The following is a 60,637-nucleotide window of genomic DNA, read 5'->3' on the forward strand; positions in this document are numbered from 1 at the left end:
GTACGTTGCTTGCACTCACTTTACTAAATTGTGAAAGTAATTTAATCGGGTTTATTTTTAATAACTTTATGTTGGATGTAGGAGCTATTTTTCTTGCATCAAAATCGGGCAGATGGCCTAAGTATTCTAACCAAAGGTGCATATCTTCAGCATACTGGTTGTAAGTTTGCTTTAGCCATTGCATTAATATATGGCAATGATGCTGATAAAGTAAATGGTATTCAACAACTTTCGAACATGAACACAGACATAACAAATAAACTGATCATAAAACATCGGAGGGAACAAATGATTTCAATAGTGAAAAGAGGGTGGTCAAATGGGTTATTTCATAACATTCCTGCTTGTTGTGAGGAAGATTATGGACCACCGAACTATGAAGGTGACATGGTTCACGTCAAATGGTGGATGGTCGAGCAAATAAATGAGGAGAAAATAAAATGTAATCTTTGCCATTGCAATCTCCACATATTGATGGTGTCTGACATCATTGGAGAAAAAGTCATAGTCAACTGATGATAACCGTTGATGTTGTTTTCTGTATGTAATGTGATAAATGTGTATGTATGTAATGTGATGTATGTAGTGTGATGTTGTATTTAACTTTTGAAGTAACAAAATGGAACTTTTGGGATGGATAATCTAATTAACACTGTCTAATATAAAATCGCCATATGCAAGAGGCAATTAAGTATCGCCATCATTGGAGAAAATAGCCAAATGCCATTCACGAAACCATGTCACCTTGAAATTAATGGTTTCAACCTGTCCCAAATCACAAACAAAATGGACTAAACAATATATGTACACATACATATTTCAATTAACATAAATAGGCCTGAATAAAAATCCATTTCATTTTCCATATATACAAAACCCAAAAAACAAAAGTGAACAAGTTATCCATACATTTACAAATCTTTACTCAAAAATGGATATATTTTTTATGCCACCATATTCTGTTATCATCCATCAACCATAGTATACCTATACACCATCAATTTGTCATGAATTTCTTAACTCAAAACAAATTTTGCCGAGCTGGAGGATTGATCTCGGATGTTGTCTCCTCCGACATTGGCATCAAATTACGGTCACCACTGGTGTGATCAACATCCTTAAAATGGATCATACAAAAATAATGTTTGTACATACGTTAATTAATGCAAAGTTAAAACATACATGTTTAGAATATATTGCAGAAGCATAAATTTTATAAGAAATAAACTTACAAGATAATCTGAGAATCGGCATTCATGATACGAAACAAATGGAGTCCCCTGCTAATATATTCTCAATGTTCATTAACTAATGGATTTCAAAAGTATGAAATAATGTTCATTAATTTTTATATACCTAGTTCAGGAAAAAAGTTTGTTTAAACTTGTTCAGTTGGTGGAGTCCTGGGATGACTGAAGTTAGTGGTAGGGCAATATGTCATTTAGTCGATATTTGTTTCCGAATGTAAACGTGCACATGGGTGATGATCTTCATAAATCCAAGTGGCGTCGCTAGGAATGTCACAACCCTTATTTCAATATAAACATTCTTAATTAAGAGATTATCATACTGAAAATTATAATAATATATAAAAAATAAAAAATCAATGTTTTCATTTAAGAAAAGGAGAAAACTCACATTCAGACGTACATATGTAATAGGTGGCACGGTACTACTGCCACCTACACCTGCACTAACACTGTTGTTGCCATTTGATTTCTACAAAATAATAGATTTATTCATTGTAAAAACAAAATTATGACATTGCTAATATCAAAATGTTAATGACATATACTGAAAAATTAAATTATCAAATAATAGAAAAATAAATTAAATTAACCTTTCGTTTCGCATAGTTTTTTTTTCTCTGCATGTATTGTTCAAACTTATTCTTCTTCCTGCGCCTTGGTCCCTTACCACCTGTTTCTTTATTCTTTATACCCTTGGCATTACTTCCGGTCACGGCTTCCCCAATGATAGTTTCATTATGTTCATGATTATTACTTCTTTCAGTTGAAAAAGCTGAATTGGTTGCCTCTTGTCCAACATCGAAACATTGCCTTTCAACATTAATGTGTTTCCTTTTCCATTTCATCCCCTTTAGCATCAAATTATTGAATACATCTTCTTTCTCGGATGCAAATGAGCTGATTTCTGTAAAAAAACGACATAACATCCTATACCTTCTGCGTACTTCAAGTTTAGGATCAGCAATAACTTCACATCCACGGATGTCTTGTACGCTGTTATCCCTAGCTTTTCTCGTCCACCTTTTTAGTATATACATAGAAGGTAATTCTTTGAAATACTGAGCGTCGTCTTTCAGTACTTTAAGTACATGGCTGCACAAAATACCTTCCATTGCATATTTCCCGCACGAACAAGTTAGAAAGCCATCATCCCACCTTGTCACAGTCCGATCCATACTGCCATCATGAACAGATACTCTAGAAACACGTAATCCATTTTCATCAAAACTTGTTCCTTCCACGGTACCAACCACACAAGCTTCTATGAATTGGTCCTCGAAAAGTTCAAAAATCTTCAATGTGTACATATTGCCCACTTGTTTTAGAATGGGACAATTTTGTTTAAGTCTAAGTAGTTTACTGAGTAAACCATACTCAGCTTGATATTCCTTGTACCGTTTGTCTGACAATAGCCTGTCAAGGTGCATGAAGAAATCTGGAATACTCATTTTCCTGGTTAAGTACTCTTTCAAGCAGCTATTTAAACTTTCACTCAGCTGCGTTGTCCGCATTCCAGCGGTAAACCAATGTTTAACAAATGGATAACCCCATTTTTCTCTTAAACCAAATAAATTGTTCAACCATGTGTTACCAACAACATTGTAGTCCCTTAACATTACATCCCATTGTATACAAAAATCATCCTCATCATCATAACAGTACATGAATTGACTCAGCACACTTTTAATCCCTTCATCATTCCTAAAAATGGTGCCTACATGCTTCTGTGCATTTGCCATGATGTGCCACGTGCAAAGTAAATGTCTTGTCCTCGGCATAACTTGTGCCAACGCCTTTGCCATTGCACCATCTTGGTCAGTAAGAATCGTTTGTGGTGCTTTACCTAACATCACATTCAAGAATATAAAAAAAAAAAAAAAAAAAAAAAAAAGGCATGTAAATGAATAGGCAATCTTATCATACATCATCACTAAAATTTTTAACCGGATTGAAAATTTGAAGGCAAGAACATTATGGCCCAATAAAATATCTTCATTTGAAAAAGTAAGTCACATAAAAAAGGTAAAAAAGAATGGTCATGTTCAATTATTAAAGGCTGAAGTTGATCATGCCCTTTTTTAACCCTTCCTTTTTTTTTCTTTTTTTCTTTTATATATATATATATACTTTTTCAGTATGATTCTGATTTTTATTAAAAGGGCATGATCAACTTCAGCCTTTAATAATTGCAAAAAAAAAAAAAAAAAAAAATTTACATTTAGACTACTTACCTGACATTACATTCAAGAATGAATCAAACAGGCACGCAAAGGAATTGGCAGTCTCGTCATACATCAATGCTAGTCCAAAGACAGCAGTCTCCCGATGATGATTCAAACCAAGAAAAGCCGCAAAAGGACGATTGCTTTGGACGAGCTTGTATGTCGTGTCGAATGTGACGACGTCTCCAAAATGCCCATAGTCAATTATCATTCTCGAATCTGCCCAGAAGATATTAGTTATCATTTCATCGCTATCCAACTGCACGGTGTGAAAAAATGAAGGATTCTCACAAGATTGAATTTTGAAATAATTCATCAGCCATGTCTTCTCTCCGTATTCTAACTCACTCTGTCTTCTTGTCCTTAGAAAATTTTGTTGATCAACTTTGGTGTAGCCAATTGATTGCCTCCCACCAGCCTGCCTGCTCATTAACTCAAATGCATTACCGAGTGGAACTCCAGATTGGCAGGCCAATTCCACATCAATTGCTTGGGCAACACTTATTCTTCGTTGTGATGGCATCATATGTGTGCATTCTTCAATTATCATAGGATGATTGTGAGATTCGACAAAATTATATACAACATACTTTCCCTTCTTGCGGTCATATCTAATTTGCATCAGTGCACCACAACCGGTTCGAGTTTCCGCCCTGGGCTTTCTTGTATGGATATCCCTCTTCTCCTTCACCCTAAAACCTTGTTTGGAACACACAAACTTGCTTGTTGTAATATTTCCTGTCTTACGGCTTTTATTTGCATAATCCTTACGAATACTGAATCCAACTTTACCCCCATAAGCATTATAAAAGTCGTATGCTTCATCCTCAGTGTCAAACTGCATGTTCAATTTTGGTGTGAATTCTATGTCAATGGGATTGACAACTTCTGCTACTAAGTTTTCAGAAATATTGATTTCGGCAACGATTGGCACGCTTGTTCTCACATTATTAATACTTAAGTCATTATCCATTGGGATAACTTCAGTATGAATGCTACAACAAGCAAAAGGTCCATCAAAACGTTAAAGTCAGTTTCTATAACTTGTGACAAAATATATATATATATATTAAATATTTACCGAACTAATGAAAATGGCTAAAAAATCGTACAATTATCCAAGATTTCAGATACACTAGAATGCTTAACCAAAGTCAATTTCAAGTAAAAAAAAATACCATAATTTAAACGAACTGATGACAAATGAAAGAATTAAAAAAATTTAACTTTAGGTGTGAAATTAGTTTTGCAGAGGTGTGAAATTAATTTGCAGAACTGTGTTAATTGCTTATTTTGATGGTGAAGGTGATCAGTGTCCCTATTTATTAAACTTCACAATGTATTTTTTCTCATAAATGTGATATAATAACCTGTGAAATGTGTAATTGCCGCATACATGAGAAGACAAAATATTTGGATAACACATTGGTATCTAATGAAGCCAACTCAGTTAAAAAAAAAACAATTAGGGAAGATTTTACATTCACTAGAATGGTTATTGAAGATTATAGAAGAAAATCCTACAATTAACCAAGATTTCAAATACTCTAGAATGCTTAACTGATGTCAATTTGAAGTAAAAAAAAATCATAATTTACACTAACGGATGACAAATGAAAGAATTAAAAAATGTTAAATTAGGCGTGAAATTAGTTTGGCAAAGGTGTGAAATTAGTTTTGCAGAACTGTGTGAATAGCTTATTTTGATGGTGAAGGTGATCAGAGTCCCTACTTATTAAACTTCACAATTCATTTTTTCTCATAAATGTGACATAATAACCTGTGAAATGTGTAATTGCCGCATACATGAGAAGACAAAATATTTGGATAACGCATTGGTATCTAATGAAACCAACTCAGTTAAAAAAAAAAAACAATTATGGAAAATTTTACATTCACTAGAATGGTTATTGAAGATTATAGAAGAAAATCCTAGAATTATCCAAGATTTCAAATACGCTAGAATGTTTAACCAATGCCAATTTCAAGTAAAAAGAATCATAATTTACACTAACGGATGACAAATGAAAGAATTAAAAAATGTTAAATTTAGGTGTGAAATTAGTTTTACAGAGGTGTGAAATTAGTTTTACAGAACTGTGTGAATAGCTTATTTTGATGGTGAAGGTGATCAGTGTCCCTACTTATTAAACTTCACAATGTATTTTTTCTCATAAATGTGACATAATAACCTGTGAAATGTGTAATTGCCGCATACATGAGAAGACAAAATATTTGGATAACGCATTGGTATCTAATGAAGCCAACTCAGTTAAAAAAAAAAAACAATTATGGAAGATTTTACATTCACTAGAATGGTTATTGAAGATTATAGAAGAAAATCCTAGAATTATCCAAGATTTCAAATACGCTAGAATGCTTAACCAATGCCAATTTCAAGTAAAAAGAATCATAATTTACACTAACGGATGACAAATGAAAGAATTAAAAAATGTTAAATTTATATGTAAAATTAGTTTTGCAGAGGTGTGAAATTAGTTTTGTAGAACTGTGTGAATAGCTTATTTTGATGGTGAAGATGATCAGTGTCCCTACTTATTAAACTTCACAATGTATTTTTTCTCAGAAATGTGACATAATAACCTGTGAAATGTGTAATTGCCGCATACATGAGAAGACAAAATATTTGGATAACATATTGGTACGTAATGAAGCCAACTCAGTTAAAAAAAAAAAAACAATTACGGAAGATTTTACATTCACTAGAATGGTTAGTGAAGAAAATCTTACAATTATCCAAGATTTCAAATACGCTATAATGCTTAACCAATGTCAATTTCAAGTAAAAAAAAAAAAAAATCATAATTTACACTAACGGATGACAAATGAAAGAATTAAAAAATGTTAAATTTAGGTGTGATATTAGTTTTGCAGAGGTGTGAAATTAGTTTAGTAGAACTGTGTAAATAGCTTATTTTGATGGTGAAGGTAATCAATGTCCCTACTTATTAAATTTCACAATGTATTTTTTCTCATAAATGTCACATAATAACCTATGTGTAATTGCCGCATACATGAGAAGAAAAAATATTTGGATAACAAATTGGTACCTAATGAAGCCAACTCAGTTAAAAAAAACAATTATGTAAGATTTTACATTCACTAGAGAATATTATAGAAAAAAATCCTACAATTATCCAACATTTCAAATATGCTAGAATGCTTAACCAATGTCAATTTCAAGTAGAAAAATATCATAATTTACACTAACAGATGACAAATGAAAGAATTAAAAAATGTTAAATTTAGGTGTCAAATTAGTTTTACAGAAGTATGAAATTAGTTTTACAGAACTGTGTCAATAGCTTATTTTGATGGTGAAGGTGATCAGAGTTCCTATTTGTTAAACTTCACAATTTTTTTTTTCTCATAAATATCAAATATTAACCTCTAAAATGTCTAATAAATCACCTAGAGCAGGCTCCAATATTTATTGGAGCCTGCTTTAGGTGATTTAGAGCCTTCTCTAAATAGAGCAGGCTCAATTACAAAGTGGAGCAGGCTCTACTTTGTAGTAGAGCCGGCTCTACTTGGTAGTGGAGGCGGCTCCACTTTGGGTGGAGCCGGCTCCTTTATGCATTTTTTCATTTTTTCGTTTCCAGCCCGATTTGGCTGCCGCATGCATTTAATACCAATTTTTTTGATAACACATTCATACCTACTGAAGCCAATTCAGTTCTAAAAATCAATTATGGAAGATTTTACATTCATTACAATGATAGATCGATGACAAATGAAAGAATCATAAATTTTCTAAATCGACTGTAAATGAACAATATATTAAATGCACAATATTAATAACACTTACCAACAATCAAGCATTAATTAGGTCAATTGTAAATACCACATCAGCTCCATTGTAGATTTCTTTCCTGTAGATGAATAGTTGACATTGCATTGAGAAATCAGCACACTGCAATCTGGGTTTTGATTCAAAAAAGATTATAAAAAAGTAAGAATAGAGGAAAGAGGAATTAGGGTTTCCAATAAAAAAGAAATTCAAAAGTAATATGTTTTTTTCATGGAACAAAGAGAGAGGAATAAGAGTTTGGATTAAAATGAAAAAGGAAGGAGGGAAATAACAAAAGCAAAAGGGAAGAAAGGGAAAGTGAAACTGCAGAAGGGCGGGGGCGGCAGCTTATTTCAACTTTCCCTCTTATTTATTTATTTATTTTTTTTTTTTTTTTTTTTTTTGACTTTACAGTTGGCACGTTAAGTTACTGTGCCGTTTGTGTACTTCTTTTTCTTGTGCCAAGTCAAATACGGCATTAAGCAACTCACAGCAGGGGACTGTATGGTAACTCACAGCAGAGGATTTGAGCCGTAGATATTTGTATTAACTTTACTCTTATCATTGCAAAATAATTCACAAAAAATGAATACTATATTAGGACATAGTGATCCTGGTGGGTCGGAGACATGATGCTAATGATGTGTGGGGTACGAAGTGGTGGACCTTAGCCTTTGGTACATGTCATTATCATTAGTGACTCCACATGGACCACATGGTGCACGGCACTTAGGTTGAAAACTGGTCCACTAGGGTTTTTTCAATTCTATATTAGATTGACCATCTTTTTGTTGAACTGTATATTCCAATAAATTGATAGGATTTTATTTATTTTATTTTTGTAAGATCATGTGGAGATTTTTTTTTTTTTTTTTGGATAATTGTCTAAATGAACGAATCTTCCTCCATTTTATTTTTATCTGTTTCTCCTCTGTGATGAGATGGAGATTTGTAAGGATTCTTTATTATTATAAAGATTGTTAGGATATTAAATGAAGATACCAAACACATATGTGATGGACTCAGAGAGAAGATTCTGGGGAAAAAATAATAGAATAGCTAACCAAAAGGATTTTAGTGTCTGCTATATCGTGAGATGATCGGACTCAGCAATATTGAGTTTTACAATCCACTTCTTCAAAGGTCTAATATTCTACTAAGATTTTATGCTTGAGGTTTAATGAGACGGTGCTTTGTCAGAATTTTGATTAAGTTTGAGAATTAGACTTTTAAAATTTAGTGACATGGTATGATATCAGGGTATTGTTGAGACTATATACCTTCAAGGTTAAATGATCTAGGGTGATGCCAAAGTTTTAATTAAGCTCAAGGGTTGTGGCTTCGAGACTCCGTGACATGGTGCGAAGCTTGGATTTTGACTAAACTCGAGAATTATGTCTTCAAAACTTGGTGACTGTTGTGATGTCAGATTTTGACGAAGCTTGAGGACTATGCCTTCGAGACTTAATGAGCTGGTGTGATGCCAGTGTTTTGATTAAGCTCGAGATCCGTGCTTACGAGGCTTGTTTTCATGATGCGATGCCAGGATTTTCACTAAGCTTGAGAATTGTATTTTCGAGACTTGGTCGCCTGACGCGATGCCAATATTTTGATTAAGCTTGAGATTTGTACCTTTGAAATTTGGTGACTCGGCGCGATGCCATGTTACTTTTTTTTAGCACCGTCATATCTTTTCTAGATTTAATGACCTAATATGATACTCTTTAGAGTTTCATTTTATGATTTTTCAATGAACCATGTCTTGACATGTCAGACAATTCTGACTTTTCAAAGTGGCACAGTGACAGCACCAATTGACACCTTACAATATTTATGTAGAGAACACCAGTGCATGTAATGGAAGATTGTAGTGATAGCTATACACAACAAAGTTGTTTTTGTGTATGTGTGTGAGAGAGAAAAACAAGATTAATGTTTCCTCCGTCCATGTCCATTTTAAAAATAACACAAATATAGTGATCTCAAATTTCAAAAGTATTCTTACAAGTCACATTTGGGAAGTAATTTTGCCGTAATATTTGTTAAAAGCAAATCAAGCCCAGAAAATAGTATTATATATATATATGTGTGTGTGTGTGTGTATATATATGAATTCGTATCCCATTATAATATTTGCAGCATCAACTGCACTTTCTTTTTTCTTTTAATTGTATATTGTAGTTGAAGTTACTTTGTTCAGGCACAATTTTTAGGATCTATGAATAAGTTTACAGTTAGATTTGGGAATCGGAAATAAAATGTATTGACAAATGAAGTAATTTTACAGTTACATTTGGGAATTGGAAATAAAATGTAACAAATGAAGTAATTTTAAGGGAATATGTAAACTGTCATAATATAAGAGTTTATTTTTTATGTTGCATTTGTAAGTTCATCGAATAGGTGCTTTAAACTTAAAATTAGAAAAGAAAAAACTAATAATTCAAATTTTATTTTCAAAATTTAATTCAGTACTTCAAAACATAACATTATTTTTAAAAACAAAATTAAATTGCCGAAATAAAAAAGGGAAAGAAAAAGGTGTTTGACAAACAAGCTTATTTTCAAATGGATATTTTATAAAAGATAATATGTTCTACCATAATGTATTCATGATTTTAATTTGGAAAGAAAAAGGATACCTAAAAAAAAAAAAAAATTTGCATTTAACAAATAAATTTAAAATTTAGGACATTACCAAACGTGGTTTTATTTATTTGCACACGTGCTGTTAACAGTGTTTGGTGTAGAACTAAGAGCAGTCATAATTATACTTGCTACAGTTGTGCATTTATTGAGTAGTGATTGCAACTTAGGTTGTTGGTGTTACATCTCTCTTTGCCAATTAAGGTGATGTTTAATACTCTTTTTTAGATGCCATTTTTTAAACCTAACATTTATTATGAAAAAAAAAAAGAACAAAAAAGAATAAATTTATTTGAACCGACTGGGTCCAAATCGAACACTTACATATTAAGTGAGTCGTTGTCACTAGAGATTAAATATGTAACCCGAAGAAATATTTAAATTTTGTATTAAGCATTAGGTTGGTAATAATTTGTCAATGATAAATGTGTATTTATGGACTTGTCGTTATCAAATACACTCCATATAACATAAAAAAATACCTACATCCATTTAACTAAAAATGTCTAATGGTAAGTAGGGTCGAACCATGCATTCAAGTGAGTTTTTATTTTCGGACAATAGATTTTTAAAATATTGATTTTGGAGTTTGTCACTAACTAGAAATAAATATTAGACAACAAATATGTAAAGCAATATTAGAATGAGAAACTTCAAGTATATAAATTGAGAGCAAGAAACTGGTAAGTAATAAAATAACAATGTATTGAGAAGAAAATTACAACTAGAAACAATAAGAAAAACTCAATCTATTATATCATTCTATCTATCTCTATCTCTATCTCTAACTAGTTCTCCCTCTAACTCCACCTCCGAAGTGTGTAATTTATAACTAAACGAAGCAACCCTATTGTAGGATGTGATGATGGCTTTTCCCAAATTGTTTCTTCATTTCTTCACGCCACCTTTCTACTATTTTCTAAACTGACCATTTCATTTTCTTCTTACTTACCATTGCTGACTTCTTCCTTCTTCTCTCTTTTCTTTTTTTTTCTTCTTTTCTTCTTTCTCTCTCCTCCTTTCTCTTCTTCACGTGCACACACTTTTTTCATTTTGTTTTCTTTTGTTTTCTTTTCTTCTTTTCTTCTTTCTCTTTTCAAAATATAATATATATATATATATATTTTGCAAATGATGATGTGGCATGTTGACTTTTATTTTTACTTTCTTTTCTTTTTTTTTTTTTCACACATTAACCCCTATAAAACACAAAATGAGTATATAAAAATATTTAAATAATATAAAAATCTAATTAAAATCTTATTTTGGTACATAAAATAATAAATTTTGTATATTTATCAGTCAACTTCTCGAAACTTTGGTCTTATTTTGATCGTGAGTTATGTTCTCCATGCCCGCATGTAATTCTGTTTCAAATTTGCTGCATCAATGTAATATATTATTTATATGTATATAATTAATTGTGTGATTGGCGTGTGAATGCATCGTACAACCAAACCCCATCTGATTTATTTAATCTCTGTTTATATTGTTTTTATTTGTATGTCATTACTCAATAAATTATAACACAATTGCACCTCAAATTATAAAATTATTAAACATAAATTGTTGCTCCCTCCAACTTAGAAGCTCTAGTTATAAAAATAATTCTTGTCCATTAAAAAATAATTTGGGTTTACTTGTGATATTATTCGATCATTAGGCCAAAATTCATTATTAATTTCCTCGCATATAACCTTTTAACATTATTCTGCATAAACGAATATGGTTAAGCTTGATCTTCATAATTATCCACTTATATTTGAAGGGTTTCACCTTAAAATTCACTAATTTATCTTGACTTTTACTTAATTTTAATAATTATATGAAAAATGATTTAGAATTCGATGTTCAATGAGTTTTGTGTCCCACGTTGATCCTTTTTAGACTTGTCCTTCCTATCATATTAATCTCTAATTATATTTTTGAAGTTATGAAATTAAGTTACATCAACTTCTTTTTAAGTTTGGACATTTATTACTTGATTGGTAGTTGAGACAGAGAGAGAGAGAGAGAGAGAGAGAGAGAGAGAGAGAGAAGAAAAAAAAAAAGAAAGAGAGAAGTGAAGAATGAATTATGACAGCAAAGGGGCCTTAGACTAATGAAATAACTTCTTTTTTTTTTTCCTTTCAAAGTTCTCATTCTTCTTCCTTTTTTTTTTTCCCTACTTCTTAAGATTTTTGTTTTTGCACTTAAGAATGATGTATTTTTGTTTTTCTTATTTAAATTATGATGTTTTTTTTTTTTACACTACCCGAATTAAAATCCTAGTGGGCTACTAAATCTGTCAAAAAAGGTTCATCATCCAAAGCTAGATTAATCAGACAATTATTTTTTGTTTTGGTTGAAATACCCTTAAATTTGGAGCCTTAGGCCATGTTCGGCCGTATGAAATTGGATACTAAAATTAAAATTTGTGAAATTTAAAAAAAAAAAAAAAATTGGCTCAGTTTTCTTAATAATTTATACCAATTTCACCAATTCTAACTTCAAGGCTCCAATTTAATGCAACCGAATTCAACCTTTGTATTTTCTTTTCGACAAATCTGTTGATGAAATATTATAAAATGGAAATTTTGTCTTACCCATATATATGAAAAAATAATAACGGCCTTATATATTGCAATATAATATATTATTACAATATTGATATTATTGATTTTTTACACTTAAATTTTTTTTAATTATTTTTTGTTAATTTACAGATAAATTTAGAAAAGATATAAAAATAATAAATACTAAACGATTGTAATTTATCGTAATTACGCGCTTATTTAACCTATACAATTTTCAGTTCTTAACCAAAAACTATTTACTACTATTATCTAATATCTTCTTAGATGACTTTGACATCAAAATTAAAACCATTAACTTCATAGTCACATAAATTATGACTAAAATAATTGAGTTGGGTAGACTTACTTGACTGGTACATATATAGTTATATATATATGTGTGTGTGTCCATATATATGTATGTGAGATTTATAGACATATGTGAATTGATTATACATTACACTTCAACAGCCGTTCAGCACTCTGAGCCAGTGTCTAGTTTCCAAAGATGCTTACAGCTCAACCAAGAACCAGTCCGAGGGCAGACATCTCCGCCACCGCCGTACGGCAGTTGACTGACTTCTCCGGCGCCGGAAATAATGGCAGACTCAGCAGAAGGGGTACTCAGATTCCCGGATTCCGGTCACGGGTCATCCGGAATCGTGGGTCGGTTCGAGCTGTGATCAGTAGTGGGGACAACAAGACTGTGGAGTCTGCAAATGTGGTGGAGACCTCAAAGGACAATAAGGGGTCGTTGGTGTCTTCATCAACAACAAGAGGGATAGATGTGAGGGCTGTGATCACAATCAGGAAGAAGATGAAAGAGAAACTCACAGACAAAATTGAAGATCAGTGGGAGTCTTTCATCAATGGGATTGGTCAGGGCATCTTGCTCCAGCTCATCAGTGAAGAGATTGATCCTGGTTAGCTTCCTTTTGACACACACACACACACACAAAAATTTTGGGTGTGTGTATTTCTATTTGTTGTATTTGTTATATATGTTAAAGGGTATTCATAGAATTTACCTTTTCATTTGAAAACAAATTTGGGTTCTGATTGTTTTTTTTAACTTTCACAAATTGGTCAATCGTTGTGTTCCCTCTCTTGTATTACTGCAAAGTGGCTCAAAATGGATGACATACTGTAAAAGGGGTTGATTTGATTTTTATTAAAAGAATTAATATTTGTTTATTTTTTTGTGTCTAGAAAAGTTGATAACTCATAATCTTTAGTTGATCCAAAGATTTGACCAAGGCACCAACTGAAAAAACTCGCACAGATCTTTAGGTGATTGCAGTAGGTTGTTTATGTCTAGAAAAGTTGATAATTAATATTTTTTTAATTATTTTATCAAAGTACTTTAACATATCCATAGACAAACATGTCTGGTGTTCCTTTACGCGCACACACATATTCTCTAAACTGGTATTTTTTTGTTGCCTGGAAAGCCTTCCATTGCTGTATTTCTTTGAACATTGTGTTTTCAGATTTTCAAGTTACAACAAGTACACAACTTTACATCTAAATAAAGGGTTCCAACATAAATAAGTTTTCCTTATTTTTATTAAAATTGTTCAACATATGCTTACACAAACATGTCCATGCCAAATTTAAGATTGTCTTCTATATATCTTCTACAAATTAGTCTTTTTTGTGTGAGTTTCTTTGTGCGTTTTGGGGGTGGGGTTGGGGAGGGAGTGCTTAAGAAATACATTCTTGCATCAATGCTGTAACACCCCATGGTCTCGACCTAGTCCCCTTTTCCTCTCCTTTTATGCAATTTGAAATGTTGAGTGGAACTGTTTTGTTCTCGCAGTGACAAAGTCGGGAAAGAGTGTGGAATCTTATGTGAGGGGCTGGTTGCCAAAGCCATCAAATAGTTCTTACATTGTTGAATATTCTGCTAATTTCACGGTTCCATATGACTTTGGTTGTCCTGGAGCTATTATCATTACCAATTTTCATGGCAAGGAGTTCTACTTGCTGGAGATTGTCATTCATGGTTTTGATGAAAGTCCCTTTTTTTTCCTTGCTAATACATGGATTCATTCACGGAATGACAATCCTGAAAGCAGAATTATCTTCAAAAATCAGGTAAAGAACCATATATGGTAAATGCTTTTCATACTAGTTTTGCCAAATTCAGTACGAGTGGTTGATCCAACAGAATTACATCATTGTTGTGGGCAGGCATACTTACCATCACAAACACCACCTGGTCTTAAAGATCTTCGACGTGAAGATTTACTGAGTATTCGTGGTAATGGTAAAGGCGAGAGGAAGCTACATGATAGAATCTATGATTATGCTCCTTATAATGACTTAGGTAGGCCTGATAAAAGTGAGGATCTTGTTAGACCAGTCCTGGCTGGTGAGGAGTGGCCTTATCCTAGGCGCTGTCGAACTGGTAGACCTCCAACAAAGTCAGGTATTTCCAATATTACGATGCATTTTGTTCCTTCTGTTTTTCTCTTTAATTCTGCTGTGTATTTACCTGATCATGGCATGGATTGAAATTTAAACAGATCCGTTCTCCGAGAGTAGAATAGAGAAACCCCATCCAGTTTATGTTCCTCGGGATGAAACTTTTGAGGAGATTAAGCAAAACACTTTCTCTGCTGGACGGTTGAAAGCTCTGTTACACAACCTTATTCCATCTATTGCTGCTACTTTGTCAAGTTCAGACATCTCCTTCACTTGCTTTTCTGATATAGATAAGATGTACAATGATGGTGTTGTCTTGAAAAATGATGAGCAAGAAGTAGTTGAGAATCAGCTTCTGCCCAGTATGGTGAAACAAATATTAACTGTTGGTGAAAGGTTGTTGAAGTATGAAGTTCCAGCCATTATTAAAAGTATGTGCTCTTTTTTTCCCATTCTTCATTTCTTTCAGTTAATAAGCTTGAAATGAGGCTTTTGTCACTTGGTTGTGATACAAATTCACTGTCAAATTTCAAATGGCATCTAGATATTGAGAACCCTGAGTTTTGACTTCTGAAACACTGATTTTTTTTGCACGTTCTGAATTTCTCCTACTGTCCTATAGAGGATAGATTTGCATGGATTCGGGACAATGAATTTGGACGCCAGACTTTGGCTGGTGTCAACCCAGTAAATATCGAACTTTTGAAGGTAATATCTTACATTAGTTTTCAATCAGTTACTTCGCAATTTTTTTTTGTTGATTGTCCAATGAGAGTCATCAAGTTGGGCTTTAATTACAGGAATTCCCAATTCGGAGCAAATTAGATCCTACAATTTATGGCCCACCAGAGTCGGCAATAACAAAAGAGATGATAGAGGAGGAACTGAGTGGAATGAGTGTCGAAGAGGTACAGGATATCTACATGCATTATGTTGATGAATTCATTTTATAACCCTGCTTCACTGTCGGAGGTAATATGTTCCCTAAAACAATGTTCCAGTTTTTATATGGGCAGCTAAATATCATCTCTATTCCTACTACTTTACTTGGGAAGTTGCTGTGGCAAGATTTTGTGAACAGTGTTGCAACAAACATATTCTATTCTGAAGTTTTATCCCCCTGATGTAGCTTCTTTCTTCCTCCATATAATTAAATGTAAATAACGACAACTATCGCATAAATTAAGAATATGCCATCAACACGCAGTCCAATGATTTTTTTTATACAGCTTTGGGCCAAGCATCTTTCTTTGATTCTTGTTGTTTTGTCTCCAAGTTTTTCTTGATGAAAATGGACGAATCACGGTGCAGAGATTCAATATAGTTAAAATTTGGCTAAAAAAAAAAAAAAATGAAGATAACCATGTATTCCTTTTTTTTCCTTTCTTCAGGAAAAAGAAAGAATTTATTATTGAAATTTCCCGAAAAAAAAAAGAAAATTTATTGATCAATATTTCTGACCCGGCCATCTTTGTATTGATGATACAGGCAATTAAGAACAAGAGACTATTTATACTTGACTACCATGACATGCTTTTGCCATTTATCAAGAAGATGAACTCCTTGCCAGGGAGAAAAGCTTATGCCTCTAGGACAATTTTCTTCTACAGCCGTGCCGGCAATCTGAGGCCCATTGCAATTGAGCTTTCCCTTCCTCCCACATCTTCTTCACCACGAAACAAACGTGTTTTCACTCTTGGACATGATGCTACAACTCATTGGATTTGGAAGCAAGCTAAAGCTCATGTTTGCTCTAATGACGCTGGCATCCATCAATTAGTGAATCATTGGTAAGACTGAAGATCTATTACTAAATATTATGATTTTCTTATTCCCTTTCTTTTTTTTTTTTTCATTTCATGTCACTATCATACAAGCATGTTAATTCATACAACTTTTGGTATATTGTGATTTTTGGATTTATGTTGTCCCCTTCTCTAATTGGTTCTTAAAACAGAAATTTAAAAGATTGGTGAGACTTAAGGAACATGGTGCATTGAAAAACTAACCATATGCTTGTTTAAGTATTAAGATGTGAATTCTTCCAAATGTGATTGTAATTTGAGTTTTTCAGGTTGAGGACTCATGCTTGTATGGAGCCTTATATTATTGCCACCCATAGGCAGCTTAGCTCAATGCACCCTATTTACAAATTGCTCCACCCTCATATGCGCTACACACTGGAAATCAATGCACTTGCACGACAAAGTTTAATAAATGGAGGGGGAATTATCGAGGCTTGTTTTAGCCCAGGAAAATATGCAATGGAATTAAGCTCTGCAGCCTACAAGAGCATGTGGCGATTTGATATGGAGGCATTGCCAGCAGATTTAATTCGGAGGTAAGGGGTTTCTCATGCATACAAATCCCTTAAAAACTCAATTCTTCAATCAGTTGACCTTTTCATCCCCTTGCATATTTAGCCTGATTCTATTTTTTCCATTTTCGAGCATCCTCTGCCTTTAAGATCGCTCTTAGCAAAACGTTGAAGTTTGTACAATCTTGATAACATTTTCAGGGGCATGGCTGTCGAGGATCCTTCAATGCCCTGTGGTGTTAAACTTGTGATTGAAGACTACCCTTATGCAGCAGATGGACTCCTCATATGGTCTGCCATAAAAGAATGGGTTGAATCCTATGTAGAACACTACTATGCTTACGATTCAAATTCTATCAGATCTGATGTTGAGCTTCAAGCCTGGTGGAGTGAGATCAAGAACAAAGGTCACTTCGATAAGAGGAACGAGCACTGGTGGCCTGAACTGAACACTAAAGAGGACTTATCCGGCATACTTACCATAATGATTTGGATTGCTTCTGGTCAACATGCAGCTATAAACTTTGGGCAGTACCCGTTTGGTGGATATGTGCCTAACCGTCCCACCCTTATGAGAAAACTTATTCCTCGTGAAGACGGTCCTGAGTACGAGAAATTTCTTCTAAACCCTCAGCATACTTTTCTGTCATCTTTGCCGACTCAACTTCAAGCAACCAAAGTCATGGCTGTCCAAGATACCTTGTCAACTCACTCCGCAGATGAAGAGTACTTGGGCCAGGTTCACCATCTTCATAGACACTGGATCCATGACCACGAAATACTTAAATTGTTTGAGAAATTCTCTAGTAAATTGGAGGAGATAGAAGAGACAATCAACGGAAGGAACAAGGATATCCGTCTTAAAAACCGAAGTGGTGCTGGAGTTCCTCCATATGAACTGCTGGTTCGCTCATCAGGTCCAGGAGTAACCGGTCGCGGTATTCCCAACAGCATCTCTATCTGATGTGTTCTGATCGGCTCAAAGCCTCGGTAAATTCTGCTACATGTATTTCACTTAGCTGGTGTTTTAGTGCACACCATTTGCTTCATCAAACAAAACCTCTAATTTGTAATCAAATTTCTTTTGTAACAGTCCCGAAATTTGTCAATAGGTGTTCATGAGAATGTTGTAATGACCTCTGTAAGTTCTGTAGTCATGGTGAATAAGAATGTAGGACAAGTTAAGAAATGTAAGAATAACTATGATTCGATCATGTTTACCTTGTTTCAAAAAAATGGATTATAAGGTAAGAATTGTCATATTGTTAAACCTCTCTAGTTATATGTAGGTGATCAATGACATTGGTAATTGGCATTGAAGAAAATGATAATTGTAAAACAACTTTCTTTTACTTGGTTGGTTACTGAGAAACCTTTTTCTTGAACTTCATTCACTGTAATTTTCCCTTATAATGGTGATGCCGTTGTTAAACAATTTGCTAGTGATATATAGGAACAAAAAGGTAGGTTAGACTAGAGGCCCTGTTCGAAAAGAAAAATGCTTTTGACGAAGGACTTTTAACATGGATGTTAAGTAGGAAGGGGGACACCTAAAAAAAGTTTGAAAATTAAGACAAAATACCAAACGTGGCTTTGTCTATTTGCGAACATGGATGTTATTGTTAACCACGTTTGAGGTAAAATTAAAAGCAGCAACAATTATTGTAAGAAATGATATTATTGCGCATTTTATTTTTTTATTTTTTTGTATCAACCCAGTAAAATTTTGTATCAACATTTGTGTGAACAAAAAAATAATAATAAAAAAAATTGCGCATTTTATTCATTGTCCTAGATACATACAGATGGAGAGTAGTCATTAATACTTAGCTTCGGCTCCCTTTAGATAGAAATTAATAGAAAAAGTGAAATTAAAATACAGTGGAGTGAATAAAATTAAAATAATTTTCTAATAGTGTATTTGATTAATATAAAATAAAATTCAAAAAATTTATAAAAAATTATTATTTTATAGTTTAAATAGAATTAAATTTACCATAAAAAAGTGCATTATTATACGTTTATAAAAAAATTTCAAGAAACCAAAAATTTCAGCGTTTTTTATTGGAGAATTTTATGCAAAGTTTAGGTGGCTAACAACTTTATATGGGAAACGCAACAATTTTAAATCGATAATACGATAATTATATAATTGTGTTTAAATAGATTTTTTTTTAATAGAATTGTGTTAAATTCTCAATTTAATAGTATTATATAACTTTACAATATGATACCATATGTTTTGAAAATTTAATAGTATTATATAACCTCACAATATGATACAATATTTTGCATGAGTGTTGTGTTCCACAAAAATATGTAACATTACATTATTTTTGCAGGAGTGTTGTATTTTGTAATGTGTCTTTTGTGTTCGTTTTGTTTTAAACTTTTTTTTTTTTCTTTAACATGTAATTGTGTTGCACTAGTGCATAAATAAATAAATAAATAAAACCCATTTTAAACGGGTTATAACCCATCTGAACTAACATCTTTTTCTCTCGCTACACTCTTCTCTAGCAAAGCCTCAATCACGAAGACAAAAAGCAAACAATTAGTCCATTTCCAAGCTTGATCTTTCAATTTTGGATCCAACGGACGTGATTTGAATTTTTAAATTAAATACTATCTTAAATTATATTAATTTTAAATTAAAGTACTATTGTCTATAAATTATAATCTTATATATATTATAGAATATAATAATAAAAATAATTAAAACTTCATTTTTCCTTCTCTCTTAACTAATATAATAAATTATAGGCCTTATTCACTTCTCTTCTGTCCAACCCAAAAAAAAAAAAAAAGAGAAATACACAATCTCCTAAGAATGTCTTATACATCCCTTTTTCTCTTTCTTTCATTCAATTTTTTTCTTTCCTACCAAATATAGCATTATGGTCTATTTGATTTGTAAATTTGAAAATTAAAAATTAAAAAGATTAATTACAACGACATCTCCTAAGGTTTGCCGTATTGTAAGGCATATATAAGTTAACCTTTTTTTGAACAAAGAACCCTTCAAATTTGATAAAATTATCAAAACACCCCCTAACACCGATTGTACCCTGACACATAAGAAAATGACTAATTTACCCTTTGACTTGTTAATTAAATTGTTAAGATTTTGAAATTACAAAGTTAACCTTCTAACTAATTTTAATTAACAAACTTGCCACATCACTATAACCGTATACATATACCGAATACATATATGTGTATATATATCATCTCCTCTTATATATATAGAGAGTGAGAGAAGAAGCGGGTAGTTGGCTGGTTGCCCCTCCACTGGCGGCACACACACCACCATAGCTACCATCACCATACCACCACCTCAACCAATTCCTCTCTTTACCCTCTCATCTTCACAGCACCGCCACACCGACACCGACACCCACCACCACCACATCACAACCCCACCACCACCACCTGACAGCCCCGCCACCACCATTTCACAGCCCCGCCACCACTCCACAGCCCTGCCACACCCGTCGCCACCACCACATCACAGCCCCGCCACACCCGCCACCACCACATCACAGCCCCGCCACCACTCCACAACCTTGCCACACCCGCCACCACCACTTTACAATCCCGCCACCACCACATCATAGCCCCGCCACCACCAAATCACAGGCCCGCCACCACTTTACAACCCCGCCGCCACCACTTTACAACCTCACCGCCACCACATCACAGCCCTGCCGCACCCACCACCATCCCCACTCCACAACCCCACCACACCTAACCCCACCACCACTTCGAAGACTCAAACTTGACCTTCACAGTACCACCACACCCACCACCATCATCGATTACGAATTTGCAGAAGCCCTAGCCGAATTAGGGTTTTAGTTCCCCAAATGCAACACCAACGAGTCTGATAAATTCGTCGGGATTCAATTGTGTACCAATTCGGGAGGATTGGTGAAGAGCTTGATGAAGATGGAATGGTGTGTGTGTATAGACAAGATTGGTTGGACTACGCAGAGGAGGATTGGTGAAGAACAAAAAATTTTGGATTTTTTTTGGGAGCAGAGGGTAGAGAGAGAAACCTATTACTCCGTATTTTAAAAGGGTAATTATGTTATATAATTTTTTAATATTTTAGATTAACAATTGATATTTGATTAAGGGCAATTTTGTCTTTTCACAGATTTTAAGGGCTTGTTTGGCTTAAATTTTTGACAGTGTTCAAAAAATGGCCAACTTATATATGTTTGTCAATACGGCAAACTTTAGGGAATATCGTTGTAATTAACCCAAATTAAAAAGTGTGCAAAAACACTGTGGTTCAGTTATCAGAATTGCCTATTTTCAAATAACTGTGTCTTTTATAGTTGTTGAAAACTTATTCTGCCCTTTTTGAATGTCGCCAAATTAATGGTCCCCTTAAAAAAATTAAAAGCAAATAATTGTTATCTTTTCAAAACATTTCATTATTATTATTTTTTTATTTTCATTGGGAGAATTAACTGTAGCTATTTGCCAATTCTGCTAACGACACTTGTGCCAAATTAGTTGTCCCATTCCACGTTTTTTTGTTTTTTTTTTTCTCCTTTATTCTTGCACCAACTTTATTTGTACTTTTTAGTATTTGGTAAAGATCCAGTCGAGATTAAAATCGAGTCCTTTGGACAAGACGTAAAAAATAACTTACAAAAATTGATGAATAAATTATTTTTGAAAAATTTTAAAATTTTTTCCTTCGTAAATATTTTATGACAACCAAACACTAAAAAATAAATATATATATATTTTCTGAAAAATATTTTACATCCACGCAAACGGAGCACATCTCAAAAAGCAAGAAGATCCAATGGTTCTTAAATAAGCATAATTAATTTTTATTTTATAATTAATTTTTATTTTAATATTAATATATTACAAATTAAAAAGACTATTTTTATTTTTTCAGACCTCCCGCCCCATATTACACATGTAAAACCACTAACATGAACAATGAGTAATGCCAAATTATACCCTAAAGTCCACAAATTTGAGATCGAAATGTTGCATGTATAGAGAGAGAGAGAGAGAGAGAGAAAGAGAGTGACAGTAGAGAGAGAGCGCTTTTTGGCCGGCTGAGAAACACACGGGAAATTGATGTTTGAAAAATGAAAAAATCTGATTTTTGTTCCCACCACTCATGTTTTTGTCAAAGTGGCCCCACCTCTTTAGCTAAAATTTCAAAATGCCCCTCCTATGTAATCACAACTATTAATGTGCCACAAAAATATCCGACACACACACATATATATATATATATATATATATATATATAATTAACATGCCATTAAGAATTAATGAAAGAAAATGAAAATGGGGAAAAACTCCCAAGCACAAAAATGCAGTCCTGGTTCGACACGGGACTTCTCGGACCAAAAAATTAAAAAATGACAAAATTGATTATAATGCATTTTTAAAAATTTTAAACTCATAAAAATACCCTAAATAATCTCCGGTACCCACATGACATCTAAAACTAGGTACGAAAAATAATAATGCAAAAATAAATAAAAATACTAAAAAATTCAAAAAAAATCTAAGACATTACATCATCATAATTATATTTGAAGAGTATATCACCTTAAATCCCACTTGTGATATTATTTAACCAATACAAATTTTCTCCCTTAACCCAAAAAGTATTACTATTATCAAATATCTTCTTAGAAGACACTAACATTACCCCAAATATTTCTTTATATATTTTTACTTCCCTAAAATATTTATTTGCTTATATCATTAGACTCCAATCAAAAGTAGAAGCCCCAAAATTTTATTTTTCTTATATTATTACATTTATAAAATTTTATTTCCTTTATTAGCAAATTTTGAATCCAACAATCTAATTAGTAGCTTTACATAAGATTGAATGGTTCTTAAATAAACATAATTAAATTTTATTTTGTAATTAATTTTTATTTTAATATTAATATATTACATATTAAAAAAGCTATTTTTATATTTTTCAGTCCCGCCCTGGACATTACACATGTAAAACACTAACATGAACAATGACTAATGGGAAGACTAATAACTTGACTTATACATGTGTGTGTGTTAGAGAGATTATATGTAAGTACGATTCACTCTGCGCCAGTATCTTCTACAGTAGGTTCCAAAGATGCTTATAGGTCAACCAAGAACCAGTCTGAGGTCAGACATCTCTGCCACCGACGTCCGGCGTTTGGCTGCATTCTCCGGTGCCGGAATCAATGGCAGATTCAACAGGAGGTGTCAGGTTCACGGTTTCTGGTCACGGGTCACCCGGGATCGTGGGTCAGTGCAAGCTGTGATTAGTAGTGGGGACAAGAAGACTGTGGAGTCTGCAAAGGGGTCGTTGGTGTCTTCATCAACAACAAGAGGGATAGATGTGAGGGCTGTGATCACAATAAGGAAGAAGATGAGAGAGAAGCTCATAGACAAAATTGAAGATCAGTGGGAGTCTTTCATCAATGGGATTGGTCAGGGCATCTTGATCCAGCTCATCAGTGAAGATATTGATCCCGGTTAGCTTCTTTTCTTTTCTGTTTTTTTTTTTTAAAAATCTATATATATATATATATATGTATATATATACTGTGTATATGTATATATCTGTTTATTGTAGTTGTTATATATGTTAAGGTCATTGGTAGATTTTGCTTTTTATTTTGAAAACAATTTTTGGGTTCTGATTATTTCTCTAACTTTCCTTTGACTCGTACTCCATGTTTTCGTTGTCTCCTCCCAATTGAAAGGAATTGGCGACGTATTTCCATAAATAGATCGAATGAGAATTCCACAACTTGGTTAATTGTTGTGTCCCTCTTGTATTACTACAAAGTGGCTTACAATGGATGTCTTAATGAAGTGAAGTTAAGGGTTTTTGTTTTGTTTTTAATACGGTATTTGGACAAATAAATAATTTTTTTTTAATGTTCACATCAGATTTTTGGTCAAAATTTATTTTTTTTATAATTTTTCCTAATATTTTTGCTTAGTTTTATCAAAGTCCTTTATTATATCCATAGATATTATGGAGAGCCAAATTTAAGGCGTTCCTTTACACACACATGTTCTCCAAACTGGTCCTTCTCTGCTGCCTGGAAAACCTTCCATTGCTGTATTTCTTTGAACATTATGTTTTCAGATTGTTAAATTACAAGTGCACAACTTTGAATCTAAATAGAGGTCACAACTTTGAATCTAAATAAAGGTCTCCAACATAAATAAGAGAGTTCCTTACTTTTATCAAAATGGTTCAACATTTGCATACACAAACATGTCGAGTAAAACTGTTTTGTTCTTGCAGTGACAAACTCAGGAAAGAGTGCGGAGTCTAATCTGAGGGGATGGTTGCCAAAGCCATCAAATAATCCATGCATTGTTGATTATACTGCTAATTTTACGGTTTCACACGACTTTGGTTCTCCTGGGGCTATTCTCATCACCAATTTTAACGCCAAGGAGTTCTACTTGCTGGAGATTGTCATTCATGGTTTTGATGAAGGTCCCATATTTTTCTTTGCGAGTACATGGATTCATTCGCGGAATGACAATCCTGAAAGCAGAATTATCTTCAAAAATCAGGTAAACAACCATATATGGTTAAGTGCTTTTCATACTAAATATGCCAAATTCAGGTGGTTGATCGAAAGGAATGACATCATTGTTGTGAGCAGGCATACTTACCATCACAAACACCACCCGGCCTTGAAGATCTTCGACGTGAAGACCTACTGAGTGTTCGTGGTAATGGTAAAGGCGAGAGGAAGGCACATGATAGAATCTACGATTATGCTCCTTATAATGACTTAGGTAAGCCTGATAAAAGTGAGGATCTTGTTAGACCAGTCCTGGCTGGTGAGGAGTGGCCTTATCCTAGGCGTTGTCGAACTGGTAGACCTCCAACTAAGTCAGGTATTTCCGATATTATGGTGCAATTTCATTCCTTCTGTTTTTGTATTCAATTCCGCGGTATATTCACCTGATCATGGTAGCATGGACTTAAATTTAAACAGATCCATTCTCTGAGAGTAGAATAGAGAAACCCCATCCGGTTTACGTTCCTCGGGATGAAACTTTTGAGGAGGTTAAGCAAAACACTTTCTCTGCTGGAAAGCTGAAAGCTCTGTTACACAACCTTATTCCATCGATTGCTGCTACTTTGTCAAGTTCGGACATCTCCTTCACTTGCTTTTCTGATATAGATAAGATGTACAATGATGGTGTTCTCTTGAAAAATGATGAGCCAAAAAAAGTAGTTGAGAATCAGCTTCTGCCCAATTTGGTGAAACGAATATTAACTGTTGGTGAATTGTTGTTGAAGTACGAAGTTCCAGCCATTATTAGAAGTATGTGCCCTTGTTTTCTCCTCCTTCGTGTCGAGTTTCAAATTTGATATCTGAAACTCATGGTTTTTCTGCACCTTCTCTGTTTCTCCTACAGGGGATAAATTTGCATGGCTTCGGGACAACGAATTTGGACGCCAGATTTTAGCTGGTGTCAACCCAGTCAATATTGAACTTTTGAAGGTAACATTTTAGATTTGTTTGCGATCTGTTGGTTCACAATTTTTTTTTGTTGATATCCAGTGAGAGTCATCAAGTTGGGGCTTTTTAATTTACAGGAATTCCCAATTCTGAGCAAATTAGATCCTACAATCTATGGCCCACCAGAGTCAGCAATAACAAAAGAGTTGATAGAAGAGGAACTGAATGGAATGAGTGTCGAAGAGGTAATGATATGAACATTCACTGGGTTGATGAATGCATTTTATAATTCCACAGACAAATGATTTCATCGTTGTAGTGTTGATACAGGCAATTGAGAACAAGAGACTATTTATACTTGATTACCATGATATGCTTTTGCCATTTATCAACAAGATGAACTCCTTGCCAGGGAGAAAAGCTTATGCCTCTAGGACAATCTTGTTCTACGGCAGTGCCGGTATTCTGAAGCCCATTGCTATTGAGCTCTCACTTCCTCCGACATTTTCTTCACCGCGAAACAAGCGTGTTTTCACTTATGGACATGATGCTACAACTCATTGGATTTGGAAGCAAGCTAAAGCTCATGTTTGCTCTAATGATGCTGGCATCCATCAATTAGTGAATCATTGGTAAGACTGATGAGCTGTTACTAAATATAATGATTTTCTTTTTCTTTTTCTTTTCTAAATAAAATGTGAATTCTTCTAAATCAAATGGTGATTTGAGATTTTCAGGTTGAGGACTCATGCTTGCATGGAGCCATACATAATTGCCACCCATAGGCAGCTTAGCTCAATGCACCCCATTTACAAGCTGCTCCGCCCTCATATGCGCTACACAATGGAACTCAACGCGCTTTCGAGGCAAAGTTTAATAAATGGAGGGGGAATCATTGAGGCTTGTTTTAGCCCAGGAAAGTATGCAATGGAAATAAGCTCTGCAGCCTACAAGAGCATGTGGCGATTCGATATGGAGGCGTTGCCAGCAGATTTAATTCGGAGGTAAGGGGTTTCTAACATCCTCTGCCTTTACAAATCTCTCTCTTTAGCAAAATGTGGAGTTTGTACCAAGCCTCGAAGGCACAGACCTCGAGCTTAATCAAAACATTGACATCACACCAGGTCACCAAGCCTCGAAGGCACAGACCTCGAGCTTAGTCAAAACCCTGGCATCACAACAGTCACCGAGCTTTGAAGGCGCAACCCTCAAGCTTAGTCAAAACCCTAGCTTCGCAACATGTTACCAAGCCTCGAAAACACAACCCTTGGGCTTAATATCAAAACTTTGGCATCACTGAGCCTTGAAAGCACATAGCCTAATCAATACCTTGGTATCACACCATGTCACTGAATCTAAAAAGTCTAATTCTCGAACCTAATCAGATTTTTTTTTCTCATTTACTAACATCCTCTGCCTTTAAGATCACTCTTAGCAAAACGTTGAGTATTTACAATCTTGATAAATTTTTCAGGGGCATGGCTGTCGAGGATCCTTCAATGCCCTGTGGTGTTAAACTTGTGATTGAAGACTACCCTTACGCGGCAGATGGACTACTCATATGGTCTGCCATAAAAGAATGGGTAGAATCCTATGTAGAACACTTCTATGCTTATGATTCGAACTCGATCACATCTGATGTCGAGCTTCAAGCCTGGTGGAGTGAGATCAAGAACGAAGGTCACTTGGATAAGAGGAACGAGGACTGGTGGCCTGAACTGAACACGAAAGAGGACTTGTCCGGCATACTCACCATCATGATTTGGATTGCTTCAGGTCAGCATGCTGCTATAAACTTTGGGCAGTACCCGTTTGGTGGATATGTGCCTAACCGTCCCACCCTTATGAGAAAACTTATTCCCCAGGAAGACGATCCTGAGTATGAGAAGTTTCTTCTAAACCCTCAGCATACTTTTCTGTCATCTTTGCCGACTCAACTTCAAGCAACCAAAGTCATGGCTGTCCAACATACCTTGTCAACTCACTCCGCAGATGAAGAGTACTTGGGTCAGGTTCACCATCTTAATAGACACTGGATCCATGACCCCGAAATTCTTAAACTACTAGAGAAATTCTCTGATAAAATGGTGGAGATAGAAGAGACAATTAATGAAAGGAACAAGGATATCCGTCTTAAGAACCGAAATGGTGCTGGAGTTCCTCCATATGAACTGCTTCTTCCCTCATCAGGTCCGGGAGTGACCGGTCGTGGTATTCCCAACAGCATCTCTATCTGATCTGTTCTGATTGGCTTGAAACCTTGGTGAATTCACTACTGTTGCGTTTGGGCTGAATTGGTGTCTTGAATTTGGAATCGGAGGAAATTGACGTGTTTAGTGCACACATTTGCTTCTAAAACCCAGTAATTTGTAATCAAATTGCTTTTGCAACAGTTATGAATAGGCTATGTTCTTGAGAATAAGGTATACAATATTGACCCTTTAGATATTGAGCAATGCTACTATTGTCGACTTTGTTATAACGAATGAGAGAGAGTGTGTGGGGTCTACCACTTCACACCTCTATCTCTTATAATTGGTGTTATAGAATTTTCCTTACTTATTTAGTTCTACTTGTTTGTTGGTTATCAATGACATTTCAACTTGAAAGCACCATTTTAAATTATGAGTTCCTCCAAAAAAAAAAAATAATAATAATAATAATTAATAAAAAAAATAGTAATAATGAGTGGCAAAATGGATGCATAAGGCTAGAATGGGAGCATTTTCAAGGCTCCCAAGATACAAACACAAACAAAAAAAGCACACCATGAGTTTGAAAGCAATCACAATGTATAAAATTATGTCAAAGATTAAATCTGGGCCCAGTTTTTGCCCAACATTGCGACATATACTGAGTAATGTATTTAACTTAATTTGAATGCAGAATCTGCTTTTTAAGGACCGAAATTGACTACAAAATTGAAGAAATGATGATTGTAAAAACTTTCTTTTACTTTAAAAACATTTTTCTTTAACTTCATTCACTGTAATTTTACATTATACTCCCAGTTTAAATGTCGCTTTTGGAGAGTATGAATTTTTAAAAGGACAAGTGGGACATGCATTATCTGCTTAAAAAGATACTAATTTGTCCTTCGAAATTTTAAACTCCAATCTCATATATGAAAAGATATAAAATAAATTGTTTTAAAAAAAAAAGTAACAAGTATTTTGAGATAAACTAAAAAAAGGTATGATTTTTTTTCTTTTTTTTTTTTTTTTTTTTTTGGATAGAGGGAGTAATTTATTTGCTTCTTCCTGAGTGAGGAAGTTATTGAAATATCAAAAAAGGGATAGTGGTGGTCCCCTATGTCTACTAATGCGTTAATGATGTTAAAGAGGGCTACCAAAGCACTTGGCTTATGACACAACCTTTCTTGTTTGGGAAAGTATATCTATTGATATAAGTAGATTCTTGTCTCACCTGTATGTTGTTTAAATTATTATGTTTCTGGTGGGCTGGTCTTTGAAAATTGTGTATAGTTTTCTTTTAAAGAAGGAAGAATAAAAAAATAAAAAATAAAAAAACCTATCTAATCCAAGTACCATAGTACCCTTTTATGCTCAACCCCACTCAATTCCTATCATTTGATAACAACCTCCATTTTTGCAACCTTTTAAAAAGCCCTAGCTCCCACCAAACTTGATTCTCTTACTTCATATCAGATTCTCTAAAGTAGCACTTCTTCAAATAGTCTTTAATTACATCCAACCAAGAAATTTATCTTCAACTTTCTTCATAGGACTTTTTTTTTTTTTTTTTTTTGGGAAGGTAAACCAAATAGGACTACATTGTGAAGTCACAAGATTAGGCCTTAACCTATCTTTCTAGCCGGGAAAAAAAAGTTAATTGTATAATTGTCCTTCTATAAAAGAGATGGAACAAATTTGATGAAGCGGCCCTCACCACTGCAATATCTTGACCTTTTGAACTTGTGGCTGCTAAATAAATTCCGAATATACGCAATGCTACCCTTATCGATTAGGTTCAAATTTGCTACCTCGGAGAGAGTGGAACACAAAACCTCCTATGCATGGAGTTGCTGAATCCAGCTGCTAAACCATTGGAGTTAGCTGGTACCGGCATTATCTCACAATTGTTTTCTTATTTGAAAATTGGTATATGAATTCACCCTCCTCTATATAAGCATTGTACTACTCACTACTCACGAAACCAGAATTTATATGGTCAAAGTCCATTGTCGTCATTATATTTTATCGGATAATATAGACATGCAGTTGAATAAATATACTTTGGGCCAGACTTTGTATGCAAATGGCACAAACAAAAGTGAATTACATTTTCCCTACCTCTGTGACAGCAAATTATTATTGTGTCACAATATTAATACAACAAACTGCAATAGAAACTATAACTTAGAAGAAGCACTGGACAATGCAAGCTTGATTAACTCCTTTCTCAGCACCTTACCAGTAGCATTTTTAGGCAATGAATTAACAAATGATACTCGTCTTATTTTCTTGAATGGAGCAACCTAAAACCAGTTTTTGCCAAAGGATCAAAAACAGAGAGAATGATATATATATACATATATAAAATTACACCACCATTTGTATATGAGGAAAGAAAATTACCTGTTTAGCAACAAAATCCGTAATTTGTGATTCGTTAATGGTGCTCCCGGATCGTCTCACCACAAAGGCCATGGGTACTTGACCTGCTTCCTCATCAGGATACCTGCACATTTATTACTGAATAAATTTACATATAATCGATTAAATGAAAAAATATAGAAGTAATCACCTATGTTTTAAGTAAAGCAGACATAGTTGAATTAACAATGGTAAGGAGTTAAGGCTGTGCATACGTAATCCTTCTCACATCCCGCAATGACGTGGACTAGACTAGCCCTTTTAGACAAAATTGAATTAACAATCCTAAAAATCAGAAATTAGATTAATGCGAGTGGATAACACTTACGGTATCACAGCTGCGTCAACAACATCTGAATGGGAATGAAGTACATGCTCCAGCTCTGCTGGGGCAACCTAATATAACAAAAAACATGGCATACACAAGATGATTACAACGTACTTGAATCATGTTTCAACATATTTGTTTTAGATCTCAACAGATTTTTTATGTATGTTGAAACACGTTTTAACTGTGTTGAATCTTTTTTTTAACATTATTATTTATACATTCAAAGTACTTAAATAGTGTTTCAATACATCAGTTCTATGTGTTGAAACATGATTTAAGCGTGTTGAAAATTCCTACATGCAAAGGATCTAGACTCGTAAGGAAAATGTCGAACATAAAAATTTCTTGAAACGTTTTAGTTAAACTTGCAAAAGTAATCAAAACATGTGAGACTTTACCTGGTACCCTTTGTATTTAATTAGTTCCTTTATCCTGTCCACATAGAATAGGTAGCCTTCATGGTCGAAATAACAAAGGTCTCCGGTTCTTAACCATCCCTCCGAATCCAAAGCTGCAGCTGTTGCTGCTTCATCTTCAAGATAGCCTGCCCAGTTGTAGCATCATAACTTTAATCATACTTTACATATAAACAAAGCTCGTTCAAGCTCGAGTTTTACAAACAGTTTCTGAGCTGAGCTTAAACATTCAAATTGTCTCGACTCTATAATGATTTACAAACTCTGAATGCATGAAATCGCCCACAATTCATAAACATTTTTGCAACCCAAACAAGCTGAGTCATATGTTGTGCTGGCTTAACTCATTTACTAAACAAGCTTAAAAAAAAAACCAAAAACATATGAAATTACCCTTCATTATACATGGTCCTCTAACCCAAAGCTCCCCTGTCTTGAGAGGATGCAAAGCAATGCGAGTGGTGGGGTCAACAATCTTCGCTTGGAAGTTCGACATAAGCCGTCCAGTTGCACCTAAAACTTGGCTTTCTTTCGGTCCTACTGTTCGGGCGACTCCACCAGTTGATTCAGTAAGTCCATATGCCTTTTATAACAAATTTATGGAAATCAATTTAATTAGCATCTACACTCCACAATATTGATAGTAACTTAAATAGGTTATATTAGGGGTGGCTACCAATTCTAATCTGATCCGCTTTCAACGGATTAGTCAAATCTTAATCCGCCATCAATCCATTATCCCACAAATCGGATCGGATTGGATTGAATCCACGGATTGGATTTTATCTAAATTATTCATTATTCATTATTATTTTTTTATTTTTATAATTAATATTATTTATTATTTATTTATCTTTTAACAAAATATATATATAAATTTCACGAACCGGATCGAATTGGATTCGCGGATTCATAGATTATTTGTCCACCCCTAGATTATATACAAGTATATATGAACAATACAATATTTAACATTTTAAAAAAAAAATGAGATGCAAAATTAGCAAGGAATAAAGATATTCATGAAAGCTATTTACTTACTAAAATCAAATGGATTAAGAGTTACTGGGACTAAAATTGAATAAATGAAATGCAAATTTAGCAAGGAATAAAGATATTAATGAAGTAATGGTTTTAGTCCAAAATTTTGGTTCATTAATACAAAAAGATGTGGAAATAAATGGCAATATAATTATTAGAATTGGCGCAAGTTAGACAAAATGGAGACAAGTGAGTGGTGTTTTATGTGATGAACACCAAATACAAAAAATTTGTAAAGCAAATTATTAGGCCAACTATTTTATACGGCAGATCGTGTTCGGCTTTAAAAAAGAAACACAAAAAAAAAAAAAAAAAGAATTCATGTAGCAAAAATGAGGATGTTAAGATATATGACATAAATGACTAAAAATGATAGAGTAACCGGGGGCGGAGGGAGGGGTGGGCCAACAGGGCCAGGCCCCCTCAAGATTTTTTTTTTTTTACTACATATAAAAATTATATAATTAATTTAGACTCTATAGTTGGCCCCCGCAAAAAAATTAGGGCAGCCGCAAAGAGCCTCACTTTCCTCATTCAGACTCGAAGAGCGAAAGGGTCTCAAGCCTTCAACTTCAAGGTTAGAGACTCTCAGACTCAGAACCATTGAATCATTGATCGTGATAGGCTAATAGCCTTGGCCCTTGAGTGATGAATGATGATTGCGAACCTCCGGCGCACCTCAGGTTCTTCTTTTCTTTCCCTTCATCTACATGATTACATCTCTCTATTTTTTACCCTTTTCTCGTTTTTTTTTTTTTTTTTGGTGTCAATGTTTGCATTTAAGTTATAAACTGAATGCTAGCTTTAGAATTTCAAGTCAGTGGTGGACCAGTGGTAAAAGATTGAAGGGAAAAGTGGAAAACTAGCAAATTAGGTGGTTTTGGATTCAAAACCATGATGAAGCTATGAACTTGTAAAGTGAATTACACAACATTTAATGGGTGCTATACATGTTCTGTTGTTAATTCTTAGTACATAGTAAGTCAGAGCTGGAGCAAATTCAGTTTATAAATTAATGACATATTGTGGAGGGAAAAAAAACTCCCTCCAATAAAAAACGCACACGTCACCACTGCACATATCTACATTCCAAGGACATATGAGGCCCATCAGGCTCAAGCCCAAATTGAGGGTATTTACAGCCCAAGACCATTGTTATTTGTCCTCCAACCTCCATCAAGGCCGAATTGAGAGGTCATCAGCCCAACTTGTTAATATTTAACATCCGGTCCGTTACTCAAGCCCAGCCGGATCAAAATATGTTCAGCCCAGTTATTCAAGAATGCACAAGTCCTACCAGTTCAAGGATTTACTGTAGAAGGAAAATTCTGAGATAGGAAGTTCTGTACAAGGCAAGTTCTATGTATAGAAAATTAGACAATGGAAAGAACTCTATTAGTAAAGAATGTTTATATAGAAAGAATTGGAGGGCAAGCAACGCGGGTCCTACCATAATTTTACAATCTTTTGTATATAAATAGAGGCTAAGACCTCCAATAAAGGGATCAAGCAATTCTACGCTTCTCTATACACTGTTCTTATTTATTCTTATTATTTTTTGAGTTTTGCACCTACACTTTGGCGCCGTCTGTGGGAATCGTATAAAAATATACTCCCACTTGTTCTTCAAATCAAATCTTTAGTCGTATCTGGAATGTCAAACGGAGAGTCAGCAATGAATCAACAGATAGAATTGATGCAAAAGATGCGAGAGGAGTTCTTGCACCAATTTGAGACACTCCGGCAAGCAAACGATAAAAGTGTCGCCCAGATAGCTGCGCTTCAGCAGCAGACTCATATGCTGCACACGGCAATGGCCAGGCTAACGCCACAACCACCACCAGGCGATGCTGCAGCACCACCCCCCACCCAGAATTTACCTCCAGTTCACGAGCCTCCGGCCAACGGGACACCACCCAACGGGGCTCAATCTAATGAGGTTCAGCAAAAGCAAGGGACGAGGTCCGAGGCGGTTGCTTCGGATAATCTCCCGTGCCGCACACAGGACGAACAGGCAGAGTCCAGCCATAGGCTTACGGTATGGTCCAATGGCGTTCCAGATGGCGCACGCGTACAAGATGCCTTTGACGAAAAGAAGCAATTAAGAGTTCAGACACCAGTCGAGATGGCTAGAGAGCACAAGAACTCCTTGGTCAAGACCCCCTTTACTGACGATGTGTACCTTGTGGAGAGACCAAAGAAGTTCACTATGTCATCCTTCACCCAGTTCGATGGGGCAGGAGACCCCTCTCGGCATCTCGATCATTATGCGCAAAAGATGGCACTGGACGATCATAACGATCCGTGGATGTGTAAGGTTTTTCCTACCAGTTTAACCGGAGCAGCGTTAGAATGGTTCAGGAATAGGCCACACAAGTCTATCCCTGATTATGAGACCTTGTGCACTATGTTCTTAGCCCAATATTGCGGAAATAAGAAGCAGAAGAAAAGTATCGCCAGCCTTTTCACCATAAGGCAAAGGAAGGGAGAAACTCTGCAAGATTTCTTATCCAGGTTTAACATGGAGGCCTCGGAGATAGCAGATTGCCACCCTGCCACGGCAATCGAGACATTTAAGTTGGCAATGATCCAGGGAACCAAGTTTCACACATCCTTGGTCAAATATTCCCCCCCGGATATGCAGACTTTGAACGCTAGGGCACAAATCTACATTCGGTTGGAGGAAAACGTAGCCCACCGTGCACAGCACGCTACCCTCGTCACAGTGAAAAACAAGTCTCGAGAGAAAGCTGCGAGCACAAGGATGCAGAAGGTTCCTCATACCGCCACATAAGTCACCCAAGCGCCTGAGAAGAGGCGAAGGACAGAGGGCAGGCTTACCCCTCTCCGTACTACCTTAGCGCGCCTATTCCAAGAGAATAAGACGAGGTTCGCAACTCCTCAGCCCATGAAACAACCCTTGGAGCAGAGGGACAAAAGCAAACATTGTGCCTACCATAGAGACTATGGTCATACCACCAATGACTGCAGGTCCCTTCAGCGACAGGTAGAAAGCATGATAGCGAGAGGAGAGTTAATGGAGTATCTCGCCACGAAGAAGTACGTAAAACCTGGGGAGGTTAACCCTCGACGGGTAGAGGGCGGTCAGGTAAAGGTTATCCATGCTATACACGGAAGGTCAGAGGATGATGAAGAGTCTGAAGAATTGTACAGATCCAGGCTGAGAGAGGCTCATAAGTTACGAAGATTGTCTTCGGTAAACACGGTTGCACCAGGCAGCATCAACATTGGATTCGATAACAATGATCTGTCTAAAGTCCAGCGCCCGCATGAGGACCCCTTGGTCATTAGCCTCCTGGTAGTGAATTATATGATCAGGAAGGTGCTGATAGATCCGGGAAGTAGCGCCAACATCATTACAAAAACAGTTTTTGATCAGTTGGGGGTTTCACCATCGTTCATCAGGCCAACTTCCAGCCCCCTAATGGGATTTGATGGTACTAAGGTGAATCCGCTTGGGGTGATCAATCTATCCGTTACTGCAGTAAAGAGGACTCTGAAGGAGAACTTTGTCGTGACGGAGATTCATCCATCTTATAACCTCATTATGGGGAGAGGTTGGATCCATCGTATGAACGGAGTCCCCTCTACCCTTCATCAAGTAATGAGGTGTTTATCCCCAGATGGCAGGGAAGTCATCGACCTCTGGGGAGACCAGGTGGCTGCAAAAGAATATTACATGCTAACGCTACATGAAGCAAAGAAGGCGTCGAAATCACCTCAATTAGAGGCGAATCCCAAAGGCGCAATCAAATAGCAGTTACAGTATCCTCTGCCCAAGTATCTCAAGGCAGAGGAAGAAGCCGAGGCTGAAGCACCTACCGAGGAGTCCCTCGAAGCTATAGAGGTAGTCCTCGGAGACCCTCAGAAGGTCACCTACATTGGCTCATCTTGCACAGCCGAAGAGAAGGAAGCATTGATCAGGGTCATTCGGTGCAATTCGGATGTCTTTGCCTGGGATCACTCGAATATGGTGGGGATCGATCCTATGGTCTTATGCCATAGTTTGAGGGTTAACGCAGAATTCAGGCCAATCAAGCAGAGGCATCGACGGTTCGAACCTGAACGGAATCGCATAATAGCCGAGGAAGTAAATAAACTATTACAAGCAGGATTCATTCAAGAGGTGCAATACCCACAATGGCTCTCAAATGTAGTAGTCGTTCAAAAGAAGAATGGGAAATGGAGGGTATGCGTAGATTATACCAACCTTAACAAAGCTTGCCCAAAAGATAGCTTCCCTCTGCCCAAGATTGATCAAATGGTGGATGCTACGACAGGTTATGAGAGGCTCACATTCCTCGATGCATACTCCGGCTATAATCAGATTCCCATGAATCCTGAAGATGAGGAGAAAACCGCTTTCATCACAGAGACGGGCACTTACTGCTACAGGGTGATGCCCTTCGATCTAAAGAATGCCGGAGCCACCTACCAGCGACTTGTCAATAAAATTTTCAATAATCTACTGGGGAATACAGTTGAAGCTTATATCGACGATATGGTGGTCAAAAGTATACGGAAAGAGGACCACCCGAAGCACCTCCAGGAGGTCTTTGACACTCTCAAGAGGTACAATATGAAGCTGAACCCCACCAAGTGCTCCTTCGCCGTCTCGTCAGGACAGTTCCTCGGGCACATTGTAAATAAAAGAGGAATAGAAGTAAGCCCAGCTCAGGCAAAGGCACTCATACAGAACCAAGAGCCAAAAACCCGCAGGGAAGTGCAAGTTCTAACCGGCCGAATTGCGGCTCTCAGCCGATTCATATCCCGATCCCGATTATCTGATAAGTATAAACCTTTCTTTGATGCTATTCGATCCAAAAACAAAGATATGTGGGGACCTCAGCAGCAGGAAACTCTCAATCAATTGAAAAGCTACATGACAAAACCCCCAATCCTTTCTGCTCCAGCGCCCGGAGACACTCTCATCCTGCACTTGGCAGTATCAGTTGTAGCAACAAGCGCAGTGTTGATCAAAGAAGGAGGCAAGGTTCAGCACCCAATCTTTTACACAAGCAAAATGATGACGGATGCCGAGACACGGTATAGCAAGACAGAAAAGGTAATCCTGGCGTTAATTTATGCCAAGAGGAAACTTCGACATTACTTCGAATCTCACAGCATAGTGGTACTTACAAATCACCCTATACGGGCTATCCTAGCTAAACCAGACTTGTCTGGTCGAATTACAAAATGGGCTATTGAACTTAGCTCTTTTGACATCACCTATGCACCGAAGGTATCTCACAAGGGGCAGTCAGTAGCGGATTTCCTACTAGAGTATGAAGATCAACCTGAGGAACCGACACTTCAAGAGCCGTACTGGGAGTTACGGGTTGATGGCTCTTCCAACCAGAAAAGGGCAGGGGCCGGGATTGACATCACAACACCCGAGGGTACCAAGCTGCAGCAGTCAATTTTGCTAGATTTCCCAGCTACTAATAACGAGGCCGAATATGAGGCGTTGCTTGCCAGACTTCGGCTAGCTAAACAGCTACAGGTACGGTGTTTAAAAGTTTTTAGTGACTCACAGCTTGTGATCAATCAAGTGACAGGGCACTATTCTCCCAAGGAGGAACGTATGAAGTCATACAAAGATGCTGTAGAGAGTGTTATCCGGGAGTTCGATCAAATCGAATTCCATCAGGTACCACGAGATGAAAATGCCGAAGCAAATCGATTGGCCACAGCCGCATCATCTTCAGACGAAGAGTTGATTCAGCTTGTTCCAATCGACGTTCTCGAAGAACCCAGCATTAATCCCCGGCAAGAGGTGATGGTAATCCCGGAAGTTCCACGCGAGCCATGCTGGATTGATCCAATCGAGGCCTACCTCAAGGAGGGAGTTCTCCCAAATCAAAAAGCTGAGGCAAGGAAGCTTAGGCTTACCGCGGCCAAGTACTCAATCATCAATAACCAGTTGTACCGAAGGTCATTCTCCGGTCCTTATCTCAAGTGTTTAACCCCCACTGAGGCTCTCACAATTCTAAAACAAATTCATGAAGGAGATTGTGGAAATCACTCGGGAGGAAGATCCCTTGCACACAAGATTCTAATCCAAGGTTATTTTTGGCCATACTTGGCTCGGAATGCCGAAGAATACTCAAGAAGATGTGACAAGTGTCAGCGCCATGGTCCAATAAAGCATCAACCTGCCGAAGGTTTGCACGCCATGGCTAATCCATGGCCGTTCGCCCAATGGGGGATTGATGTAGTAGGACCGTTACCCAAAACCATGGAAAAAAAGGAGCATGTGCTTCTGGCTACGGATTACTTCACCAAGTGGGTGGAAGCTGAAGCCTTCTCTAGCGTCACCCACGAAGAAGTAAAGCATTTCATTTGGAGCAACATTATTTGCCGATTTGGGGTACCAAAGGTCATCGTAATGGACAATGGTAAGAACCTCGATAACAGAAGTACAAGAAAGTTCTTTAACGAACATGGAATCCTGCAAAAATTGGCTGCAGTTAGTCATCCACAAGGCAATGGGCAAGCTGAAATAACTAATCGCACGATATTCGGGTGCTTAAAGAAAAAATTGGAGAAATGGAAGACAAAGTGGTACGAGAATCTCCCTCAAGTGCTCTGAGCCTATCGAACCACTCCAAGACGACCCACGGGAGAAAGCCCATTTGCTATGACATATGGATCCGAAGCTGTCATTCCTACCGAGTCCATAATCCCAACCCTTCGAACATCCTTGGTACTGGAAGGGAACAATAAGCAACAACTCGAACATAGCCTTGATCTTGTGGACGAAAGGAGAGATGCAGCAGCAATTCGGCTCGCGGCATACCAACAGCAGGTGTGTAACAGTTATACCAAACGCGTCAGATTCAGGAGCTTTGTGGTAGGCGATTGGGTTTTGAAGCAGGAGACAGCTCATGTAAAGAAACTGGAACCTAATTGGACCGGACCCTACAGGGTTACCGAAGTAGTGGGGAAAGGAGCATATCGTTTGGCCGAAGCTGGCGGACGTCCCATTGCGCGTCCTTGGAATGCAATACACCTTAAAAGGTATTTCCATTAGTTAAGTTTGTCAATTTTACTGCAAATTCTTCACAAATAAGGCTGAGTATGTCCACAGTCAGCCAAACTTCTCTTTATTTTGCTTCTATATTCAGTACAACTCTACTCTGTTTATTTTTTTCTATAAAAATGGGGGCCATACTACTCTATGATTATTCAACTTTTATGCATGCGTCGCATTAGGCAATTTTTAGGCATGCCAAGTCGCACTATGCAATTTTTATGTAATTAGAAGCAAGCTGCTAAACAGCATTCGTCACAATGATTTTTAAGAAAAAAAAACAAACATGAGTTATGGCTTATGCTTAAAACTTTCTATCCCACATCGACAAAAAAGTATGTGCTACATTCTGTTATATGTGGGAATATTCAAATAGTTAATTACGGTGTAAGGAGGGCCCACTGGTATTTAAGGCTGTCAAGCTCGATACCAGAGGCATTCCTTACACCGACCTTTTTGACAAAATTTAATCTATATCCCACATCGGATAGAAATAGAAAAGAAATGCGGTTCATATATGCGTGGTCCACAACATTTGGTTGCCAAGAAGGGAGTATCAGTAGAGGAGGAAGGTCTCCAAAGTCAACAAATGGGAAACTTCACAGCCACTGTTACTTGCTTTCTTAGCCTCTTATCATTTTTGAATCCTCGGCCTCATGATAAGTTGTTTGAGGAAAAATATAAACAAACTTCCCCTCAGGCTCAGCGCCGGGGAGTAGGTCATTCGCCTCGGACCCTAGGTGTCTGGCTCCGCAAAAATCTTGGCTCGGACCCTAAGTGTTCGGCTCGGCAAAAATCTCGCCTCGGACCCTTAGTGTCCGGCTCGGCAAAACCTCCCCTCTGGCTCCGCGCCGGGGAGTAATTCATTTAAACCTCCCCTCAGGCTCAGCGTCGGGGAGTAGGTCATTCGCCTCGGACCCTAGGTGTCTGGCTCCGCAAAAATCTTGCCTCGGACCCTAAGTGTTCGGCTCGGCAAAAATCTCGCCTCGGACCCTAAGTGTCCAGCTCGGCAAAACCTCCCCTCCGGCTCCGCGCCAGGGAGTGTTTAATTGGCCTCGGACCCTAAGTGTCCTATTCAGCACTATTCCTCCACGACTCAGTGCCGAGGGACAATTCGCCTCGAATCCTAAGTGTCCGAGACAGCTTCGGACCCTAAGTGTCCTATTCAGCACTATTCCTCCACGACTCAGTGCCGAGGGACAATTCGCCTCAAATCCTAAGTGTCCGAGACAGCTTCGGACCCTAAGTGTCCTATTCAACAATATTCCTCCACACTCAGTGCCGAGGAATAATTCGCTTCAGACCTCTGGTGCCCGGATCAGAACTCTTGCCTCCGGAATCCAAGTGTTTAACACCCTGTGGATGTGGATATATCATAAGTTCATCATGATCCACCCCACATCAGGAACACACGAGAGGGAAAGAGTATGTATACGTCTACTGCAAGCAAGTAAAAGGCAAGGAGAGTTCATTTAACAGTTAAATCATTGTCCATATGAATCATCCTGAGATATCAACTAAAAGGATCTCCTTCTTCCCACCATCCTTGCTTTTTCTCGGATAGCATAAATCCGAAGCATAAAGATAATGTGTTTTGTTTAAACACATTACCAGTCAGAAAAATATGAACAGTATCAAAAGCATACAGCAAAAACAAGTCAGGTATTGAAAGCCTAAAACAAAAAATTATATTCATTATCCCAAACATGCTGTCCATAAAAACAAAATACATGGTTCTACTTCCTCTTCGGATCGAAGGGAGTAGATTCAAAAGCATCCACTACAGTAGGACTTGGGGTAGGAGGAATTGGAGCCGCAGGGCAGAAGAGCTAGGAGTACCCTTCAGGTGCGCCTTCACCATCTCGGCAAAGCGGATTTCAGCTTCCAAAGTCTCTGGACCTTCATCATATGGGAAGTGCACCCCCACCTGCTTGTCAAAAGCGTCCGGATCCATCGTCCTAGGGCCTGAGCCCTGATTATAGCCAGACCGAAACGCTTTAGCACTAGCCAGGTGTGCCAGACAGGAGTAGCGCCCCTGCATTTGCTTCCCCGCCTTGAAGCAAGTAGTAAGAGCCTCGGTCAGGCGTTGAACTTCGGCCTGAAGAGAATCCACCTTAGCCTCAGAGGCTGACAACTGCCTCTTATACGCATCCTTGGCTTCAGAAGCTATCTTCAGATTGGTAGAGGCAGTGGTGGCTCTCTTCTCTGCATTGTCAAGATCCTTTTCCAACTTCTTGATGGAGAGGGATTTGGCTTCAGCAGTGGCGCAGAGGGCCATGGTGTGGTATAGACTCTGTATAACAGAGGAACAAATATGAGCATAAATGGAAACATAAGCAAGCAAGAGTAACATAATTCTGAAGAAGCAATGCGAACCTCTATGGCCCGGACCGGGGCAGAGGGGAGTAATTGCTCCAACCCCATTTGGCTGATGGCTTCCTCGTCCTTTGGGAGCCACATCCCTCGAGCCACCGCCAGTGCAGCTGAAGGGTCTGTAATCACAGAATCCCCTGAGTGCAGGACTGACATGTCAGCCCTGGTAAAGGAATGAGTCCAAGGAGCCCCAGTCTCAGCCAGAACAAAGGCCCTGACTTCATCTTCAGGTTCGGCCTCTCCAGCCTTTTTCCCTCTGCTTTTAGAAGGGACCTTGCCCTTGCCAGAGGATGGGGGGTTGAGGCGAGATTTCTTCATTGGTGGTTCCTCAGCCTCCACCTCATCCTCAGTTGATCTAATAACGACCAAAGGTTGGGCATCTTCGGCTTTCTTTTTTAAAGCCTCGGCCCTCCGTATCTCCTCCTCAGTCATGGGGAAACTGTCAAAGGATGGTAGAGACAGATCCATGAGGTCTGCAGCAACAGCATTGGAGGCAATATCCTTGAGGTTTGAAGAAGTTAACAGGTCCTCGATAGGCGAGGGGTCACTCCAGACTCGTTCCTCAAGAAAAGAAAGTCAGTTCCTTGCTGCGGAGGATGGGAATGTAGCTGAAAAAACACCAAGAAACTCATAAGTACGGCGAAACATTAAGACTTGGCAAGGAAAACAGCCAGAACACTTGGTATGAAGGGAGGTTAAGTATTCTATACCTAATCTCCCGAACTTGCGCGAGATGGGAAGCGTAATTGATTGGGACACGAACCATTTTCCTTTAACTATAACCATCCTTTCTTTCCATTTCTTTTCGGATGAAGGAAGGTTCGTGCCTATCCTCTGATGAAGGGGAGAGGTAAAAAAGAAGCGACCAGGCTCGGTCCCATGCTTAGATATATTGTAAGTAAGCAGAAGGTCGGCAAGGGTCAAATCCAGAGCCTCTAATTTCCGGCGCACCAACAGTGCCGAAAGGATGCGAAAGAAATTAGGATTTACCTGAAGGGGGGCAAGACCTAGCTTGTTGAAAACTAAATGATAGAAGGGATGAAGAGGGAATCGGAGGGCGTTAAGATGCCCTACCGAAAGAAGCAATTCATTCTCCTCAATTCCCTCGCCGGAGGTAAAATCTGCACCCTCGGGATATTCTGCAATTTCTACTCCCTCAGGAATATCAAATTCTTCCATTACCGAAGCAATAGAGAACTTGATGCGGCGAATAGAGATGATTGCTTTCCTCTCTTCATGAGTAAGAACATAATCAGAGCCTGAGGTGGATGTCTCGGCTGGAAGGGGGGAAGTACCTAATGGATTCAACGAAAGACGATCTGTAGAAACCCTACGAAGGGGAGCCCTAATGCGAACGGGGGAAGATGAAGGTGTGGATTCAGAATCCCCAATGTCTATACGTTCGGGAGTAGATGAAGTACTCATAATGAAAGATTGAAGAGAAAGATGCGAAACTAACCTGACAAAGCGATGGAATGAAGAACGTAGAAGTGCAGCAAGGGCGAATGTAACTCTTGCAAAATCTTGTATGACGGAGTAATAATGAAAAACCTCGAACCGTTTCTGAAGCAAAGTAAAAAACCGGTTTCAATTCCCTCTTTAATAGGAGCCGTCACTCAATTAAAAATGAAATTTGGGACAAAGTGTGGAGGGAAAAAAAACTCCCTCTAATAAAAAGCGCACACGTCACCACTACACATATCTACATTCCAAGGACATATGAGGTCCATCAGGCTCAAGCCCAAATTGAGGGTATTTACAGCCCAAGACCATTGTTATTTGTCCTCCAACCTCCATCAAGGCCGAATTGAGAGGTCATCAGCCCAACTTGTTAATATTTAACATCCGGTCCGTTACTCAAGCCCAGCCGGATCAAAATATATTCAGCCCAGTTATTCAAGAATGCACAAGTCCTACCAGTTCAAGGATTTACTGTAGAAGGAAAATTCTGAGATAGGAAGTTCTGTACAAGGCAAGTTCTATGTATGGAAAATTAGACAATGGAAAGAACTCTATTAGTAAAGAATGTTTATATAGAAAGAATTGGAGGGCAAGCAACGCGGGTCCTACCATAATTTTACAATCTTTTGTATATAAATAGAGGCTAAGACCTCCAATAAAGGGATCAAGCAATTCTACGCTTCTTTATACACTGTTCTTATTTATTCTTATTGTTTTTTGAGTGTGTTGTTCTATTTTTCTCAATCATTATTGGTTGAGGGAAATTTTGCACCTACACATATATTACTAATTTACTAACAAATAGAAATGGTTTGACTCATGAAATAATGAAATAAAAAATAAAATCTAATATGATAAACAAGCACAAACTCCATCTAATTATTTGTTCACTCTCTTTTAATTCAGGTGATCATTTTGAATGTGTCAAAGCAAGGCTCACGGAACTAAGAAAAACTTGGAAAACAAATTCTAAGCTCACAGAGTTCACCGTTACAGTACACTAACTCCATCTAATTATTTAGTTGTCTTATGCACACTACTACACCGGCACACAATTTTTTGTTGGTGGTAATAATTTATAATTATTAGTTACTTGTCATATGCACACTGCACATTGCACAGGCGCACATTGTCAAGATATGAAGAGTTTAAACACAGCACAGGCGCACAATTTATTTTTAGACATTGCATAGGCGCACAATTTTTGTGGGTGATAATTGTTTTATTTTTAAAATTAGTTGTTTTATGCGCAATGAAGGCGCACTGTTATTTACTACTCAATTATGCTTATTAGGAATTTAGGATGGTTTAAATTACAATGCAAAACCCTAGATATTAAAAGTTTATATTTGAATTACCCTATTTAGGTACAATGTTATACGAGGTCAAGCCAAAAAGAACTATTGACTCATTTTTTTAAAAAAAAATGATGTTCCTTATGCTGCTTTTGCCTCTAATATTAACCAAAGTTTGGTTAGATATATTTTTATATGCATCTAATCGATAATGAAATATTTTTGGCTTAAAATATTATTATATTATATTGGTAAAACTGATAATACTTCGCCCCCATACTTTGAATCCTGGCTCCATCCCTGAGAGTAACATATCAAAATGGCGAGGGAGATATTAGGTGTGGCACCTATTAGTGATAGGTTGGAAAATGTAACCTACGGTATGGACACACACACACACATATATATAGAAGAACCTTAGACACACTGGAGAAAAGTTAATTTGAATAGAGAATAAGAGGTAATGAGAGTGCCCAAAATAAACATGCAATGAATTCTTAAAAATAAGGGCAAATTTCTCAAAACCCCCAAAACTATCAATAAGTGATCATAAAACCCTAACCTGTATCTAAAAACCCCAACACTATTATAAAGTTATCACATTGCCTCAATATCCGAGTCCGACCCGTTAACCGGGCTGTGAAATGACAAATTTAACCTTATTATTTAATGTTAAATTAAAATAGAAAATTATTATTTTTTAAATTATAAAAATACCCTCTCCTTTTTTCTTTTTCTTTTTCTTTTTTGTTTCTTCTCATCATCATCTCCGGCAGCAAGAATATTGCAGGCGATGAAGCTAATCGCCGTCGGCAGCGACCAATCCAGGTCGCTACCGGCTTCCTCTTATTCCAGCAAGGTCGCTGGACTAGTCACTGCTTACCATTGCTTATTCCTCATCGGCGGCCCAAGGTTGTGTCCTTCTTCTACCGATCAACTAGGTTGCCAGAGCGCGACCTGGTGAGCACCATGGATGACGACCAGAAGCTTTTCAAAATTGAGAGAAGAATGATTCACCAATGAAAAGTGTATGCATCAACGTCATGAAGATTTGACGATGGCGCCATTGAAGCGCCGAATCTCGAAGTCACAGATATTAAGGAACCATCGAGAGATATGGAGAAGAGCGAGTAAAAATGCTACACGGCGACTCACCCACCTTTCTCTTCTTCCACTACCTCATCGTCTTTATCTTTTTTCTCAGGAAACCTAATTTAAATGAGAGAGAAACTTTATGCTCTTCGTAAAAAATAAAAAATAAAAAAATAAAAAAAAAAAAAAAAAAGCCCATTAGATTTGAATTTCAGAACATTCAATCACACGCAAGATTTGACCATTCCTCCATCTCAAGCCCAATCTTCCTCCTCTATTTCTCACTCCAACGTACCCATTCTCTCTCTAGAATATCAGGGAACCCAATTCTTCCAATTAAAGGCTCAGAAGTTACAACCGCAACATAGGTAGAAGAAACAGAGTGTTGAGACCAGAACAATGGCTTCAAACACAGACACGATTATGAAGAGAGAGTCGTTGATGAACCCAATCTGAAAAGTCAGCCTCTTCCATCGAAGCCCAAAACTCCTAAACCTCCATGTCCACGAACTCTTCTTCCCCAGTCTCTTGAAGCTGAACCACGGCTTCTTCTCCATCTCTCTCTCTCTTTACTTTTTCTTTCTCTATATTTTGTGTTGGTGCAAATGTATGACACACAGTTTGGTTTATTATACACAATACTGGAGCTATCTTTGTTTTGATTTCTTCATTGATACCTGGTTTGGTCGCTGCCGGCAGCGATTTGCTTCATCGCCGGCAGTATTCTTGCTGCCGAAGATGATGATGAGAAGAAACAAAAAAGAAAAAAGAAAAAAGAAAAAAGAAAAAAGAAAAAGAAAAAGAATAGGAGAGGGTATTTTTGAAATTTAAAAAATAATAATTTTTTATTTTTAATTTAAAAAATGATAAGGTTAAATTTGTCATGCCCGGTTAACGGGTCGGACTCGGATATTGAGGCAATGTGATAACTTTATAATAGTGTTAGGGTTTTTAGAAACAGGTTGGGGTTTTATGATCACTTATTGATAGTTTTGGGGGTTTTGAAAAATTTACCCTAAAAATAATTTTAAAATGTTAAATATTAGATTGGATACGACAATAGACAAGACTAGAAAACAAGAACGGTGATAATGACATTTTCTCATCATTACTCCTTAATTTTATGATTTTCTCATCATTACTCCTTAATTTTATGATTTTGTTAGAAGGTTAGGGTTTTTTTTTTTTTTTTGGGTCAAAGACTTGTTTTATTCAAAAAGTATTATCAACATGCTAGGTATCTAGAGGCGGGGTTTTAAGTCTCCATAGAGGTGTGTCTGTAAATATAATTAGGGAAAATATATATATATATTGGATGTTTGCTTCAGTTTTTTTTTATTATTATTATTTTTTTTTATCAATTATCAAGATTTCACAAAATAGAATACTGTTTTTCCGAAAATTATAATATATATATTTAAAATTAAAAAAAATAAACCAAACCTTTTATAAAAATAATTTTCAGAAAATTGAAATTAATCGATTTTTTTGGGGTAAAATTTTAAAATTTTTAATTTTCTAAAACAGGAAAACTATTTTTACTAGAGTGAGTACTAGAGTGAGTATATCAGTATAAATGTGTGGGACCAACCTGCGCCACTTGTACATTGGGAGACCATTTCCTGAACTTCTCTATCACCGCTTTGGGCAGCGGAGCTCCACCACAGCCCACCACTTCAAGGGAGCTCAGATCGTAGCCCTTCGTCACATTCGCATCCTTCACCATCGCCACCGCCACCGGCGGAGCCAACGCCACGTGCGTCACTCTGAACTCCTGAATCGTCCTCATCATCAACCGCAGATCAAACCTCTCCATCCACACCAAACTCTCCCCCATCGCCACCGCCCTCACACAGTAAAAAAAACCGTACACGTGGAAATACGGCACCGTACACAGCGTCACCGGCGGCGATCGCCTCACCGGACGAACAGCATTAGCCGCCGCCACAATTGCCACAGTGTTCCGGTGAGTCAACACCACGCCTTTCACTCTCCCCGTCGTCCCGGACGAGTAGAGAATCGCCGCGGGATCGGATTGCAAAACCTCGACTCGGTCACGAAACTCACCTGATTGACTCGTGAGTAGAGAGTCGAACTCGGCCGAGTCGAGGAGAATTGTCCCGTGCCGGAGTTGGGGAAGCTTGCGAGCGGCGGCTGAGGTGGCGAAGGCGATGACCGGTTTGCTGAGCTTGATTTGGTAAGAGACCTCCGATTCCGAACTGGTTGGATTAGAAGGAGAGACAATGACACCGATCGAGAAGAGAGATAGGTAAAGAATCGGAATGTGGACTGAGTTTGGAGACAGAATGAAGGCCGAGTCGCCTTTGGAGAGTCCGATACGGGTTCGGAGCGAGTCCGCTAGGGTTTTGACACGGAGTTCGATTTCGGAAAAGGTAATGCGACTGCGAGTAACGGCGTCAATGAGTCCGACGGTGGTTTCCGGCGACCGACAGGTTTGGTGGAGGAGAGAGAGAACGTAGTCGGTGGCGGAGAGGGAAGCGGATTGTGGAGGGAGTAGAACATTGGGCCTGAGGCTGTGGTAGATTTGGGTTGTGGAGCAGAAACCACTCCTGGGATCCATCAAAAAACGTGTGATTAGGGTTTGTTTCTGTCATTTCTCGAAGTTTGATTCTCTTTGAGTTATGAACTAGTCGGAGTGTCGTGTGGGAGACAAATACCAGAAATACAATGAACCTGGTACACTTGTCAACAATTCACATTATTTTTGCAATAATTCATCTCAGTAATTTTTTTAAGGGAAAATTACATATAAATGGAGTTAAACTTTCATATTTATTTAGACACTGAGTCAAAGTTTCATATTTTTCTAAAATGGATTGCTGAGGTGGCACATAGTTTTTTACTATTTAGAAAATTATAGTGCCTAAAATGTCCTTCCCTAACAAAAAAGTAGTACCTTGAGTTTAAAAAAATAGTACCTTCAGTTTAAAAAAGTAGTACCTTCGGAGAAAAAGTAGTACCTTCGCGGGTGTTTAAAAAACATGGTACCTGAATACCAAAAAGTAATACCTTCAGTTCAAAAAAGTAATACCTTCGAAAAAAAAGTAGTACCTTCGCGGAAGGGTATTTTAGGCACCACAATTTCTAAACAGTAAAAAATCACGTGCCACTTCAGCAATCCATTTTAGAGAAATATGAAACTTTAACTCAGCCGCTAAGTAAATATGGAACTTTGACTCCATTTATATGTAATTTTTTTTTTTTAATATATTTATTACATCAGCAATCTAAATTGATAGGATCAATGCCCTGAAATTAGACAATAATTGCTCCAAAATCAAAGCACGTGATTCTACCATTTATATAATTACCCCCTCGGGAGAAATATTAGTCACAGTTTTTGAATGGGGGACATTTTTTTAAGACATGTAGTATAATTAAAAATAAAAATTAATATATATAGAATCACATAACATTAAACACTTATTAACTTTTGGTCATATAAATTAATCGGACTAATGGGTATGGAGAGATTGTTTAATAATTTTGGAAAGTATTTTTTTATTTTTTTTTGGAAAGTATCTTACAACATTATGATATTAGATTCTATCAGTCGTCCATTTCCATCAATAAATAAAAAAAATTAGATTTTTCTTGGTTGGGTATTGATAATAGTGTTACGATCTTATGATATGGTGATCGGATAAATTTTGTGTGGAGCCCACCTCATTGATTTGCCGGCCTAAACATTTTCTATGTTGGTGGGACGTTTGTTCTTTATCTCTTTTGTATTGTCAGTTAAATATAGCTATGACAGCGTGGAGGATGGAAAATGGAGATTGATCCTTACTGGTCAATTCCTTCAAGCAGAAAAATTTTAGGAGCTGTGACTCTGTGGATGCGCCTAATAAATCTAACGCTTTGTGGGCGTGTAAAACTATTCTTTCAGTTAAGACTATTTTCAATGTAAAATATTATTTTTGTATATTAAAATTATATTTTGAGAAAAATTACAATATTAAAATGTCATATTTTATCAATTCTACTCTAATAATATATTTCATTCAAAATACTATTTTTTGACATAATTATTATTATTTTTCAACTACCATTTCTAACGACTAATTTTCAACAACCATATTTTGTGTGTGTGTGTGTGTGAGTGTTTGTATTTTATTTAACTTATTTGATTTATTAAAAATAGATAAAAAATAATAATCATCAAATCCAACATAGTCTTCAAATTTAGACCATTTTTGGATTAATAGACATATATATACAGACATATATACCAACACTGACATATACAAGCATAACACCAACCTACAAAATTTACAAGAATCAGAAGTTCAAAACCCATATATTTCAGTTTGGCAAAAGCAATAGCAATAGCTATAGTTTGTGCTATATTTGGTACAAGATTAGGCAAAGCTATATTTTGGCAGCCTATTTAACAGTAAACCCACCTGCTATATTTTGAGATTGACAACCCATTTGGCAGGCCATTAAAGTTGCTCTAAGAAGGTCATCAAAAAAGGTATGAAGTGGCGTATTGGCGACGGCTCTTTGATTAACTACTGGACCGATAATTGGATTCCGAATTCTCCTAATTTCACTTCAAAACCAACCTATGCTCATTTTTCCTCAATATCGGCTCTTATTATTCCTTCGTCTCACTATTGAAATGCTCCTTTGGTTCGTCAACATTTTAATGAGAGGGATTACAAGTCTGTCCTTTAGATTCGTTTGAGCGTTAGGGGTGGAGCTGATAGTAAAATATAGGGCGGCACTTTCTGATGGCGGTTTCTCTGTCAAATGCGCTTATGGAGTGGCTCTTTCAATTCTCATTCCTTCTACTCCATCTATTCTTGGTTTTGAGACATCTCGTGGAGATATGTGGAAGGGGGTGTGGCACCTTCATGCTCATAAGAAAATTCAGATCATTATTTGGCAGAGCCTTCATGAATGGATTCCGATGAATAATCAGCTTTTTAAGTGTGGGGCGTCTCAATTCTCTGGCTGTGCTTATTGAGGGAAATATGATGAAAGCGTAAATCATCTTCTTTGCACTTGCCCGTTTGCTTGTAAGGTCTGGAAATTGAGTCCTTTTCGTATTGACTTTAGTGGCGCGTTTCCTACCACTTGGCAAAAGCGTTGGGTTGAGCTGTGCGACAGATGGAGTCCGACAGTGGTTTCCGGGGACCGACAGGTTTGGTGGAGGAGAAAAAGAACGTAGTCGGTGGCGAAGAGAGAAGCGGATTATGGAGGGAGTGGAGCAATGGCCTGAGGCTGTGGTAGATTTGGGTTGTGGAGCAGAAACCACTATTAGGATCCATCAAAAAAGTGTGCTTAGGGTTTGTTTCTGCCATTTCTCCAAGTTTCATTCTGTTTTGAGTTATGAACTAATTGAGTATCGGGTGGAGACAAATACTAAAAATACGATGAACTTGGTACACATATATTGTCTGTGAACTCCTATCCTCTATATTTCAACAACTCACATTATTTTTGCAATAACTACATCTCGGTAATTTAGTAAATATATTTATTACATTAGCAATCTAAATTGATACAGTATCAATGGGCCTGAAATTAGACAACAATTACTCCAAAATCAAAGCACATCATTCCACCATTTATATGATTTAGTTGGTTGTTTTCGATAGATTTGAAATATCAGACTTTAACTCTCTACATCTACTAATCTAAGTTTTAACACTTTTTGCTTTGAAAAAAATGAAAAATTTATGTAAATTTTTTTTTAATACAGAAGTAGTATATTTTTTAAAAAAATTGAAACTAACGTGATTATGATATTGAATCATGATAACATTTAACTCCCATTATAAATTAGTAGAAATTTTTTCAAACCGTAGAAATTTTTGGCTTCCTTGAAAACGTAGCCGACAATCTCTGTTTTATTTGGAAAGTATCTTACGATATTATATTCTAAGGTTAAGTGCAAAAAACCCCCTCTACTATCGAAATAGTGCAAAACAGTCCATGTGTGGTATAAAACCCCCCTATATTATCAATTTGGTGCAAATAGGTCCATGTGTGGTACAAAATGACGATAATAGTATAATACCATCACTTCAGTTGAATAAATTAATAACTATAAATACAGGTCATGTAAAATGACCCTTTTGTCCAATTTGTGTAAAATTGTGTTTGTTTGAGACAAAAATAAAATAAACCTCAATTTGTATCGAATTTGGATAAGCTAAACCTAAAATTGGATATAATAAAAACTGAAATCCAAACACACACACTGTAGCACTATTCCTCCCCACGCCGCCGCCTCCTCCCACTTCCTCCCCACAATGGCCACCGCCTCCTCCCCACTATGGCCGCCGACTACCCACAACCATCTCTCTCCTCATTGTCTAACAAAACCATCTGGTCTTTGAAGAACCCGGATGCTGACACGTGTACGATCTTGGCAACGTTCAATTCCTCCCATCTGTCATCTCTGAGAACTAACCCGATCTATCGCATGTATTCTTCAACCCAATTCAGCATTTTCGGACCTGGGTATGTCGAAGAACCGTTCCGGTAACGAACACGAAGAAGACGAGGAGTTTGAGTTTCTCCGCCTGGAACGGCGACGTCGCTCCAGAACTCAACCCATCTCGGCTTTCATCCTACGGGTGCAATTTCCAGGCTTCTTCTAGACAAATTCGACGAAGACCCGGCTGAATTTCCACTGACAGTTCGTTGTAGAGAGAGAATATGAGAGTCTGTACCTTGAAACAATGAAGATTCACGATCGAAGAAGTCGGAGAGATAGAATGCACAGTAAAATATTCAGTTCTCGTCGACGAAGAAGATATGGTTTCCGGCCAAGCATGGATTGCAGGGAACGGGTATAGGGGCACATATATGGGTGAGGGGCAAAATGGGAATCAAAAGGTAAAATAGAATTTTCATATTTAGTTTTTGTCAAAAAGTGTTCAGAGGGTCTTATTTGTACTTTTTTTTTTTTAATTTTATATATTAACAAGCATATTTTCAAAAAATAAAAATTAATTCAGCATAAACTTTATACATCAGGGGTTTTTTTTTACACTTAACCCTAGATTCTATCAGTTGTCCATTTCCATCAGTAATTAAAATATTCTAGATTTTTGGTGGTTGGGTATTGATAATTATGTTACGAGTCTCTTATCTTCGATATATGGGATTACATATACAGCGGGAGGAACTGCTAAATTCCGTAGAATATTATGGAACTTAAATTTTGTGTGGAGCCCCCACCTCAATGATTTGCCGGCCCAAGCATTTTCTACGTTGGTGTGACCGAATGATAATTTTTTTTTTTGTTTTTTTGACATGGGAACCCTCACAACTACTCGATTCCACAGTGTAAGCAGCAGGATAAGTCGAGGGTAATAATGGAGGTGGCAAGGTTTGAACCTTGAATATATGGGTGTTCAGATTAAGACCTTACCAACTCAACCAAGTCTACGGCGGCGGAATGATGACTCTTTGTTCTTTACTTCTTTTTGTATTGTCAGATAGATAGATCGACATATATATAATCGAAACTGACATCAAGTCTAAATTATTTTTAAGCAGATTAAAATTTTCTGAAGCAAGATGAAAACATTGGAGTAAGACCCATTGCATTGCTGATAAACACGGTCGAGAATTAAGCTGTTGGTTTAGGCTTGTTTGGCAATTGCTTCTGTTTCGTGTTTTTTTAATTATCAGTGTGTATTGTAGCAAATTTAAAGCACGAAGAATATTGGTAACATTTGTTGCCATTTAAATAGTTACAAAACGCTTCTAAAACAAACAGGTGTACCAAACCCCGAGGCACAGTCCAAGATGCACACCACGCAGCCCAGCGTGCACGCCAGCATAGCGCAATCCAGCATGCATGTCAAACTTGCAACATTTTTTATGTAATATGTTTTCATGTTTTTACTTTCAAAAAAATCATTCAACAAATAGATGTTACCAAACAGACTTTCAAATAATAATATTGATCACACTTCAAAGTCAAAACATTACTTCGGATTAAAGCAAAAACACAAAACAACTGTGGTTGGCAAACGAGACCTAACCAAATCAGCTAAGCTTGAGCTTGATTTTTAGAGCCAATCCTTAATAATATTAGACTCGATTTGTTTAGATTCGTAAACATAAACGGTGTATACTCGTATATGTTCATGAATATAACCTCAAGAACGCATTAGTAAATATAAATTTGTGTAAGTTCATGAATATATGAATATATGTTCATAAAAATAAACTTGTGTAAGCTTATACTGATTTATGAACAAGTTAAAATGATCTTGAACATGAATTCAAAATTTTAAAATAATAGTAGGTTTAAGTCCGAACTCGTCACGATTGCAAGCTAAGCCCACAAAAGTATGTCTCAGATAATATTCAACCTAAGGGAATATGAAACTGAAATAATTATCAATATGTTTTTCCTAATTAATTAGTATCTATTATCATTTTCTTTCCTTTTTTTTCCTAACTGTTCAAACCTGATGAGGTTTAACACTGCCGTTTCTTTTCCATTTTGTTCTTTTCTAGCAAATGTAAAATCTTTGTTAGAAAATGCTGGTCATTTAATTTTCGAAAAAAAAAAAAAAATGCTGGTCATTTTAAGGGATTTTTATGGCCAATGAATAGAAAAGCTATTTTAACGTGTCATCTCATTTAATTCTCACCAAGTCGCACAACTATTACAAATCCCCTATATTATATAGGAATAGGGGTGCAATTTGCGCATTCATTCATGGGTTATATATATATATATAAATATATATATATATAGAGAGAGAGAGAGAGAGAGAGAGAGAGTGACTTAGATTTGGGCAATTCTAACCCAAATTAATTTAATTTGGGCTCGAATTTAGGTGTCCCAACTCCCAACCAATGCCAATTTGTCTAAGTTATATTTTAAGGGCGTGCCTTGGGACCATGCTTTGTTATGAAGATTGTACGGGAGGAGTTGTTTGCTTAGAAGGAAAATGACAAAAAGATTAACCAAAACTTATGTGAGATGAAGTAATCAAAAACGATTTTAAAATTTCAAACTTAAGAAAATACATGGTGTACAATAAATAATAATGCATGTGATCGATCCGACTCTTGTCCTTACGGAATAAAGAAAATGATAATGATGAGGGGTTATCAAGCATAAAGTTTTTACAAAAACCTTAGCTTCGGTTGCGTGTCCTCTGCCTCTATTTTCAACTCTTTCCGGACTACCACCAAATCATTCCAAAAGTCTCATTTTCTTTTCTGGACACTCAAACCATCTCAGTTGAATTCGTGGAAGCGGAAGATGATTCTCAATCTCCGAAGCCTTGCCAGACCATTTATCAAAAATGTGATGGGCAACGGCAGGGACACATCCTAATGGCACGATCATTAGCTTCCTTTAGGTCCACTTGACCAGAGGATTGATAGGAGGTTATTCTGAGTTCACAGTGGAATGATATATGGCTACAGTGGACTGCCTCATCAGGCGAAACCAGTGGAGATTACCTCAATCCTTCAGAGATATTGTCAATGGTGTGGGGACTAGGGAGCAAATTCCTATCACCAGAGATTGTATTGATTCTACGACCTCCCTTTAGAAAGTAAGAGTTTGGTATCGCTAAGCCACTGGCGTGTTGGTTGCTTGGATTGCTTTCAGTTACATTGCTCTATAGCAGAGCCTGTAAGTATATCGTCAAGCAACACACTCCCAACTATTGTTCTTTGTGCTTCGCCGATGTAGATAGCAGTAGTCACCTCTTCTGTTTTGTACAGTTAAATAAAATAGGGTTGGATTCACCCTCTGTAAGATTGCACAATTCACTAAACCAGAATTTATTTTCATGGTCAAGGTCCATTGCATCATTATATTTGATTGTTCTTCGGATAAGCACAACTTCTTTATTCTGAGAGTTATATATATACAACAAACTGCAATAAAAACTATAACTTAGAAGAAGCACTGGACAATGCAAGCTTGATCAACTCCTTTCTCAACAACTTACCAGTAGCATTCTTAGGCAATGAATTAACAAATGATACTCTTCTTATTTTCTTGAATGGAGCAACCTATAATCAGTTTTTACCAAAATATCAAATACACAGAATTAAATAAATAAATAATTTTAAAACTGTTTGATTATAGCCATTACACTATCATTAGTGTCCGGAGAGAGAAAATTACCTGTTTAGCAACAAAATCCATAATTTGTGACTCGCCAATGGTGCTCCCGGATCGTCTCACCACAAAGGCCATGGGTACTTGACCTGCTTCCTCATCAGGATACCTGTCCATTTATGTTTCAAGTAACATAGACGTAGTTTCATGCATTGGACTAGTCCTTTTAAATATTGTTGAATTAATGTGAGTAGATAATACTTACGGTATCACAGCTGCATCAACTATATCTGGATGGGTGTGAAGTAGATGTTCCAGCTCGGCTGGAGCAACCTAATATTACGAAAAACATGGCATACACAAAATGATTATTCAAAGATGAAGTCATGGAGAATAGGAAAGTCTGAAGCAGATAAAAAAATTCTTTGCAAAAGTGAACAAAAAATGTGGAGACTTCACCTGGTACCCTTTGTATTTGATTAGTTCTTTTATCCTGTCCACAAAGAATAGAAAGCCTTCATGGTCAAAATAACAAAGGTCTCCGGTTCTTAACCATCCCTCCGAATCCAAAGCTGCAGCTGTTGCTGCTTCATCATCAACATAGCCTACCCAGTAGGATCATAACTTTAATTATGTTATTATTTTTTTTTTTTTTCTTTTTTTGAATTTTTAAATAAAGTTCATTAAAAAAACTCAATAGGCACTATAATGATCACAATCCAATAATGCTCCTACCCCCACCCCCAAAAAGAAAAAAATTAATAACTCATTTGGGGGCTTGAGCAAAGATAGAACTAGTGTTTAAACTCCGCCTCAGACGTGTTTTTAATTTTCAATTAGAGTGACGGTGAAGTTTCAATTTGAGATCTTTTGCTCTTATAACATGTGAACCATCATCTACTTTTAACATTTCCATCCTTCAACAGGGTTGTTTAGCTAATTTTGACCTCGATCTCAAGTTCATTCTCGAGCTTGACCTATTTGTTACCACAAATGCCACAAACCAAGAACGCAATCAAGAAATTGAATGAAAAGTAAATACGCACTACATAGAGAACACAAAGATTTCCGTGAAAGATTTCACTTTACGAACAAACAGGTGATTGCAAGTTTTAGCCCTCAAATCATCTCTTCAATTCTCTCGCTCTTTTTCCTATGGCTACAAGTGTTCTCTCGTTACACACTTCAAACCCTGAATGCCCTTATATATTAGGTTACAAAAGATCTAGAACAGAATCCATGACCCACGAGAGAGAAATGGGTCAAAAAAAAATCCCGAAGACACTGCCCAAGCCCGTGGGTTTTGGTGGGAAACCCACACAAAGCCCGTCTTTCAGGTTAAAATTGGGTTGCAACATGATTCAAATCATCTTCAATTCTCTCACTCTTTTCCGACGATTATTAGTGTTGTCTCGTTACACACTTCAAACCCTAAACTCTTTTTTTGTATGGCTATAAGTGTTCTCTCGTTACACATTTCAAACCCAATGCCCCTATATATATACTAGGTTACAAGAGTTCTAGAACAAAATCCACAACCCACAAGAGAGAAATGGGTCAAAAAAAAAATCCGGAGACCTGCCCCTAAACCCGTGGTTTTTGGCAGGAAACCCGCACAAATTAAGGCCATCTTTCGGATCAAATTTGGGTCTGGATCTTCCCAATCACCCAAAAGTTTATGAACATTTTTGCAAGCCAAGTCATAGGTTGTTCGGGAGAGGAAAAAAAGAATGAGAATGGCATATGATGTTGTTACCCTTCATTATACATGGCCCTCTAAGCCAAAGTTCCCCCGTCTTGAGAGGATGCAAAGCAATGGCAGTGGTGGGATCAACAATCTTCGCTTGGCAGTTGGACGCAAGCCGCCCGGTTGCACCTACTACTTGGCTTTCTTTCGGACCCATTGTTCCAGTCACTCCAGCTGTTGCTTCAGTCATCCCAAATCCCTTTAATAACAAATTTATGCAAATCAATCACATTAGCATCTACCACTCCACAATAGCAATCATTACATAACTTAATTTGGTATATTATTCCTGGTACGTGTGTATGTTTCCTATAATATACAGTTATTTTATCTGATCAACAAAATCTTACTAGAGAATTAAAGGCAAAGATTTTACATAAGTCAAAATGGACTTCACTCTGTGTTACTATCTCCGTCCCATTATTATTGTCCACTTCATAAATTCCGAGGAAAAGTACTATATATATCTCTCTCTCTCTCTCCTTTCTTCAACTTCTTCCTGTTCGTCTATTCGGGACGGGGCAGGCAGCCCACAAACATGAAGAGAACAAGAGAGGGGGTTCACATTTCATCATTTATGTAGCTTAACACTAGTTGTCGAGTTTGAAAATTATTATTAGACTTGTAAACAAATTGTTTTAGGATCGAATCAGGACTAGTGCGATTTGAATTCAATAATTGTTATTCCTTAATTGGATTTGATAAACTAACAAATATTTTGTGAATGAATTTATATTTAATTTGTTATTAAACAATATTCCATTCAATACGAATGTAGTTCAATAATTAAAATAAAAATGATAAAAAGTAAAAAAATAAATATAAATAATCATTTTTTTGGATAAATAAAAAATCAGATTTTTTATTTCATGTTAAAAAAGAATCGAAAATGAACCTCGGAATTAAATTGCTGTGATTAGTTATTTTTATTGTGTTGAATAATTATTTTTAAAAAATTATTTAAGTAAATGAGGTGGACAAAAATTGGGGACTTATTCTAAAAAATCATCTGGTTACCTATCATTTTTCTAAAAAATAACCACAGTTAAGGAAAAAAAAAAAAAAAAACTCCATAGATAAAATAAGACAAATGAGAAAAAAATAATAATAATATTTTAATAATATATAAATATCATAAAATTATATTATTATCATACACTAGTTTTTTGTTTTGCTTTTTTTGAACTCTATTTTGGATCAAGTTATTATCGAATTCCACCAATCCGTATCTAAGAAGCTATCACAAACCTGCGCCAATTGCACCGTTGGAAACAATTTCTTGAACTTCTCAAACACTGCTTTGGGCAGCGGAGCTGCACCGCACGAGACAACTTCAAGGGAGCTCAAATCGTAGCCGTTGGTGGCATTAGCAATTTTCACCATCGCCACCACCACCGGCGGAGCCAACGCCACGTGTGTCACTCGGAACTCCTGAATAGCCTTCATCATCAACCCCATATCAAACCTCTCCATCCACACCATACGATCCCCCATCGCCACCACCCTCAGGCAGCACAGAAACCCGTACGCGTGAAAGTACGGGACCGTACACAACATCACCGGAGGCGATTGTCTAACCGGACGAACCGCATTCGCCGCCGCCATATATGACACAATGTTCCGGTGCGTCAACACCACGCCCTTCACTCTCCCCGTCGTACCGGACGAGTAGAGAATCGCCGCCGGATCCGATTGCAAAACCTCGACTCGATCATGAAACTCACCTGGTTGACTCGCGAGTAACGAGTCGAACTCGGCCGAGTCGAGTAGAATTGTGCGGTGGCGGAGTTGGGGTAGCTTGTGAGCGGTGGCGGCCGTCGCGAAGGCGATGGCCGGTTTGCAGAGATTGATTTGGTGAGAGACTTCCGATTCCGAGCTGGTTGGATTGGACGGAGATACGATCACGCCGATGGAGAAGAGAGATAGGTAAAGAATCGGAATGTGGACTGAATTTGGAGAGAGAATGAAGGCCGAGTCGCCTTTGGAGAGTCCGATTCGGGATCGGAGAGAATACGCTAGGGTTTTGACACGGACTTCGATTTCGGAACAGGTAATTCGACTGCCTGTGGCGGCGTCGATGAGTCCGGCGGTGGTTTCCGGCGAGGGATTGTTTTGGTGGAGGAGAGAGAAAAGGTAGTCGGTGGCGGAGAGAGAAGCGGTTTGGGGAGGGAGTGGAGCATTGGGCCTGAGGCTGTGGTAGATTTTGGTTTTAGCGCAGAAACCACTCTTGGGATCGATGAAAGAAGTGTGGGCAGGGTTAGGGTTTGTTTTCGCCATTTTTGAGCTATGACTCACTCACTGCATGTATTGTCGAAGTTTCAAATTCAGTTTGAGAAATGAACCAAGACAATGATTAACAACAGGCTAGGCAGAGAGTTAAAGACTGCGTTAGTACACAGCCACTGGCTTTTGTCGGAAAATATCTTTCTGTTGGTAGACAAATATCTTTATTCTTGATTAAAATAGCATATTTTTGGTGGGCAATATGTTTGACAATAATTGATGTATATATAAAAAAAATGTGAATGTATATATAATTAAAAAGATAAATTTATGTATCTAAAAATTTAGCAATATTGTACCTAAACTCTCTTTACTATTCATAAAAATTGAGCTCAAGTTATAAAAATGAGGTTGAAGTGTTGAACTCAAGTTACAAAAATTAAAATGATGTCATGTTTGGTCCCTCCCATGCAAAAAAAAAAAAAAAAAAAACGAATGTATATATATTAAAAAGGATAAAAAAAAAAAAAAAAATTACATGAATGTATATATATTAAAAAGGATAAAAAAAAAAATTACTTTTAACTTGTTTCTTAATATCTCACATCTACATTTCATAAAAATTGGGTCAAGTTATATATATTTGAGTACTTCCCATGAGGTTATTGTTTTTGTAACAGATTTTCACTACCGTTGGGTATATGAACGAAATTGCTAATTTCAACATAAAATACACTGAAGATCAATTTTGTCATTCTAAGGCAAAATAATAAATTAACTAGGGCGAGCCGAGCATTGGAGTGCTCGGGCTCGGCTCGCCAGATGCATAAATTTGTTCGAACTCGGCTCGAGCTCGATCAATCCTAAGCCAGCCCTGATCGAGCTCGACTGTAATTGAGAGGGTTCGAGCTTGGCTCGATGAGATTGATAACGCGCTTCAACCATTGTTGTTCAATAACATGTTTCAACCATTGATACCCAATAACATGCTTCAATGACTCAATCATTGATAGATCTTCACTAATTCATCTGATCCAATAGAAAGAAAGAAAGAGAGAGAGGAGAAGGGAGAGATATCGAAAAGAAATGAGAAGAGAGAACTTGCAAAGGTAGTTGCATATGTGATTAATTAAGAGCTCTGTAGTCGCCGGTGTAATTCGCCGGAGTGATTTGTCGGCTTATGCGTGACTGGGGGG

At 37.0% G+C, this 60,637-nt stretch overlaps 5 protein-coding genes across 6 annotated transcripts; 2 read left to right on the forward strand and 3 right to left on the reverse strand.

Moving 5' to 3' along the window:
• Positions 1-687: 687 nt before the first annotated feature.
• Positions 688-4,445, reverse strand: LOC132305468 (protein FAR1-RELATED SEQUENCE 5-like). The gene is made up of 4 exons (XM_059803107.1): positions 3,482-4,445; positions 1,841-3,093; positions 1,639-1,719; positions 688-765 (listed from the first exon to the last, which is right to left on the reverse strand). The coding sequence occupies exons 1-4, from the start codon at positions 4,443-4,445 to the stop codon at positions 688-690; spliced, it is 2,376 nt and encodes a 791-aa protein (XP_059659090.1).
• An 8,452-nt stretch (positions 4,446-12,897) lies between these two features.
• On the forward strand, positions 12,898-18,442 carry LOC132304183 (lipoxygenase 6, chloroplastic-like). Its single transcript, XM_059801746.1, has 9 exons — positions 12,898-13,407; positions 14,304-14,581; positions 14,678-14,915; positions 15,013-15,342; positions 15,534-15,619; positions 15,712-15,819; positions 16,400-16,701; positions 16,986-17,252; positions 17,430-18,442. The coding sequence occupies exons 1-9, from the start codon at positions 12,993-12,995 to the stop codon at positions 18,190-18,192; spliced, it is 2,787 nt and encodes a 928-aa protein (XP_059657729.1). The 5' UTR covers positions 12,898-12,992; the 3' UTR covers positions 18,193-18,442.
• Positions 18,443-23,262: 4,820 nt separating this feature from the next.
• Positions 23,263-28,193, forward strand: LOC132304184 (lipoxygenase 6, chloroplastic-like). The gene is made up of 9 exons (XM_059801747.1): positions 23,263-23,746; positions 24,532-24,809; positions 24,902-25,139; positions 25,241-25,573; positions 25,668-25,753; positions 25,849-25,956; positions 26,042-26,343; positions 26,449-26,715; positions 27,186-28,193. The coding sequence occupies exons 1-9, from the start codon at positions 23,362-23,364 to the stop codon at positions 27,946-27,948; spliced, it is 2,760 nt and encodes a 919-aa protein (XP_059657730.1). The 5' UTR covers positions 23,263-23,361; the 3' UTR covers positions 27,949-28,193.
• A 1,700-nt stretch (positions 28,194-29,893) lies between these two features.
• LOC132304185 (4-coumarate--CoA ligase-like 9) lies at positions 29,894-48,053 on the reverse strand. Its single transcript, XM_059801748.1, has 6 exons — positions 46,982-48,053; positions 31,468-31,657; positions 31,057-31,202; positions 30,656-30,723; positions 30,310-30,412; positions 29,894-30,209 (listed from the first exon to the last, which is right to left on the reverse strand). The coding sequence occupies exons 1-6, from the start codon at positions 47,969-47,971 to the stop codon at positions 30,084-30,086; spliced, it is 1,623 nt and encodes a 540-aa protein (XP_059657731.1). The 5' UTR covers positions 47,972-48,053; the 3' UTR covers positions 29,894-30,083.
• Positions 48,054-54,387: 6,334 nt separating this feature from the next.
• Positions 54,388-59,660, reverse strand: LOC132304186 (4-coumarate--CoA ligase-like 9). 2 transcript variants are annotated; one of them, XM_059801749.1, is made up of 7 exons: positions 58,467-59,660; positions 57,228-57,417; positions 55,931-56,076; positions 55,737-55,804; positions 55,538-55,640; positions 55,359-55,422; positions 54,388-55,284 (listed from the first exon to the last, which is right to left on the reverse strand). In XM_059801749.1, the coding sequence occupies exons 1-7, from the start codon at positions 59,493-59,495 to the stop codon at positions 55,049-55,051; spliced, it is 1,836 nt and encodes a 611-aa protein (XP_059657732.1). In that variant the 5' UTR covers positions 59,496-59,660; the 3' UTR covers positions 54,388-55,048. The 2 variants fall into 2 exon arrangements, with proteins under 2 accessions (XP_059657732.1, XP_059657733.1); XM_059801750.1 differs by having other exon boundaries at positions 55,173-55,422; positions 58,467-59,657.
• Between the last annotated feature and the right edge of the window lie 977 nt (positions 59,661-60,637).

This window comes from Cornus florida, unplaced genomic scaffold, assembly GCF_030987335.1.
Source record: "Cornus florida cultivar Cherokee Brave unplaced genomic scaffold, ASM3098733v1 CherokeeBrave_3.0.0_Hap2_Chr04, whole genome shotgun sequence".
Lineage (NCBI taxonomy): Eukaryota > Viridiplantae > Streptophyta > Magnoliopsida > Cornales > Cornaceae > Cornus > Cornus florida.

Bases quoted from the DNA above. Each gene is read 5' to 3' on its own strand.
- LOC132304184 (XM_059801747.1), top strand. From the start codon at position 23,362: ATGCTTATAGGTCAACCAAGAACCAGTCTGAGGTCAGACATCTCTGCC. The intron at 24,810-24,901 runs GTAAACAACCAT...TGTTGTGAGCAG, and splicing joins GAATTATCTTCAAAAATCAG to GCATACTTACCATCACAAAC. The intron at 25,574-25,667 runs GTATGTGCCCTT...TTTCTCCTACAG, and splicing joins AGTTCCAGCCATTATTAGAA to GGGATAAATTTGCATGGCTT.
- LOC132304186 (XM_059801749.1), bottom strand. From the start codon at position 59,495: ATGGCGAAAACAAACCCTAACCCTGCCCACACTTCTTTCATCGATCCC. The intron at 55,805-55,930 runs GTGAAGTCTCCA...TCGTAATATTAG, and splicing joins TCAAATACAAAGGGTACCAG to GTTGCTCCAGCCGAGCTGGA. The intron at 55,641-55,736 runs GTAAGTATTATC...ATAAATGGACAG, and splicing joins GTTGATGCAGCTGTGATACC to GTATCCTGATGAGGAAGCAG.
- LOC132304183 (XM_059801746.1), top strand. From the start codon at position 12,993: ATGCTTACAGCTCAACCAAGAACCAGTCCGAGGGCAGACATCTCCGCC. The intron at 13,408-14,303 runs GTTAGCTTCCTT...TTGTTCTCGCAG, and splicing joins CAGTGAAGAGATTGATCCTG to TGACAAAGTCGGGAAAGAGT. The intron at 14,916-15,012 runs GTATTTCCAATA...AAATTTAAACAG, and splicing joins TAGACCTCCAACAAAGTCAG to ATCCGTTCTCCGAGAGTAGA.
- LOC132305468 (XM_059803107.1), bottom strand. From the start codon at position 4,445: ATGGATAATGACTTAAGTATTAATAATGTGAGAACAAGCGTGCCAATC. The intron at 3,094-3,481 runs GTAAGTAGTCTA...ATGTGATGTTAG, and splicing joins ATTCTTGAATGTAATGTCAG to GTAAAGCACCACAAACGATT. The intron at 1,720-1,840 runs GTTAATTTAATT...ATTATTTTGTAG, and splicing joins AAAACTATGCGAAACGAAAG to AAATCAAATGGCAACAACAG.
- LOC132304185 (XM_059801748.1), bottom strand. From the start codon at position 47,971: ATGGATCCCAGGAGTGGTTTCTGCTCCACAACCCAAATCTACCACAGC. The intron at 31,658-46,981 runs GTTGGTCCCACA...TTGTTATAAAAG, and splicing joins CCAATGTACAAGTGGCGCAG to GCATATGGACTTACTGAATC. The intron at 30,413-30,655 runs GTAAGTGTTATC...ATAAATGTGCAG, and splicing joins GTTGACGCAGCTGTGATACC to GTATCCTGATGAGGAAGCAG.